Below are 72,089 nucleotides of genomic sequence, written 5' to 3'. Positions count from 1 at the left end.
ACTTGTAACCGCTTGTTGTGATAATAGTGGATTCTTGGGAGTGGTGACCTTAAAATCACCCGATGGGGTTTTTGCCTTGGAGTTTTTCCCCATTCATAAAGAAATCACTGTGTCAACTTTATTTTCCGCTGCATTTAACTTAGTTGATGATTTGTTTGTGCTAACACGCGTTTTACATGTTAATTGAATTAATTAATTAACTTGGCTAATTAATTGGTTAATTTATCACAAAGGATCAATACATTCTTGGCTTATCAAGTGGTATTAGAGCAGGTACACTCTGATTAGGTTCTAATGTTTGTTGTATGATCTATTGACCCTTGTTGTCATGGTTAGAGGACAATCATTGATTATACCTCATTTATTTGATGGCATTAACTATGCATACTGGAAAGTACGCCTGAGAGTTTTCTTGCAGTCATTAGATGAAAAAATGTGGCAAGTTGTGGAGATAGGCTGGACCAAGCCAAAGGAAGTGCTGACCGATTGGGATGATGCTAAGATCAAGGCGGCTAACTTCAACAGTAGGGCATTGAATGCGTTATTCAGTGCAGTCATGAATGAGGAGTTTAAGAAGATATCCTCTACCGAAACTGCCAAGTAAGCATGGACCATCCTTCAGACAACCTATTAGTGAACCAAGGTTGTCAAGAATTCGAAACTTCATAGGCTTGCTACAAGCTTCGAAGAGATAAAGATGGAAGATGATAAGTCATTCGATGAGTTCTATGCTAAGCTTAAGGACATAGTGAACTCAACCTTTAATCTTGGGGAAACCATTTCCGAACCCAAGATTGTTAGAAAGGTGCTCAGATCTCTACTTGAGAGATTTCATGCCAAGATCACCGCAATTGAGGAATCAAAGGATATTGACAAAATTCCTTTGACAAAGCTGGTTGGCAATCTACAGACCTATGAGTTGGGTTTGACAAGGATTGGGAAATCGAGTTAGGATATGAGCATGGCACTAAAGGCCAAAAGCAGTGACACCGATGAGTCTTCTGATGATGAAGATATCATGATGAAGTCCTACATCACAAGGCAATTCAAGAAGTTCATAAAGAATGCTAATGTTAAAGGATTTGACAAAGACTGCAAGCAGTCCAATTCGTCACAGTTCAAGAGCCAAGATAAAGGGAAGAAGGATGCTAGGGATGGCAGTCAGTACACAGTTCTCTCAGGACCTAAGTGCTTTGGGTGTCAAGGCTTTAGAAACACGAAACAAGAGTGCCCAACATATCTCAAGACCATTGGGAAAAAAAAAAGGCCCTTGCTGCTACCTTGAGTGACACCAAGCCTAAGGATAATTCAGATAATGACGATGATGGAATATGCCTTCACTGCCATCGTAAATCCTACTGAGGGGATTATTGAAGAAGTGGATGAAGAAGAGGACTTGGTGGAGTCTAAATTTGAGAAGATGGATCAACAAGATGATATCCATACAGCCTATGATAAATTGTACAAGGTCTCCGAAAAGCATGAGAAATTGTGTAGGTTGGCCACCAAGAAGCTCAATGATGTGGAGCTTCAACGAGAAGAAATCTCCTCGAAGTTTGATGAAGCAAATTAGACCATTGGAGCACTGAGATTTGAGAACAATTTCTTGGCTGAGAAGACCAAGAAGCTTAAGGGAGAGCTATTCCAAGTCAGAGCTCAGTTTGAGAGGACTTCAAGTGCAAAACTTGATGAGATGCTTAGTATTCAAAAATCTGCTTTTGGTCGAACCGGTTTAGGGTATGATTTTGCTTCTCTTAGTATTGCTTCTTCTAGTACTGTTGTTTTTGTTTCACCTGCTAATTATGTTGAATCTGAGAATAATGATGTGAAACCTGTTTTAGCTAGTGAGAACAGAGACAATGGTAAATCTATCTTAGAAGCACCTCCCAAGCTTGATAAGAAAGAAACTAAAAACCCTAGGGCTAAGAAAGGCAATACCCAAAAGTGTAAAAAGAAGAAGCAACATCTCTATTGTGGAGCGACTGGACATACTCGACCTAATTGCTATAAGTGGTTAGCCACTCAACAAAGCAACAATATGATCTCATCTGAAAACCAAAATAGTTTCCATCCTCTCTTGCTCCTCTTGGAGATCTACTCAAAGCCCTCATGTTTCTTTCGAACTAGAACGGTTTCAATTCTTTCCCCTCATCGCCGGATTAAGGGTTCACTAAACGAAAAGGTTCTTTCAAGGTGTGGAAGGAAAAAGACTCAAAGTGATTTAGTCACTTTTTCGCTCTCCCTCTCTTTTTGTTTATGCATTACTTGTGTGTTTTGCTTTCTTGTTATTGAGTCAATCTAGTTTTATGCTATGATTTATTCAACATGTTTTTGTTTGTTCGTTTTCAGTTTTGCTTTATTATTGTTTTTCATAAAAAAAAATTGAAAAATTAGAAAAATACAAAAAAAATGTGTGTTTTGTGTACATTGGTACTTGGATGGCCTTTGAAACATAACTTTCTAAACTTTGTATCTTTTGTAGCTTAGATGAGCATCTCTATGCACAACTAAGCAAGTGAGCTTTGTGGCTCGTGTTTGTGATGAGTAAGATTAAGTAATCTCTTAAACTTAACACTCATATCACTCTTTTTGATGGGAAGAACTAGAAAATCCTAAGAGAAAGGCATAAATAATCATCTCACCACTATTGCCCGCCAGTCATGAAATAACATTTGTATGCTTCCGCATAGCAAAAGTGCAATGTCAAAAGCTTAACATCATTGGGTATTTATTTTATCTCTCTTATATACCCATGCATGGTTTGCTTAAAAGAAATTATGCAAATAAAAATTAAAGTAAAAAGAATTAAAATGCTTTATATATGATTGCAAGCGTGTCTTCTAAGAGATGTGGGAGTTATAAGATGTACCTCAAAGGTAATAGTCACCATCAAGCAATTATGATCGTGTATGAGTTAAATTGATTTTCTCATATCTCAAATCATCATAACATTTAGACATTTATGCAATCTTGCGATATTTTTCATATACAACACGCAATATTCTTTGCTACTTTTGATACATGTGCAGGTACAATGTGATTTGGCTATCATAAGGAATACATGTGATAATGTATGCTCACTAAACTATCTTGACTTGTTTTTGAAATATAAAATTGGTTAGACTAGTTTAGTGTGAGTGTGTGTGTGTGTGTTTTGGATTTAAATGCTTCACATTTTGTTTGTTGAGCAATAGTTTTGAGAGCTTATAATGTTGTTTGGATCTTTGGTTGAGTAGCATACTTGATTGCATTTATGTCTATGTTTTTCTCGTCTTTGAAAAACCGTTTTTGAGGAATCTCGACAGCTTCTTGATACCTCTCGGCAGCTAGGCTATCTACTGAGCCTTTTGATCTTACTTTCTTGAAAAATGTTATCGCATTTCAATCCATCAAAGTTTTTGAGAATTTGTCAACTTCTCGATCCATTGAGAAAGTTTCTATCTTCTCGATAGATGCTTGATAGCTTCTCGATCCATCGAGGTCACTTTGCTATGGACACCTCTCGATAGCTCCTCGACAGCTCCATCCATCAAGATTTAAAGCCTGACACCTCTCGATACCTGTCGATCCATTGAGATTCGTGCTTTTCTATATATAGCCTCAACGCGATTTTTCTCTCATTTCTCTTGATCTCTCTCGATTGTTTTTGTCTTTTCATCTCCCAAACACCCTTCATTCACTCTAAACCTCTTCCCCACTCAATCTTCGGCCTCAAGAGTGATTTCTTCCTTTAGTATGATCTTCCTTCTTACATTTATCATGCATTTTATCTCTGTTGACCTAACTTTTGGGGTTTTTCAAAATTGATGAGGTTTTTGCAAAATTTTGGGTTGGGTTTTTGTTTAAATGATCCTATATGCTCATGCATTGCATCACATTTACATTTTAACAATATTTCATGCATTATAGATGTGTGTTTTATATGTTGAAATCATGTGTGCTAGTAGGATTGGATTGAGCTGAGCTCATGATTTTTTATTGTTGCATGTTACATGTTCATGCATTTTTCATGCATACGTACCTCTCTTTTCTATCTTTTTGATATTGATTTTTGTTGGGACTCTTCTGCTTCTCTCTCTCTCTCTCTCTCTCTCTCTCTCTCTCTCTCTCTCTTGGTTAGTCTGCGTCATGGCACCTAAGCGTATGTCTACTCCATCTCAGAACCCTCCTCGTTTCAGGGCATCTTTTTCTGATTCTACCCCCTCTCATGTTAGGTTCCGTGATGAGAAAGCCCGTAAGGATTTCTCGGAGAACTTTTCTTGACGTAGAATTCATTTGGAGCGCCAAGTCATTCTTTCAGATTTTTTTGATATTGACCTTCCCACTGTCATCTACAGTAAGGGTTGGGAGTCCCTTTGTGACATCTTAGTCACTTGTCCCTCCGTGATCATACGGGACTTTTACTTCGATATGCACATATTCGATTACACCGTACCTCAGTTCTCTACTCTTGTTAGAGGTACGTGTATTGTAGTCACTCCGGATCCTATATTTGAGGTGCTACACATTCCGAGGGTAGCGCATCCTGATTACCTCGGCTGTCATCATCTTAAGATTGTGTCTAAAGACAAGCTCATGTCTCTATTTTGTGAGACACCTTCACCATTGGGTGGACGTCAAAACACCCCTTGCTTGACCTTTGCAAAAGGTCCGAGATTCCTGAATATGGTAATGACATTTTTTTTACATCCTTTGTCTCACTATAATTCGATTATTGAGCCTCGTGCTCGCTTTTTGTTGTCCCTGCTTAAGAGGTTTACCATTAACTTTCCCTCTCACTTCATACTCTCCGTTATAGATGTCTATAAGGATATGGCTTACCATTATCTTTCCTTCTGTTATCACGCTGATCATTCATCTCTTCTCTATCTCCTATCCCGAGTCGGATCACTTCTTCGTCATGTGTGCCATTGATGCGGTGACCGTTAGACGGAGCGAGGCCCAGCTTCAACCAAAGGGGCCACAAACCAAGACGGCGACTCCTTCGGCTTCTTCAACTCCATCCATATCTGCTCATTCTTCTTCTGCGGGTGGTGTGACTCTCGAGATGGTCATGGTGCAGCTTCAGCGCATGGATGCTCGCCTTGACACTTTCAATGATAAGTTGTGTCAGGTGAAAACTCGTGTCGGTCGTTTTACACGATGACAGGCTCGCCTTGGTGGCTTCGTAGAGTCTCCCTCTCCTTCTCTAGAGGCTTCTGAGGACGAGGACGATGGTGGTGACTTCGATGGTGGTGATGTTGATGGGGATGAGGCTTCTAGCTCTTTCAGTGATGGGGAGATGACTGCTTCTCAATGACTTACCATTTGTCATTCGTGGCAAAAAAGGAAGAGTAGTTTTGGGTATGAGAGTAATCATGTACTTAGGGGGAGAGTTAGTACAGGAGATATTTTTGATAGGGGGAGTGTTTTTGTTTATGAGGGATGTAGTGAGGACTTTATGTATCTTTTTTTTTCTCTCTATTTTTTTGAGAAGGGAATGTCATTCATTCAATTATGATAAAATAAAATCCTGATACAAAGCTTCCAAAGCTAGTGGGGGAGAATCCTCCATCCAATACAAATCAAAATCTAAGTTTCTAGCATATTGAGTTAATACATGTGCTACCTTATTATCTCCTCTCCTAATCTTACTGGTTGTAACCCATTGTAGACCGGACATCAAATGGCGGATATCATCCACCACATTGCCAAGAAAATAATAGTTAGCCACATTTGAGGAAATTGCCTTCATAACATTTAAATTCTCTCCCTCTATCACTAGCCGATTAAAGCCAGCATCCACCGCGAATTCAATGGATCATCGACACGCAAGGAGTTCAGCTTCTTCACTTGTATCCACCTTTGGCCCAATAGCAGACATACTAGCCATGACCTCACCCTTATCGTTCCTGATAATAGCACCTATACCAGATTTCTCCAGCCCAGAAAAAATTTCTGCATCAAAATTTAACTTGTATTCCGAAGACGGAGGTGGCTGCCAGGTTTCACCAAGTTGTTGCTCCCTAGGACTGCTATCCAGAGATACTTGTGCTGGTTTAAATTCCTTAAGAAACTCCTCTGCCCTTTTGTTAAGACTGGCAGGATGCTTCAGCTGCCCACCATACAAGACACAGTTATGCTAATTCCAAATCAGCCAACTCTGAACCCAAAACAGCCCCATCTCTTCCAGGGAAAGCCGGTCTACCAAGTGCTCCACCGGCTGCATGACATCTCTAAAGTCAGAGACACCCTTTTGCAATTTCAAAATGCTCCCTACCCACACATCTTGCACCGCTACATAGCCCCATAAAACGTGGATTGTTGATTCCACCTCCCTGGTACAGATGTGGCATTTGTCATCAGTGATAATTTTCCTTTTCACCAAGTTACACTTTGTTGGTAATATGTCATTACATGCCTGCCACCCAAAAATTTTAACTTTGTTTGGAATACAAAGCTTCCACAAAACCGGCCAGATAAGCTTCCCAACACAACCCCTTGAAGATTCAGCCCGAGACCCTTCACCTCGCATTCTTCATGCAACCTTGTAGGCAGACTTGATAGAGAACTTCCCATGTCTATTATGCATCCAAATAATTGAGTCCGAAACAGCCCTTCTACTAAGGGGAATCTTTTAATTGCCTCAGCATCTTCTCTATGGAACAAAGTCATGATCATATCCCTTCTCCAAGTATGCAACTTCGGATCAATTAATTCTAAAACAGCCATGTCCTCAACCAGCTCATGAATGAGATGAAGAACCTTGTTAGTAGGATAATTAGGTATCCATTTATCTCCCAGCACACTTATTGAAACCCCATTACCAACCCTCCAACAATAGCCTAATTTAAGAATAGGAAGAGCAGCCACCAAACTTCTCCACACATAAGAACATCCAAGAGACTCTTTTGCCTCAAGAAAGGAGGAACGAGGAAAATACCTTGCTTTGAAACACTTTGATAGTAAGGAATCATGGTCTTGGATCAATCTCCAGCCTTGTTTAGCTAACATAGCTAAATTAAAATCCCTCAAGTCCCGAAAACCCATACCACCCTCCCGCTTTGAAGTTGAAAGTTTTTCCCAACTCTTCCAATGAATTTTCCTTCCATTTCCTACTTGACCCCACCAAAATTTGGCACATAAATTATCTAGTTCATCACATAACTTCATAGGAAGTTGGAAAACGCTCATGGTGTATGTCGGTATGGATTGAGCAACGACCTTAATAAGAATTTCTTTTCCAGCTCTAAATAACATTAGTCCTTTCCATCCTTGCAACTTCTTCCACACTCTATCCTTTATATAAGAGAAGGTGTGGTACTTAGCCCTACCAATCAAGGTTGGCAAGCCTAGGTACGATTCAAACTTCATCACTTCCTTGACACCCAAAATCTGCAACATCTGCTGCCTCTAGACTCCTGTTGTGTTTGTGCTAAAATAAAAAGATGACTTCTCTGGATTTATACTTTGACTTGAAGCCTTTGCATAGATTTGGAGAATCTCCATGATGGCCTCCCCTTCTTTCTGTATGGCCTGACAAAATAACAGATAATCATCCGCAAACAATAAGTTAGTAACTCTAGGTGCTCCCCTACAAATAGAAACTCCAGTTATCCTCCCTTCCAATTCTGCTTTTGCCAACAAAGTCGTAAATCCTTTTGCACATATCAAAAAAAGATATGGAGATAGTGGATCTCCCTGGCGAATTCCACGTGAAGGATGTACCATACCATATGGTTTGCCATTCACCAAAATAGAAACGGATGGAGTAGTAACACAAGTCATCACCCTCTCAATCCACACTGCTGGAAAACCCATTTTCTCCATGATCCTTTGAAGAAACTGCCACTCCACACGATCATAGGCCTTGATGATATCTAGCTTTAATGCCAATGTCCATTTCTTGCCCTTCTTCCTAGCATGCATTGTATGCAATATCTCATAGGCCACCAACACATTGTCTGTAATCAATCTTCTCAGTACAAATGCACTCTGCGTTGGTGAAATAATATGTGGAAATACTGTTTCAACCTGTTGGCCAATAATTTGGAAATAATTTTGTAAATGACATTACATAAACTTATTGGCCTAAAATCAGACATTTTTTCTGGAACTTTCACTTTAGGTATAAGAACAATATTTGTGTGATTGATTTCAGGTAACATATTACCATTATTTAAAAAATCTAACCCAGCAAAAACCACATCATCACCCACTATGTGCTAGAATTTTTTATAGAAAAGGGCATCATACTATCAGGTCCAAGAGCCTTGGTAGGTCTCATTTGGAATAAAGCCACTTTAACTTCTTCAGCAGTGAATTCACTAGATAAGACCACCATCATATCATCAGTCACCCTACGTGGAACAGCTTCCAAGCACTCCTCCATTTGATCACCAGCTCCTGCATGAAAAAAAGTGTGAAAATAATCTGAAGCTACCTCCACCACATCTTCTATTTCCTCTACCCATTGCCCTTGAGCATTTTTAATACCCCTAATGTGATTCTTCCTTCTTCTTTGAGTAGCTTTTGAATGAAATAATTTTGTATTTTGATCACCATGCTTCAACCATGAAACTCTCGACCTCTAGGCCCAATAAATTTCTTGTTTTTGAAGAATCTCATCCAGCTTTTTGCTCAATTCCAAATACTCGGCTTTACTAGTTTCAGATACTTCTTCTTCATTCAAACGATCCAACCTTTTTTGAATCTCTTTAATTGCTTCAACATCCGGATTAGTCTTGGTTGAACCCCATCTCATCAATTCTACTCCACACGCTTGCATTTTCTGTTGAATACATTCAAGGCCGTGAGAAGCACTAAGAACTCTACCCCAAGCATCCTTCATCGTGTCCTCACAATCATCCAGCAGCAGCCAAGACTCCTCAAACTTGAAACTTTTCTCCCTTCGCTGCCTTTGGTGATCAAAAGATTGTACCTGCTACAACAATGGTAGATGATCTGATGCATGGGCAGATAAGTGTACAATTTTGCTCAAAGGAAACTTCCCTATCCAAGTTGCATTAGCCACACCTCTATCCAACCTAATTTTTGTATTTGCTTCCCCTGGTCTCTTATTATTCCATGTGAATGAATAACCCTTAAATCCAAGATCTTGAAGATGGCAAGACTCCAACGCCTCCCTAAAAGCATCAACTTGTGAATTTTGTGGTGGCCTTCTGCTTTTCTCTGAGTCATGCAAAAAGGCATTAAAATACCCTATAACCATCCACGGTCCCTCCACAAAAGTCTTCACATATTGTAATAACCTCCACGATTTCTCTTTCTGCTGAGCCTCCGGCCAACTGTAGAAGCAAGTCAGAAACCATCTAAAACCATCTTCCTCTATTACCACCGCTAAGACATGGTTTGCAGAGTAATTAATAACCTCCAAGTTAATATTGTTCTTCCACAAAAAAGCTAACCCTCCACTAGCATTAGGATGCTTAACAATAATTTTATTTGAAACGACAAATTACTATAAAGATTCTCAAAACCATCCTTGTCCAGTCTAGTTTCCATTAGAAAACAGACTGTGGGAGCTTGTTCCCTCACAATCTTGTGAAGGCTTCTACATGTCCAAGGGTTCCCAAGCCCTTGATAGTTCCAATTTATCAGCCTCATTGCTTCCGGCAAGGGTGGCTGTCCACCCCCGCCGATATCTCAACATCACTGCCTTCCACAATACCACTACCTTCCACTCTTTCTTTCTTTGTTTTATGATCATCATCCTGTACAAAACCGGTTGCACATGTGTGTCTCTTCCCAAGTGATGGTAACGTGAGTGCCCTTGCTAGACCCCCAAGCCCAAAATCCAATCTATTGATACGGGTCCATTTAGTTCTAAGCTTAGAAGAGGTTGGCCTAATTGTATCCATGAGTTTATGTTAGGATTAGTGCTCTTAAATCCTATTGTATGATGCTATGTATGATATTATGTATAACATTGTGTATGACTTAATATTGTGATTAATAAAGTTGTTTTAATATTATCTAAAATAATGGTAACATGAATATTGGAACATTATCATATAGTCCATGAGATGCATAGTATGTGATTTATGTGATTTAGTCACAGAAGATATAAGTCACAAGTTCTTTGTAAGCTCAGAATTTATAGTTCGTAGTCGGTAATGAAATTGAGCATTTCATCTACGAAGACTATAACATATCAACTAAGATGATTTGTCTTGATCATGAAAGTGGAGACTTCTAGTTGATATGTTGATATATTTTAAGAGTTAAGACATATTGAACTAGACCGCTGTGAGATTTATTATTCTCCTAACGACTGTCAAATGAATAGTAAATCTCACGACTTCTATTTGCATAAACTCTTAATCCTGAGAGAATAATGGACCTGATCATGAGGTGTAGGTTGCTTTGATATTTTAGGAGTGAAATCTAAAGTAACGGTCAAAACCTCAGTATGTTGGGCAACCACATTTAGTGTTGATGGAACACATATTCTTAAGATAGAATTCATAATCTCTTAACGGAGACATAAAATATTCCCTTGAGATAAGTTTAATGGGTTTTGGTTATTCAAAATATTAGGCCTAACCACTTTAGTAAAGAGTTACTAAAGTATATATTTATGAAATTGGATTTCATAAATATATGATGAATAACTTAAATGATTAAATCGGCTACTCAAGGATTAAGATGTAGTAATTTTCAAAGTGGCAGTCTATATTTTATGACTTTGTATTATTACGAATATTTTATGAATGGGTTGCATGTATAATAAAGTCTTGGGATATAATTTATTAATAAGGCCTAGAGTGTAATTATATTTATATAGTGGTATTAAATATAATTAATGGTAACTTTGAACTTGTCAAGAGTTGACGGAAAAGTCCAAGGCCCATTAGAGCTAGTGTCTTATTGGTCGCTTTTGGTCCCACTCCAAGCCACACGCTAAACCCCAATTGGAAAGGCTCAATAGGCCAACCCAATTAGATAACCAGTTAATTATAAAGGAAGAAACATACAGAATTTTTATTTGTGATATAAGAAATGGTGTGTATGTGAGAGTGAGATACACTTTCATTCTCCTTTTGAAAATTGATTGAGAAACCACACATCTTGGGCGTAAAGTGGAATTGGAGTGAAGATTAAAAGTATTCCCGAGTACTTCAATCTTTGGTTTTGAATTTCATCGCACCAAGGTACGCTGTCTTGTTCTTAAATTCTGAAATTTACATAGTGTAGGTTATCAATCATGAATGAAATAGATCCTTATTTGTTGCTTCTGCTATGTGTTTTGTATGAGATACAAAACCATTTTTTTCAACAGTTTATCATTATCCATGAACAACTCATCAACCTGATAATCTACCTGCACTGCCTCCGAATTTGCTAAGCCCAAATCCTCCTCAAAATCAGTATGTGAGTCAGTAGTCACATGCCTAGTTGGCAATACACTCGGACTGACCCAATTTTTCCCAGAGTCCACTGCCTTCACGTTTGCACGGTCAGTCCCTTCAATGTTCGTAATTTTCGCTACATCCCCTATATTCTTGAAAGCTTCCTTATCACTCGTGCTAGGGTTTCCATGATCTTCCTCCCTTGCCGCTGCCGTTTCCCTCATGCTTCGAACCCTCTGATCAGAAAACTTCATATGATCACAGCCAACACCCTCCCCTGACCTGGAATTGTTACCAGTAGACTGACTCGTCGACCCTCTTGCATGTCCTCCTATTGCTCTGAGAAAATCTCCATATTGATACTCCCCAATACCACCATTCTTCTCTGCTGCATAATGAGCAGCATAGTTCTTGATGTCATGGTAGAAAAAAGGTAATCTCTCGTATTTAAAATGCACCCAAAAGCGCTCTCCATCCGCCCCAGCAATGATCGCCCTCTCCGAAGAGGCTTTGAGATTGGTAAGGCCACCCGAACATGCATGAAAAAATTGACATCATCTTTCTTCTTCTTCCATTCAACCTCTTCCACTACACCCAGTCGGCCTCCTATTTGTTTAGCAACCTGGGGAGAGATCATATCCAACGGCGCTCCTAAGATTTGAACCCAAAGCGACGCATTCTCCATCTTTATGTTTCCAACAATCATTCCTTTTTTCCATATTTGTAACATAAGAAGCTGATTGTCAAAAGACCAAGGACCACCCCTCAAAATCCTATCCATCTCAAATTCTGAACTAAATTTAAATTGGAATAAAATTTAACCGACTTCTAAATTCTGCATCTCATCATCAACACCCCAAGCCCTCCTTATCGTGTTCTTGGCTGCCATCTTGTTAAAAGGCTTACACGTTAAGAATTTTCCGATCAAACTCAGATGGCAACTCTCAAGTGCTTCTAATCTACCTTTATCGGATATAGCTATAATCTCTTCCTCTTCAGATGTAAGCCTCAGTTTGTCCATACGATTAGCCATCTCCTCAGCCATGGTAAAGAAAAAACAAAAAAAAAACAATACCCTTCGCACAAAGCCAAGGGAGAAAAGAACTCATAAGTGCATGAGAGAGAGGACTCCATGCTAGGGAGAGTCTTTCTCTTTATTTTAGATACATTGTTCTTATATTATGATAGCAAACCTTGTACTCTCTTTGACATAAATATATATATATATATATATATATATATCAAGGTTGGTATTATATATATTGTGTACTGTTCACGGGACCTGCAAACTACTTATTTAAAAAAAAAAAAAAATTTTAAAACTGAGTTCAGTGACACTATTCACACATTTAAAAATTATTTTTCTATAATATTTTCAGTAATAAACAGTGTCCAATCAGACCCTATGTGAGCCGTGAACATGATCACAATTATGCAAATGGTGATGTGGAGATTGGGGTGTTTTTGAGATGGATTTTATCATTACCCATGGGTGAACCTTCATGCAAAGGCTATACGCTAGATATGGCATATTGAATTTTGTAGTCGTGACATGATTGAATTTGTTTGTATTGGAGATTTTTTAAGTATTATTATTTATTGTGGACTTAATAGAATTATTTATTTTTCAAATTGAAAATTATAGGTGTCATAATCTTAGATGGATGATTTTATCTATAATAAATAAATAAATGAAGTGAGCAAAACGAGGTATATTTATATTTATTATTATTATACTTGCGACAAGATGTGTATTATGCAATATTTTTCATTATATATCCTAACCTTAACTTATTCAACTTCTTTTCCTCAAAAAAAGAAAAAAAAAATTGTCCGCCTCCTATATATGATATTAATTATTTAATAAAAATAAATAAATCTTGTCCTATGTAATATGTATGACACTGTATGCGGCCATATAGGGTTCACGAACTGGTAATAATTAATTAAATAAATCAGTTTGCTCGGTCAACTGTGCAGTCGACTATTCTTCCACCACGATTTAAATTTCGTGAATGTAACTCTCGTACTTTTGACTAACTCCTGGCAAACATGTTAAAATAAAACTTCGTTTTTCTGATGATAGCAGTGACTTTCCAAATTACTTCCTCACCGTCCTAGGTACTTAAATGTTTATGGTCTAATGAAAGTACCTATCTTCTTTCTTGCTTAATTTTTTGACTTTTGAGAATGCATTTCTTAGACTTTCTACCTTTCTACTATATACTGCCTAACAATTGATCGTATGTTGAAATTTTTTATGTTAGTGTAGTAATATATACGTCTAATAATATGGATCATTTTTCTTTTATAAAAATACCATAAATTTTAATAAAAAGAAGATAATTTCAATAGATCATTAATGGCAAATCATGTGAGTTGTAACTAATAAGTGGTAGCTACTACTTGATTCATTCATGAATAAAAATTTGAGTTTGTCTCCCCGCGCCCCCCTCTCAACTTGTAGGATTTCTTTAAAAAAAAAAAAAAAATTGTTGTACGCAAACAAGAAAAAAAAAATTTCACTATTAATTAAGATTCTATAAAACAAATGCTGTCTAATAGTCGACAACCCAGAAAAACACTCTTATGTTAAAAACTTTAAACACAACATAATAAATTCCTCATGCTTATCATACCATGCATTCTCAAATTACTGGTTCCCTATTGAGAGTGCACTTAAAAGATATATATTATTAGGCGAAAATATAATTTTGATCCTAATATTTTGAGATTACTATCAGTTTGGTCCTTATATTTTAGTAGTAGTAGCAATAAATTTGATTTATGTTATTTTCAACGTGCAATTAATTAATTTGGTCCCTAGCATCAAATCGCAAATTTTCTTGCATTTTTGCACTTTCTTAGCAACTAAACGCAAAAACACAAATCAATAATATAACAATCTCCAACTTAGGTAGACATAAATATCAACATAATAACTAAAAAAAATTCAAATTTGGACCCAAAATTACTGTAAATTAGAAATAATAAGGATAAAATTGATTGCAAGTTGAAATTAACAAAGGCCAATTTAAATGCTACCAAAATATAGGAACTAAATTGACTATAACCAAAATATAGAAACTAAATTGATAGTGACCTCAAAATACAGAAACAAAAATAGTATTTTAGCTATATATTTATTTTAAAAGTAGTATTATCAATTTGTTAGAAAACTTAAGGATGTCAATAAAACAATGACTGTTTTTTTGGTCATTGTTGAACAAGTTCTACAAAGAGCTACTATTAGTTGGTTTTGCAAGGTACGTTATAGACCTATAAAACTATGACCCTAGGTTAATTTTAACATGAGATTCACAAGGTTAGGGTCATAGCGAAAACTTCTAGCTAGGGGAGGAGGGATTATTAATAAGCAATGCTAAAAATATGTGTCTCACATTATTTTTTTATATTTGATTACTATTTTCTTTTAATAACAATTTTGAGGTAAATTACATAAATTCTCCTAAGAGATGGTTTCATTATTAAACCAGATATTTTTTAAAAATTTAGTTAAATCCTTAAATTTTCTAACTTGTTACATTTTTTTGATAAAAACTTGCTACAATTTATCCTGCTAGTAGGTCACTATATATTATCTAATAGTAACAAAAATTCACGTATTCTACTTATAAAAAAAATCCTTCAACATGATTGTATGAATCACATGGAGTATATATATTTTGACGCCATTGAAAAGTTGATAACCTAAGAAAGCGATATTGTCGATTTATTTTTTTTTTTTTTTTTTTTTTTCATGATTTGAGAGAGAGAGAGAGAATTAGTATAATTTATATAGTAAATCCAACGTTGCTTAGCAGAAAAAATAAAATCCAGTCTTATAATATTTTGGAGGAAATAAACTTAAACTTTGAATAAGTTATAGAAGATAATAGACTTGGGCGGCTAGCTTCACATAAAAATGATTGGGATTAGATAACTAAGATAAGCAATTTATTTAAGTAATATTACACAGAAAGTACACACAAGCATATTTTTGCACTGAACTCATGACTTAAAATCACGATTTTTTCATATAAAAAAAAAATCACGATTTTTTAAGCCATGATCAGTTCAGTGCAAAAATATGTTTGTGTACTTTGTGTTCAAATTTTTTTTTTTTAATCAAATACTCTGTTCAGTACTGTGTATACAATAATTATTACTCTTTATTTAATATAAGAGTCAATTAGAATTTTAAACAAAAAAATTACAAAGTTCAAATCATTGGCCCCGCATTTTTAACTTTAATTAAAACGGCCCCACGAACCAATAGGTAATTCCTATTCATAACTCATCAAGCCAAAAAAACTTTTTTTTTTTCTCTGTGAGCATCTACTGAACCTAGCATATGTCTACCATGTTTTCCACATGATTATCATGTGTATATATTGCATAATAGACTATAGTCAGTCAAGTTTGAAACTGATACTGACCATTCTTTTGGGCGTGATCCATGAGATGTTTGAAATTTGAATCTATATTTACACCCAAATGTTTGACAAAGAGAAATCAATATCGCTTGAGGCTTAAGAGGTTCAAACTTTTTCACATAGGCTCTAAAACTTCTCTCTCTCTCTCACACACACACACAGAAAAACAGAGATACCTGCACCTCAATCCCTCATGGAAGCAACAAGTGTACCCCTATATCCTCCCACTTATGGAAACCTAATCACCATTCTTAGTATTGATGGTGGTGGAATCAGAGGGCTTATCCCAGGAACTATTCTTTGTTTCCTAGAGTCTGAGCTTCAGGTAGAATAAATATTGCCTATAATGTTTCCATGCCAAAAGAATTGTTAATGTTTCAATTCAAAATTTTAACATTCCTTGTCCAGCTTATCCTTCATTACACTTTAATCACAGATGCAATATTCGTGTACCCTTCTCTTCCTGATAGGAGAATCACTAACCAGTTTGCATTACAGATTAAGATAAAGAAATCCAGAATTTGTCCTTCTTTTTCACCATTATTTCTTAATATTTATAAGTACTTAATTTTTCAAGTAAAAATGTCATGAAAATTACGGCCGTGAGACTATGATTTTGAAATAAATAGAATAATAGGAAAAAAAAACATATAGCTGACCCTAATTAGTCTATTAAGAATTTGTTGCCAATCCTGAATTTTTATGAGTTAAAATCTTTTTGTTTCTGTTGTTACTCTAAATTTTTTGGGATATGATGCAGAAGCTGGATGGTGAAGATGCAAGAATCGCGGATTATTTTGATGTGATTGCAGGAACAAGCACAGGTGGTCTTGTGACTGCCATGCTAACTAGCCCCAATGAAATGAACCGACCACTGTTTGCTGCCAAGGATATCAAGGACTTTTATCTAAACAATAGTCCTAAAATTTTCCCACAAAACAAGTAATTTTGTTATGTATTGAATTCATATTTGAAATATTAGTAGTTACTATATTTCATTAATTATTAACCTTACTACAAGTTATTTTGGTTATTAACATGATCTCATGTTTAAAAAACAGTTTTCCATTGTTTGGTTATGCTACAAAGATTATCAGAACTCTTTCAGGGCCAAAATATGATGGAAAATATCTACATAGCCTTGTTAAGGAAAAACTTGGGAACACAAGATTGCACCAGACATTGACAAATGTTGTTATTCCAACATTTGACATCAAGCGACTCCAACCGACTATCTTCTCTAGCTTCAAGGTTAAACATTCTCAATTAAATTCATTTTCTTCCTCTTTCACGACCCAAATTTGCATGAGCGGTTACATTAAATTATTAACAAAGTGCTTGTAATGATGGAACTAAATTAAAAAAGTGGTTGCTACAGGTAAAGAAAAACCCAAGCTTAGATGCTTTACTTTCAGACGTATGCATTGCAACCTCAGCAGCACCAACTTATCTTCCAGCTCATTATTTTCAAACCAAAGATCCCTTTGGGAAAGTGAGAGAATTTAACCTTATAGATGGTGGTATTGCTGCAAATAATCCGGTATATACCAACTTATTAATTTCATATCATATTTATATAGCTGAAAAAATTTAATTTTATTCTATTTCGCATAATGCCAAAATACTTGTTATTCAAAAGACATCTTTTGATGTTTTCAACAAAAAAAAAATGTTTAAGCTTAAAATCCATCTCTCTAATTGTTGTAAATGTGGAATTATACAGAAAATCTTATTCTCTATTTCTCTTCAGAAAATTAACCTACTAAATTTGTTCACCTCTAGGCACTGGTTGCTATTAGTGAAGTAGCAAAGGAGGTCACTCGAGGCAGTCCTCACTTCTTTCCTGTAAAACAAATGGATTATGCACGATTTTTGGTCATTTCGATAGGAACAGGCACTTCCAAAGATGACGAGAAATACAATGCGCATGAGGCAGCTAAATGGGGTTTGTTAAGTTGGTTAACCAGTAATGGGTCCACTCCATTAGTTGACGCATTTTCTCAATCAAGTTCGGATATGGTTGACCTCCACATTTCTGTAGTTTTCCAAGCTCTTCATTGTGAGAAAAGCTACCTTCGAATTCAGGAAGACACGTTGAGTGGTGAAGTATCTTCTGTGGATATAGCCACAGAGAAAAATTTGGAAGATCTTGTTAAAGTTGGTGAAGGATTGTTAAAGAAACCAGTTTCTAAGGTGAATTTAGAAACAGGCCTTTCTGAGCGTTCAGGTCAAGAGACTAATGAAGAGGCTCTTATAAGGTATCATTGATTTATACAATAATTCTCATATAAATTTTGCTTATTAATTGTTACATTAATGTGATGAAAAAACTTTATTTTCCTGTAGGTTTGCAAAACAACTCTCGCATGAGAAGCGGCTTCGCCATGCCCATGCTAGGTCTCCTCAAAGACATGCTATGAGTTCCAAATGATATTAAAATTAAAAATTGAAAAAAAAAAAATTGTATTGAATTCTTTCATAAGTGTTGTATGATTAGTTGAGGGCATAAATAATCCATCTTTGGATTATTTTAATTGTATAAGTCCAGTAGGATGAGACACAAGTAAGAATTTCTTGTCTTTTATGGTGTCATTAGTAAATTTAAGCTCAAAATTGAAAATTCAACTTCCATACTAATTGATATTTTTGAGCATTTCCTTTTGATCAAACTACATTTGGTAGATAAACAATTGAAGATTACATCAATCTTGCTTAAATTTTAATGGAATGAACTTATGAATTTCTACCCAAATTATGAATTAAATGACACTCTATCATTGCGGTTTGTACAAATGTAACAAATAAGTATATGTCCTCTCTCATCGTGGCTTCCCTAAAAGAATGATCATTTTTTAGAACAACAACCACAACAACAACAACAATAATAATTTATACAAACTTCAAGGAGAGTGTAGTTCCTTCACAAACATCAATTAGAAAGTGTCATTTCAACAATAATTTAGTTGTCTCAATGTGAGAAGGCATTAACTTATCTATTACATTTGTATAAACTTCAACTGAGGAAATGTTATTTAGGAGAACCTCATGCATGGTCTAAGTGAAAATGTCTACGTGTAGCTTCCTTCTAGAATCTCCTTTCGCCAAATAAGATTTGCAGCCTTCATTGAACTTTATACGGGCTTAAACAAGCACCTCAACCTTGATTTGCTAAGTTTATCAGCGTCCTTACCTGGACAAAATGGCAAAATAACATCTTTGGCCGAAATTATTACTGTTTTATCACTGTTTTCGAAATAATTAGCAATGTACTATTGTGTGGGTTCTTTTTTTTAGACAGTACCTAGGCCCAAGTAGAAACAAGGATCTTGAGCCTTTTACTTGTTGTTTGGTGGACTGGGCTTAGTTCACCGTAGCTAAATGAAGCTGATTACGAACCAAGTTGTGCGCAAGTCACATAAAGCTCCTCAAGGCAAAAATGCGATTCCTCCTAGGCAATAAAATACCATTATAAGTGTTTTAGTGTTATAAAATGACCATTTACTCTTACAAAATAAGTAAAATAATTATTCATAATATTCACAATGAGAAAGAGATTGAAATAGAATATTTAAGGCTTATCTTTTATTGTGTAAACATTTAAAAGAGTTACTTCACTTAGTTCCCAAAGCGTGATGTCGTGGTACCCCGAACAAGATGTCGTGGTTCCCAAGGGTACTAGGCCTGTAAGAACCCAGAATGCTAATTCTCTGATTTATACAATCTTTCTCCATGCTTATTATGCAATGGAGTTTTGTTATTTCCCTTTACCTCTATAGGTCTTGCATAAGAATACACTATACAATACACATATCTTCAAATAATTGTTAGTTTCTTAGATTAGGATATACATTCTAATACATATACATATATGTAAATGAATTTCATAAGAATGAGTTAGTCACGAGAATCCTTGCCCCAATTCTCACAAACTTAGTGTTTTTGCACAAGACTTGTGGGATTTGGAACTCAAGTCTAAGTAGCTTTGCTTGGGTATTGCCTTCCAAGATAGTTAGGTGAAGAGGACTTTGTGGAAGAGAGTGATATCTGATATGTGCATGTTTTGGCATATGTTTCTTTGGAGGTTAAGTGATATTTTGAATGATCTTAAAGATATGTGACAAATTCCTTCTCCTTGACTCTCTTCTCTCCCATTGTTGGGCTCTTAAAGCTCTAAGAATTATCTTTTTGAACCTCTAAACACTCCCCTTTTTCCTCTATCTAAATCCCCATTTTCCCCCCTCCATTTCTGCTATGCTTTACTGCTCCTTTTATAGTGGACATGGTCTGGTACCCTGGGCAAGGACGTCCCTGGTCTGCTGGGTAAAACCATGTCCTCTAGAACCTGAACATGTGCATTGGGCAGAAGTTTAGCTTAATTAGGCAATTAAAACTCAAAAAGGGTCTTTGGCTTTAGCTATAAATGAAAGATTTCTTATTGGAAAGTCAAAGGAGTGGGTGGGTTGCTCAATGCAATGGGTGACAGTTTTAATTGAAAATGACAATTGAGAGGAAATTGTGGAGAGGTGTCATACACATGAGGGAACTGAGTTTTCCATTGGTTCACGCATTCCAAGAAAATATATGAACTAAGGGATACCTTCGGGATCCTCCTTTCACTATAAATCACTCCCCTACCAACCAAACCACTTCTCCCTTACTACCCACTCGGGATCCCACGGGCTTGGACCATAAGTTACAAAGATAATACCTGGTTTTGCTGGATTTTTAATGGCTTTTTGCTGAAAATCTAAACATATATCTTGACTTTCCCATGTGTTAGCCAAGGTCCTCTTCTGAAGACTTCAAAAGGACACATTAAGGTCCTAGGGCCTTGATGTTGATTCTTCTTGCTGCATGTCCTCTAGCCTGATCGAGATCCCTCTTCTTATTGCATGTCCTTTGGTCTGACCAAGATCCCTCTTTTTTAATAATAATAATAATAATAATAATAATAATAATAATAATAATAATAATAATAATAATAATAATAATAATTTTCTTTCTTTTTTTCCCTTTTTTTGGGACTTTGTACCTTCATGGTGCTTCTTAACTTCATGAATTGGGCATTCTTTTGTTAAGGCCCATGGTTTTTCGTGACTTTTCATGGAATTGGCTTTCTTGTAAAATTTTGGTCCTCAGCAACCATTCATTTGGAACTTGAGTTTGTGAAACTCGAGTTTGCGAAACTCGAGTTTGCGAAACTTGAATTTGCCATGTAACTCAAATTCCATAAAAAATAACCATGGTGACCCGCTAAGGTGGATTTTTTTTAATTAAAAAAAGTCACGTGAAACTCGAGTTTCCTTGTAAACTTCAAATTTTTATGATTTCGTCACTTTCATTCATCATACCGGCCATGGTAATATCCTTCTTCTCCTTTATATTGATGATATGATCATCAGTGGATATGATTTGATTCACATCTAGGACCTTAAATATTTAATCGGTCATTAATTTTCAAGGAAAAATCTTGGTACAATCAATTATTTTGATTTTCTTTGTTATAAGATCTTTTTTTCATCCTATGACTACTATATTGACATGCCAAATATGTGAAAAGTTTCTCTCGAATTTTTGGTGCATGTAGTCTCTCTCCTCTTCTATTTTTCCTTGCAACAAAGCCTTTTCAATTCACAAGGCTAGGGTCGTATCAAAATTTTTTTTTTATGAAGTGGGGAGGAGGGTATACTAATGAGCAATACTAAAAATGTGTTTAGCTTCTGTTTTTTTAAAGAAAAAATAAATCTAGTATGAGTTGCACATAAACAGTAGTTTTGAGGTAAATTACATAAATTTTACTAAAGTTTAGAGGTGTTGCAATTCCCCAATACCGCTAATATCTTATTTTTTACTATTACTTCTATACTTTATATAGATAGTTTATATTTATATAATTTATCTATTTATTTTTATATATTATGCTCCTTAAGCAGATTATCTTGATACGCACATATATTGCGTAAGGCTTAAACTAAAAAAAGACTATTTCGAAAACTAGTCAATGATGACCCTCCATGGATTCGCCTATATAAATTATTGTCATTATGAAGTTTGAAAGGTATAAAAAAAAAATTAATTAATTAAAACCTTGAATTTTTTAAGTTTTTACAATTCATCAAGTTAGTTAGTCACAATTAATTAACTTAGAGAATTAACATTGGAGGCTGTGAAACCCCAAAATTGCTATTTGACAACCCCAAAACATAAAAAAGCCCTCTTCATCCAAGTATGTAAACTTAAAATTTTTTACAATCTTGCTACAGTGAGTTTGTATATTTACAAATCACTTTGGCTGAGTTGTAAACTTAAATACTAATATTTTAATTAACATTCTCTCTCCTCTCACACACCACCTTAACTCTCTCTCTCTCTCTCTCTCTCTCTCAAACGTATACAAAGTTAAAAACCTAGATCAACTCTCCCTCTCTCTCTCTTTGCTCCTCTTTCTTTCTCTCTTTCATGTAGACATTCTCCAGCTTCTCCTTTTTCTCTCTCTTTCCTCTCTCGTCTCTCGTTTAGATCAATGTCAGATTTGCAAATGGGGTGGGTGGGTTTGCCAATCGGTGGTAGTGGGTTTGTTGATTGGTGGTGGGTTTTTAGACTGGGTTTGTTGATCTATGGTGGGGGTGGGTTTTCAGATTGGTGGTGGTGGTGTGAATTCTGGATTTGGTTGTGCTGATTGTGGTGATTGGGTGGTGGTTTCAATTTTGGTTGGTTTGATTTGGGTTTGGGTGGTGGTTGTGTTGTTGAAGGAGGAGATTATGGTTGTGGCTGATGGGTTGCGGATTCTGATGGTGATGGTTGTGGTTGTGGTGGTGGGTTTCTATTGCAATTTGTGAGTTTGTGGGTTTGGCTATTGATTTTGTTGTGGGTTCAGGTAGAGAGAGAGAGAGAGAGAGAGAGAGAGAGAGCGAGAGATGGGCTAGGTTTTCTAGTGAGGGATTGTGGTAGTTGTTGTGGTGTCGATTGTAGCTATTGGTGGTGGTTATGGGTTTGGGTTTGGTGGGGTGGTTAAGATAGAGACAAAAATTAGAGAGAGAAGACCAAAAAGAGATGAGAGAGGGGAGATAGTTTTATGTTATTTTATTGTATAGTTTATAATATTTTAATGTATTGTATATAAAAATAAAAACTAGATGTTGGTGTATTGCAAAGTGAGATGGTATAATAGGAACTTTTATACAAACCGAGATGCTAATGCTCTAGCACTAACAAAAATTTACTAAAATTGTACTTAACATCTAAATACAATAATATTCTTCGAAGCGAATTACATACATAGTATTTTGGCATGATAGATATATATAATAATAAATTAATGGATGTCCTCCATTTTATTATTATTATTTCATTAAAATATCATAGAATACTCATATTTTTTTAAAACATATTATAAAACTCACGTCCCAGGCCTTTTAGTTCTAAGTAAATTGTTTATTTATTTATTAAGTTCTAATAAACCTCAAGTATTACATAGATGTTGGATATTGTCAATTTGTCACTTGGTGAAAAAGGGAATTCTTTATGGATTGTATTTCTCAGTTTTTGACACGTGTATCACTACAAAAAGGATTTTGTCTTAAATAGAGGAAGTTCGAGGCGGCCGCTGCAGTAGCTTCTAACTAGCAAAGAAAAAAGAATTTTGTCTTGAATACATTTTTTAGTACTTGTAGAGTTCCATGTTTTTTATGTGATTCTTGACTTTGGTATGGAGAGAGAGAGACAGAGAGGAGGGAAAATATAATCTATATACATATATATATATATATATATATATATATATATATATATATAGTAAATCCCACGTTACTTAGTGGACAAATATCAAATCTTTTAGTAATACTAGCATTATGTCCGTGCGATGCACGGCTTAATTAAAATTTATATGTAAATAATTTTTTTTATTTCCAAATTTCATCAAATTAAACATTCTAATTTGTTTTTAAATTGCCTAAGATCAGCGTTTGCTATTCAACTATGGATTTAAACGATGTTGGTTTCGTTGAACTTGGGGAAACCCTATAGAAGATCAAATTCTACATGGGCTTCGTCTCTTGGCATTTTAAAGAATGGTTAGTGATGTTTTTATTTTTGTTTTAGGTTTTCGTCCTTGCCAATTCTCTTAATTTGTAGTAAATTTAAAAAAAAAAAAAAAAAACCAAAAGAGCCTTACATTATTATTGTTCACTGAGAGCATCAATAAGGGCCAGAGAGAGTCAAAGAGGGAGAGAAATCCATTGCATAATATTTATCTGCACTTGAATGTCCAAACAATTTGATCTGTAGGATATGGGCTTAGATGGTAGATTTGGAAGCACTGATTCATACATGTTTTGGAATTTTTGCTGTTAAATTGAAGTTTTGCAATGATTTATGACTGTTATGCTACTCTTTGAAAGTAAAGTAATAGAAAAATTCTAATAATGTCCACTTTCATTAAGTGTTTTTTCTTTTACATGTAAACAAGGTTTTTGATGAAATTTCTTAGAAATTTTTTGCTATTATTCTAGAAGCCATAATACTCACAAAATTGAGAAGTTAGTTTAATGGTGGGGAACATAATTTTTTGTTGGGTGGGAAGCATAGACAACCACAAAATTTTAGACGGTGGTGTTAGGATTAGTGCCCTTAAATCCTATTGTATGATGCTATGTATGACATTATGTATGACTTAATGTTGTGATTAATAAAGTTGTTTTATTATTATCTAAAATAATGGTAACATGAATATTGGACATTATCATATAATCCATGAGATGCATAGTATGCGATTTATGTGATTTAGTCACAGAAAATATAGATCACAAGTTCTTTGTAAACTCAGAATTGTAGTTCGTAGTTGGTAATGAAATTGGACATTTCATCTGCGAAAACTAAAACATATCAACTAAGATGATTTATCTTGATCATGGAAGTAGAGACTTCTAGTTGATATGTTTTAAGAGTTAGGATATATTGAACTGGACCACTGTAAGATTTATTATCCTCCTAACGACTATCAAATGAACAATAAATTTCACGACTTCTATTTACATGAACTCTTAATCCTGAGAGAATAATGGACTTGATCATGAGATGTAGGTTGTTTTGATATATCAGGAGTGAGATCTAAAAGTCACAATCAAAACTTTAGTATGTTGGGCAACTACATTTAATGTTGATGGAACATATATTCTCAAGATAGAATTTATAATCTCTTAACGGAGATACAAAATATTCCGTTGAGATAAGTTTAAAGGATTTGGTTATTCAAAGTGTTAGGCCTAACCACTTTAGTGAGGAGTTACTAAAGTGTATATTTATGAAATTGGATTTCATAAATATATGATGAATAACATAAAGGACTAAACCGGGTACTCAAAGATTAAGATGTAGTAATTTTTAAAGTGGCAGTCTCCATTTATGACTTTGTATTACCACGAATATTTTATGAAAGGGTTACATGTACAATAAAGTCTTGGGATATAATTTATTAATAAGGCCTAGAGTGCAATTATATTTATATAGTGGTATTAAATATAATTAATGGTAACTTTGGACTTGTTAAGAGTTGACAGAAAAGCGTAAGGCCTATTGGAGCTAGAGTCTTATTTGTTCCATTTTGGTCCCACTCTAAGCCACACACTAAAGCCCAATTGGAAAGGCCCAAAAAGCTAGCCCAATTAGATAATCAGTTAGATATAAAGGGAAAAACATATAGAATTTTATGTAAGAGACATTATTGTGAAATTGTATGTATGTGAGTGTAAGCCACTCTTAAGCCACTCCTAGAATAGAAGTAGTAGCTAGATGGTATGTTGAAAAAATTTCTAATTGAGTAAAGAGGTTAAATGTTTGACCAAAACACTGAAGAGTGAGTTGACCTTCATGCTCTTAAAGTTCAATTTTCTCCTCCTATTGATGCAATAGTTTCAGAATTAGTACCTTTTAAGTTTTAAATTTGATTATTTTTCTACACAAATTTGATGGACTATTTTGTATGTTAATACAAATCTTGACTCAATTATCTTCAAAATTCTAAATTCCTTGATGTGTTGCTCTAGCAACCTTTCGTATGAAAGCCAGGAAACTTTGAATATTTAAATTAATGACATAGATCATGTAGTCCAAACAAGATGTTCAAATTTATTATTTATGTCCCCTCCCATCTCTCTCTCTTATTTTAGATAAATATTTTCTTGGGGGAATGATCTTAATCTGTATAGCAGATTGCTTGCAGCCTTGCACTATTGTTGACTACAAGTATTCTCTAGATGGGCTGCCAGTGGACTCTGATGAGTACATTTGTGTATTATATGAGGTTTCTTCTAAACCCTCTCTCTTTTTGTGCCATTTTAATTTCTTTGTTTAAGAATGATTTGTGTTTAGTTACTAAGAAAGTGTAGCAATACAATACATATGAATAGTTTTAGGTTTTTATTTAGTTTGGTTGCGATTTGGGCATCTTCTTTATATAGCTTTTTGGGCTTTTTTTTTTTTTTTTTCCTTCTTTTTTTCCTCCCCAAAAAGATTGTATTTGGTTGCTAAAGGAAGTTAAGGAACACAGTGGCTAAAGTGAATATTTGAAATTAGAATCTCAAAATAAATTACACTGTTGGCTATTTTGGGGCTAAGCCACAAATTTGAAAGCCTTTCTTGGATGTCACGAAAGAGGAGAAGAAAGAAAGCAAAAATATTTAAATTTTTACAACATTATTAGATTGTAAGCATGGGATCTCTTATAGTCATTCTTTCAAAATTTTACACTGTACTACTACCATATGTGGTTATTCTTGACAACATCATAGGCATTGGGAAAGCTCCAATTTGACTTTGAAAATATGTAACAAACTCTTGGAGAAAAATCATCGTTGTCTGATCCTTTAAGAAAATATAGATTCTAATTTAAAAATATATAGATTCTAATTTAAAAGCGATTTGCACATTCCAGTCATTTTAAAAGGGTATTGGTGATTTGCTTTAAATAATTGGGATTGTTGTTCTAATTGAAGGGGTAGCTGATATTTTCTAGAGGTATGAAAGGCTTCGTTTATAATAGACAAAAAGTAGATAACTCCATTCAATTATAATCCTACTTTCATGGAGGAAATGAGGACAAGAAGACAAACATCTCATGTTTGGTTGGTAAGGCTATTTTCTTGCAACATAGACAGTTTTATATATAATGTTTCTTTTCCATGTTGATTTTTTTTTTTGAAATACTTTTCCACTTTGAATTTCACTTTTAGTCACATTGTTAATAAAGGGATAACCACCTTACTAATAATTTATTTTTTTTGGCTTCAATTTTGTGGAAACCTTTTTAATGATTTTATTCCTCATACTTTGGTAAATTGGTTATATGATTGATGAAAATGTTATGAATTAAACTCAACAGAGCTTTGTTCTAGACTTCTAATTACTTTGGGTGTGGTGGTATTAATATTGTTGACGAAAAAAAGAACTTGAAATTAAGAAAGTCAATACCGTACCGGAGGTTGTACCGGTTTGGTCAACGGTACGATATATTTCGGATACCGGTATACCGTTTCGGATTTACCGCAATTTTATAATAATAATAATAATAATAATAATAATAATAATAATAATAATAATAACACACAAAGGATTTTGCTAATGTGTGCTCTTAGGGCACACAATAATTTATCATTTTTGAAAAATATCTCTTGGAAATTGAAAAAATTTTGACAATTTTTTCAATTTCCGAAAAATGTTTTTTCAAAAATAGATAGGGCACACACTGACCGAACCCATATACAAAATCTTTTTGTTAAATGGCACGCATAATATTCTAAAACTAAAGTGGTGTAGTTGAAACTTGAAATTCAAAAGTTATTACTTTACAGCACAGTAACTTCATGTGGCACACAAAATAATAGCCACAAAAACTTAAAAGTTGTCGGTGTGGCACACAAAACAATAGCCACATTTTTTTTTTTGTAGATTATAAACACTAATCTTGAGCTAAAGCTAAAGCTAAAGCTATGCAACTTTGATTACAAGAGGTGTGTGAGAAGCAGAGTGGCGCTGTGTGAATTGTAATAGCCACAAAAACTTAAAATGCCCAAAATAAAAAGAAATGAAAGGGAAGGGAAGGCAGATAGTTAAATCTCAAAGTTGAAGATGAAGAAGAAGAAGAAGAGGGAGATGAAGAAATCAAGTGGGGCAGATGATCGGCAACGTGGGAGTGACGACCGGAAATGCAGTTACAACGGCAAAGATCATGAGTTATTTGCCATTAACTTATTTTTTATATTTTTCTTTCTTTTTTTTTTTCAACATTTTGTACAGGCCGATTTTTATTTTTTGGCCGATATGTTCGGTATTCGCCGGTATATCTGGTATAGTCCGGTATAGTCTGGTATTTTGAGCGGTACGAAACAAAGGTGTTTCAGTACTAGTTGACCAGCTGGTACGATAAATTTCGGCCGTACCGGCCGGTACGGTACAAAATTGACTCCACTGCTTGACATGGTGACTCTTCTAATTGCAAAATAAAGATGAATTGAGTCTATGCAGACACAATAATGTTTTGCAATGTTGAGGCTGAATTGCATGAAATAGAGACTGAATCTATTGATGGAACTAGAGAAGTAGAGGGAAGCACAAGAATGCACTATTATAATGGTCAACACTCTCTAATGTTCACAGCCACTATTATATAAGCATATAAATCTTTTTGATGCCAAAATTTAATGGTTGTTCATGCTTAGCAATTCTTTTGTTGATGTAAGTAGTGAAGATCAAAACCTTATAGAAACGAAGTAATTTGAGGCACACATAATTAAATGATATAATAGTTCTCAACTCTCTCTATTTCTTTGAGCATTTAGATCAATGAAAATTCCATATCTTTGTTGTGTATTGAGGTAGCACCATGAAAGGTTAATAAGCAAATACAAGATTCTCTTTCTATGAAACATGTTTCTCCAACTTAGTTAGCCTAATTTTTTTATTGATTAATTTAAATCCTTGTCTTTCTTCCTCTCTTTTTTTCCCTGTTTATTTATTATAGATTGTATGCAAAGATGATCCATAATGCATTGATTCAGTATTAGTTACCTAAAATTATCAGATTTGCAAGAACTATGATTGCATATTAAAAGTTTGTTGCTTCAAACTATTTGATTATTTTTGGCAAAAGCACTTTAGCCATCAAATGCTCTTGTGATTCAAAATGCTTTAAACCAATTGGGCTCTAGATGATATAGAGGTGTTTACCCCACTTGGTATATATCATTGGATACAAGTTTCTGTATTAGTTAACAGCTTTAGGATGTTCACTGTAATTAAAACATTGTTGGCCATACCCTTGACAACCAAAACATTGTTGACCTAGTGAATTATTAGAGGTTTAACCAACTTTTTCTTTTGATTTATTAGCATTATTAACTTCAGTTGGTTCATTTTTCTTAAAATTCTCAGATTCAGCATTGTTTTTACCTCTTGCCCTTCTGTTGTTATTCCTAAGAAAGTTTCTAAAGTTCTTGGTAAGATAAGCAATCTCTGTAGAAGGGAGTTCATCATCAAATCCATTCCCATCAACATCATCAACTGACTTAAGAGCCATTGATTTGGATTTGTTTGTTTTGGGTAGGTCTAGCTCATAGGACTGGAGAGATCTTACAAGCTCATCAACAGGGATGGAGTCCACATCCTTACTTTCAGTAATGATAGTCACTTTGAGTCTAAAGTTCTCAGTCAAGGATCTAAAAATCTTCCTAACAATCCTAGGTTGATCATAGATTTCACCCAAATTATAAGCAAAATTAACAATATCATTAAGCTTAACATAAAATTCATCAAAACATTCATCATCAGACATTTTAATGCTTTCAAATCTAGTTGTTAACTACCGCAACTTATTAATCATAACTGTCTTTGTGTCTTCATGCACAGTCTGGAGAATATTCCATGTAGTATGAGCAACCTCAACATTAACAGGATTAGTCAGTTTCTCCCATTTGTATTCAATGAAATTCCATACTCTCTCATCAATAGATTTCAGGAAGGCTTTCATCCTTACTTTCTAATAAGCATAGTTGTTCCCATCAAAGTGTGGAGGGATCACAAGAGAGTGATTGTGTTCCATGACACAAGAGCTAACCCGCTCTGATACCACTTGTACGTTTTTAGACCCCTTTAACACAAGTTGTTTAAACTAGTTATTTAGCCAAGTGATTACTTAGATAAATTATTTAAATCTAGGTTAACACAATAATATCATATCATGTAAATAATACGAAAAAATAAAGAACACAACTATATAATAACCCAAGAAAACCTAACCGGTAAAAAACCTAGGGATGATTTAATCTAACTATCCTCAAGGTAAAAATAGATCTACTATGAAAGAATTGAAGTTTGTACAATAAGGCTTAGACCACTAACATCCAATTGCTACTTCGTATAGAAAACTTACTACCACGACTACGTGACAGCTCCGAGTCCACGGACTACTTCTTTCCTTGATCTACAACAACCACAAGTTCACCTACTTGTGACTTTGAGACTCCACTCAAAGGTTTAAGATTTTTTTTTATAAATTTTTTATGCAGCAACTAAAACAACCATCAAGTTCTTGATGTGAATCTTGATCTTGATAGTTCCATGTGTGTGTATGAAGGTAAACACTTCTAGATCTCACAAAAGATTCAACACACAGCACTTCAAAGACCTCTAAAACGTAGCTAGGGTTTTTCCTTTTATATGTGATGTAAAACATTTAACCCTACACGTCATATAATCTTGGGCTGAATTGGAATTTCTACAGAAAATTAAACATTCACGAGATTCAATTGATTGAGTCTAATTTTCGATCGATTGAACCTTACAAATTTTGACCAGTAAATCCTGCAATCACTCGATTCCAATTTTACATAAAAACACGCTTTGAGCAAGCCGAAATCTAGACTCTATGTTTTGATCATGATTTTCTAACATAATACATATTGAAGTTCTAATACATTAGTTCCTAAAGTCTTAGAATCTAACAGTAACCACTTGTAATGATCCTCTTGAACCTAATTAGATTTACCCAAATACAAGTAAAGTATATTTTGTCATAGGATATGCCAATTACGTTAAAAAAAAAATGAATCTAACAATATTAAATTTAACCATTGAAAAAAAATGTAGCGAATTCTTTCATTAGTATTGGAAGATTGAGTTGAAGGCAAAAAAAATCCACCTTATGATTATTTTAATTGTATTAGTCCATTGGGATGAGACACATGTAAGAATTTATTATTTTGATAGTGTGATCAATAATTGCAGGCCAGAGATTCAACTTCTAAAATAATCAATATTGTCACACACCCTTGATGCGATGATCATTCCACAAGTATGAGTATTTGTGGGGTGTGGGAGGTAAGGGTCGAGGTTCCAGTCTCAAGAAGAGAGTTTCACACATGTATACATTTCGATTAGACTAGAGTAGAATTTTTATCTTGTATCAAATAATAATAATAATAATAATAATAATAATAATAATAATAGATATTTTTTCGGAATATTCTTTCGATCAAATTGCATGACAAAGATAAACAATGCAGATTTGATTATAACTTGATTTTAATATAGGATAAATTGTACTAACCTCACGTAAAGTTAAAATGAATCAATTTCTATCATAAATTATAGATGAAATGACACTCCCTCATTGCAGTGTGTATAAATGTAATAGATAGGTACATGGCATCTCTTTTCAAGACTTTCCTAAAGAATGTTCATTTTTCACACACACACACACACACCAAAAAAAAAAATCAACTAATTTATACAAACAGAGAAAGTGTTGTTAATTCATCAAAATCAAGGAAAAAGTGTCTTTTCATCTCTAGCTAATTTGTCACAATGTAAGAAGGTATTAGCATCTCAAATGAGGGAATGTTATTTAGGAAAACCTCATTGTCTAAGTGAAAAATGTCTACATGTAGCCTCCTTCTAAAATCTTCCATTTACCAGATCCTTTGAGCTTTCATATAGGCTTAAACAACACATCAATCTTGATTTGCTAAGTTTATCACCACTCTTACCTTTGGTATACTTTCAATTTTTATGATATCATCATTTTCATTCATCATACCAACCATGGTAATATCCTTCACTAGATATGATTTGATTGGCATCCAAGAGCTTAAATATTTAATCGATCAGTAGTTCTCAAGGAATAATCTTGGCATAGTCAATTATTTTCTTAGTCAATGGTCTTTTATTTAATCCCATCACTACTCACTACAAAAAACAGGGCCTATAGTGGCATTTAGGGAGTCATATAATGGTGTTTTAAAACAATGGGTCTATAGTAGCGTTTCCAAGGGCCTATAATGGCATTTGTCCTGGTCTTACAAATACTGCTATAGGTCTTTAAAAAAACTAAAAAGGACCTATAGTGGCATTTGACAAACGGCACTATAGGCCCCTCCTATAGGCACCTCTTTTTTTTTTTTTTTTAATAATAATTAGGGCTAGAGGAGGAAAAAAGACCGATAGTGACAAACGCCACTATAGGCCCCTCCTATGGTGGTGTTTAGGCACTTTTGTTTTTGTTTTTGTTTTTGGTTTTTTTGTTTTGTTTTGTTTTTGTTTTTTTGTTTTTGTTTTGTTTTGTTTTTTTTGTTTTTTTTTTTTGTTTTTTTTTCGGTTGGGAGTTTTTTTTAATAAGGGCTAGAGGAGAAAATAGATCTATAGTGGCATTTGACAAACGCCACCGTAAGCCCTTGTAAGAGTAGGACCTATAGTGGCATTTGGCAAATGCCACTATAGGCCCTTTTTTAATTTTTTTTAAATGAGCTATAGTGGCGTTTCTACAAACGCCACTATAGGTCAAGAATTTAAATGTATATATTATTATATATTTATATTTAAATGAGAGATGCTATGTCCACAATATTTTTACAATATTTTCACAACAAATCATAAGTGGTTAGTTGTTATTGGTTCAAATTTGAACTTAGCACTAAGATTACTTTTTGCCCCAACAATAACAATCAGTATCAACCTGGTACTTAAGATTTGTTGTAAAACTTTTGTAAAAATTTTGTGAACATATTATTTCTCTATTTAAATTTATATATAGATAAAGGACCTATAGTGGCGTTTTACAAACGCCACTATAGGTCAAAATTCAAACCCCACCTACCCCCACTCACCTTATCAATGCCTTGTCTCAACATCCTCTTAAGACTTCTTTTTTATTTTTTTTTTCTTTTTTTCTTTCTTTCTTTTTCTCCCTTATCTCCACTCCTCCATCTTTCTTCTTTTCTCTCTCTCTTTGTTTTTTTTTTTTTTTTCACTACACACCTGGATTTATTCTTTTCTCTTCCTCTCCATTTTGATTTTATTTCCCCTAGTTTATTTGTGGTGGTGTTAATGTTAGTGGGTTTTGGATTTGAAGATGGTATTGCAACTAGTTAATTTTGTTCAAATTTGTAAATGGTGCTACTATTATGGGATTTGTGATTGAAGAAAGAGTGCTATTGTGTTTGATGCCATTGGTTGTATAGTGGCAAGTAAGTATTTTTTTTTTGAAAAAACAATTAATGCTTGTTTTGATCTATTCCTTTTTTGATAATAGTTTTGGTCTATTCCTTGTTTGCTGTCAACTTTGCTTCGTGGGTCTCTAAGATTTTTTATTAATTTTTGTGAATTCTTTGGCTTTTTATTATTGATAGGTTTAGAGATCTCAAGTGTGATAATATCTTTGTTAATAGAACCAAGAAAGTAGTGAAAAATTCAAAATCGATTTGATGATTTCTTTTTGCAAGTTGGTCTATGGCGGCTGAATGTATTGGGGTGGAGTTGCTTTTTTTTTTTTTTTTTTTTTATAATTTTTGGATGTGAGCATGTTGTACATGTTTGATTTTGAATTTTTTTTTTTAGGTGGGTTTGTGTTTCATTTTGAATTTGCTGGGCTAACTATAGGGTTTGTATTTTGTTTTATTTATGTTTTTTTTTGTTTTTTTTGTATCTTTTAATTTAATTAAAATTAAAATTTTAATTCAATTAAAAAAACTGTTTCCATAAAAAAAGGCGTAAATGCACTTTTAGTCCCTACATTTTGGGGTCATTTCTATTTTGGTCCCCACATTTTCATTTCACCACTTTTAGTCCCTAAATCAATTAACGCGTTCCATTTTGGTCTTTACCGTTACTCACTTAACAGAAATTGCTGATGTGGCAAACGGCGTCCACTGTTGGCACATTAAATGCTGACGTGGCCAATAAAATAATATTAAAAATGCAACGTCAGCTTATAAATAAATAAAAATTTATTTATTTTAACTAAATAAAAAAATTAAAAACAAATTGTTTAAAAAAGAAATTAAATTAATTAAATTAAAAAAAAATTCTTTACATTATCTTCTTCCCAGTCATCATGAGTTCTTCCTAAAATCAAGAACATGCCAACATGATACACGCAAAATCAAACGTCACAGATCAACAAAATACAAAGAGGTTCAAAGATTCAAAGAACACAAACCCAAATCCAACCCTCAATCTCTAGCAAACCCAGAACATCACATGAAAAATCAAACCCTCCATACAAATATCAAACCCATTTCCCTTTTCAATTTCTCTTCGCTATCACTCGCTCATTCACCAAACTATTTTATCTCCGTTTTGTTTCATTTTTCTGATAAGTGATCACCTAAATCAAATCCCGATTGGTTGATCATTCCCAGACTTGAAAACAAGAAATCTATGTGCGGTTGATTTTGAAATAAGATGTGAGTGAAGAATTTCTCTCTCACCGCTCCTCAGCTAGCAACTCTTCCAGCAATCAGAGACAAACAGCCCAGATTTTCTTCTGCTGCCAATACTAAGTTCCATCCGATTCAACCCAACAGGCCAACGACAAATAGTATAAGCAGTACCATCGAGTCGTTTAGTGGCCCTAGGGTTGTTTCAAATCCGGTTACAAGGGTCAAGATCGTGAACCCTGTTGCACCCAATGATTGCCGTAGCGATTGCGACTCGTCGTCCTCGATGGTTGATGATGACAACGACGACTACTGTGTTCTCACCTCCTCGTTTCGTAAGATCCAGCCATTCGATCTGAATCTACCTCCTCCGATGGATGAAGATTTCGGCATCGGTGATGATCTTCAAGCCACCGCTTTGTGTCTCTGATTACGAATCTAATGGTCAATTTTATTTTATTTTTTATTTTTTTTTAACTTTGTATTTTGTAGATCTGTGCCTTTTGATTTTGTGTTATTCATGTTGGCATGTTCTTGATTTTGAGGAAGAACTAGTGATGATTGGGAAGAACATAATGTAAAGAATTTTTTTTAATTTAATTAATTTAATATCTGTTTTAAACAATCTGTTTTTAATTTTTTTGTATTTAGTCAAAATAAATAAATAATTTTTCTTATTTATAAGCTGACGTGGCATTTTTAATATTATTTTATTGGTCACGTCAGCATTTAATGTGCCAACAATGGACGCCGTTTGCCACATCAGCAATTTCTGTTAAGTGGGTAACGGTAAGGACCAAAATGGAATGCGTTAATTGATTTATGGACTAAAACTGGTGAAATGAAAATGTAGAGACCAAAATAGAAATGTCTCTAAAATGTAGGGACCAAAAGTGCATTTATGCCTAAAAATTTTTTTTGACTACCAAACATTAATTTTTGGTAATCAAATTTTTTGTTGTTGGTGTTTTTGGCTACAAATGCCACTGTATAGTGAGTCTATAGCGGTGTTTGACAAATGCTGCTATAGTCTTTTTTTTAAAAAAAAAAAATTTGGTCTATAGTGGCGTTTTGAAACGCCACTATAGGTCTATAGTGACGGTACAATTGTGGCGTTTGTAAATGCCACTACAGCAAACGCTGCTATATCCCAAATGGGCCTATAGTGGCGTTTTTAATACCTATAGTGGTGTTTCACAAACGCCACTATAGGCTCAGTTTTTTGTAGTAACTATATAAACACGCCAAATATGCCTTGAATTTTTTCAAATTGTTTCTCCCCCTTCCTCCACGTCATCATTTTCACTTCTTTCTCATATCTCCTCTTTGTTCTCATCCTTCTCTGTCATCTCATTCTCTCTTCTAAAAGAAAATGACAATCAGATCTCTAGTTTTAGCCTTGATTTACCTTGCCACCTACGTACTCTATCCATCTTCAACTGGACAGAGTATTCTCACAACTAGGTTTCAATTAAGCCAGATGTAGCACTACACCAAAATAAGTCTATTATATCAAGTGTTAATACAAAAAAATTAGTATAATGGTATTAAACGCAGTATCACATTCACAAGTTAAAAGTTGTTGCAATAGTAACTTAAAGTGATAAATTATACCATCAACAATAATTAGTTGCAATAACTTATCATTTTTGGTTGGAATAAAAGTTTTAATACTTTACTACATTGGAAATTTGTTGCAGTAGCTTAAAATGAAGAAATAGTTACAATAACTTGATACCAATTATCTTTGTATTTTATTGCAACAAAAATTTCAAAATGATAGCTTTTTATAACAAATTTATCATTGCTATAACTTGATATAAATTATTTTAAAATTTATTGTCAAAACCATAGTTTTAAAAACCGGACCGGACCGACCGGTTCAACCAGGAACCGGCCTTCAATCCGGTCCGGTTATGGTAAAAAAATCGAAAATGAACTTAAAACCAGTAAATAGTAAAAACTGGCCGGTTCAACCTGAGAGCCAGAAACCGGCGTGGTCGAACCAGTTAGTTGGTTTTTTTTACTTTTCCACTAAAACTACGTTGTTTTAGTCCTCAATAAAATCCTAAAAACTAACCCTAAGCATAATCAGATCACTCTCTCATCTCAGTCTACTGATCATCCTGCCTCACTCTGCCTGAAAAAACCCATGCGAAGAAGAACCAAAAGCACCAACAAAAAAAATATAAAAATAAAAATCATATTGGAAACATACAAACCCGGTAATCCAAAACCCATGAACCCAGAATTCCTGCCATCGCCGATCATGGTGCTGTTTTACTGCCGCTTTAACCGAGCACAGAGCTTCAATGGGTTGGTGGCTGGGCAAATCTGATGGTTACGCATTGGACAAATTTGATGGGTTGGCGGCAAGTGAAGGAAGAGAGGGAAAAAAACAAAAAGGAGAGGGTGAGCTTCTATGGAAGATTTGGATTGGCGAGAGGAAGAGAGGAAAAACAAAAGGGGAGAGGTTGAAGAACCAGAGAACGTACCGAAATAAAAAAAGAAAAAAAAAAGAAAAGAAAAAAAAGGAAACAGAGAAACAGTTCAGACTCTTCAGAGAGAGAGAGAGAGAGAGAGGGAGAGATTTGAGCAATTTTTTTGGATAAGAAGGGGAGACTAAGACTCAGGGAGGACTATCCTTTTTAATATTTTTATAGTGGCCAAAGGATACTTGGATGTCCTTTGGCCACGTTGATGGTTAGGTGGCCAAAGGACATCTTTTTTTTTTCTTTTTCTTTTTTAAATGAGAAATACGTTTATGATACGGCTTAAGTGGGTTTGAGTAGTCGATCAAAGGCAAAGAATTATTCGCACTTCGTACGCAAGTGAGGTTATTGCAATATTCAAGACAAGCATAAAATATTTCTATAATAAATACAATTTTTAGAAGAAATATTTAGATGTGAAATTATATTAACATAGATAAATATTTTTTAAATTAAATATTGGTTTTGTTAAAAATACTAAAAATACTTTTAAAATTTAGTAAATATTAGTAGCTGTACCTATATTCTTATTTATTTTATTTTATTTTTTATAATTATTTATTTATTAATTAAATTATTTATGACGTCACCGGTTTGACCACCGGTCGGACCCCGGTCCGACCAGAAAACCGGTAATCAGTCCATTTTCTGGTTCTTTCATCGTACCGATTTTTAAAACCATGGTCAAAACAAACATAAATATTTCATTGCATTAACCTAATATCAATTATTTTACAATTTATTGCAATGACAAACATGAAATAATTATAAATTTGAAAAAATGTATTATTACAATAATTTGGTCTAAATTATTTTTGTCAATTATATGTAATCTATTGTAATAAGATTCATGAAATAATATTCTATTACTACAAGATATTCGAAACAGTAAATTTTTTATTGCTTGAGATATATATTATTGCATTAAAATTTTCATTAAAATAAATTGAGTTTATTGCAACAGAATTTTTTGTTGAACAAACCTACTACCTCAGATTTAATTGCAACATTTTGTATCAACTATTGAAATGATTCTGATGTTATTGTAACAAATTTTTTTGTTATTATAAACATTCTTTCTTATAGTGATTGTTTAAGCAAAATATAACTAGCAAGAAGAAAGGTTTCTTACCTCTGAAAACACATCAAAAGAACACCAACTTTTATAAGCTCAACCTAATACAATCAAATATCATCAATTAATTCGCAAACTTAAAGCTTAATAACAACTTATTTCATTTTATGCCTATTGTACCTAAACTGAATTTTCTACTCTCAAGAGCAAGACACCTCAATTTAAGGAACAATCAAAATTTATTTAATAGAGTAACTGGGTTCACTAAGCATCGTAGAATCAAATTGTGCCAACTTCATCAAAGAAAAAAAAAAAAAAAAATTTGTGTCAACTTCCGCTGAGTTTCTATATGCTTAATGTTACCTCGTTTATATTTCACTATAATCGTCCATATCATTTTTTTTTTTTTCACTAAACATCATACGTATATTACTGATACTAATAATAGGGCTATCTCCCACGTAATGCTGTCATCAAAACGAATATATAAATGCAGGCGGCTCATTGAGGTTGTCTAAGTATCCACGCCCAAAGATTTAATCTTAACATAACTCACAAACTGTAATTGGCGGCATTTAGAAACCAATTAATATACCTATATATTATTTTTAATGGTCACTTGGGTGAGGAATTAAGAGGGTATATCTTGTGGCTGAACTGAAACTAGAAGATGTCTTCAATGGTAGCACACAAACCCCCTGCAAGCGTCCTTCAAACTCTAGTCTTATCTTCTTGGAATCCTTAGATAGTCTTCTCTCTAAAGTTATCGAAATCAAAGGCGACTAATAAGCCTAAGGAGAAAAGAAATCTTGTGTATCAGATATATGTAACCACTATTTTAGGTAGGAGTAAATCTCATTTTTAAAGAGTCGACTTTCATGTGAGAAAGTTGTTACATATATTTGATACATATGATATTTTTTGGTCTAAAGGAGGCTAGGTATTGGTATACAGTGCATATATTCCAAACCTTAATACCAACACTACTTAATTATCCTTACTAAAAAATTTTCCCCTCCTTCAACACCAACGGAAGTTCTGTTTGTCGTCCTTTTTTTTTTTTTTGTTCTTGCATGTGCGGCACGAAAAGATTATCCTAATTAACAGATGTGATGGAGCACTAATCATAAACTTACCTAACAAGTTTGAGCATTATTATTTTCAATCAAACAAACAAGTATAAAAAATGAGTAAATAGAGCAATTACTAAGTACTTCCTCGAAGTAGGATGACGTGGCTTTCCCTGATAGATCCCACAAATAATTTTTCAATAATATATTGATTCAATGTTTAAAGAATGAGCCGCCAAATAATATCACTCATGGAGTGCAATAAACGTGGAAATTTACAATTGAATTCAGACTTACACAAATTTTATTAAGTAGGACAAATAGACCTTATGAGCTGCAATAAATATAGGCCACAATTAACCTTACGAATAACTGACTAGTGAGTAGTGAGGGAAGACAGAGCACAACTTAATGAACCTTAAATAAAACAAATACTCGAATGAAACTTAATCTAATAGAATAGGTTTAATTGTAAATTTTTCACATGGTTATTTCCTCTTTGATGGTTCAAGGTACCCATAAAATCCAGTCAGCCTCCTAATTTTCTTTTGCCCCTTGTTTTCCGTCTACAGCATCTATATATTGCTTTGAAAAGCTCTTAATTGTGAGGTGCAGCCAAATATTCCATAACCAAGAAAAACATGTTTTAACTCAGCAGAAACTATTATTGGCTATTTGCATGGTTCAGTGGATTATCTAATGGTTTAAACTTGTATGCCTTACCATGATAGCAACCCGAGGTTCGTCTGTTGTTAGCATGACCATTATGAGAAAAATCCGTTTTAATTTTCACTAATAGAATCCCTGGTCATACCTATATATATACACACACAAACACACGTGTTTGAACCAATGAAAAATTAATATCTGAAACCAAGAAGAATCATTCATGGACCAAGGTTTGTATGGCTCAGCTATATATATATATATATTCTTGAATGGATTTCTCTTTGGAATAACTTCTAACAAAGTATATATTATATTATCAAGTATGTTTGGAACTGACAACGTATTAAGAAAGCATCAAAATCCTCTTCTTTTGGGTTAACCCAAAAGAAGAGGATTTTGATACTTTCTTAATTCTTACCCTTTGAAACATATATTGTGGCATAATTGCACGCGCAACATAGAAAATAAGAAGGGTTAATGATTGACCGAATAAATTACTATAATTTTGTGTAGTACGGGTTTTAAAATTTTATATATACGAAGGATGCAAGTTCCTAATTTGAAATTCAATTTCCTTTTCCCTATTTTATATTAACTAGCTTATAACTCCGTGTATGTACATAGATACACTTAAAGATATACAATAAAATACATAATATAATTTATATATATATAATTTAAATATCATTGATAGTCATTTTTATATTTTATTAACTCTTTAAAAAAATTTATAAATATATTATTAGGTATAAAATGTAAATTGTCCATTTAAAAAAAAAAATGATTGAGAAGTACTTTTTTTTTATACAATTCATTTATTCTAGACTTTTTGATTTTTATATTTAATAACTCAGTTGAATGAATATTTATGTTATAGTCCCACATTTGATTCTAAAATTAAAAAATAAAACTTTTTAAGAATAAATAATTTAGGACACATGGCGTAAAATTAGAAATCTATTTTAAAATTCTAATTTAAAATTCTCTCAACTTCACCTATTATATATATATATATATATAGATTGTTGGAGAATGCTGATTGAGTCTGCTCTAAATGTGGCATGCTTCTGTTGTTGTGCTATTACTCATATTTTGCTGCCTTGACAAGTAATGTGAATCATAAATATGCTCATACTGATGCTATTGTTTGCTGGTTTGACTTTTTCTCGTGCTATTTTTTCTATACTGCGAGTTGTTCCTCTGTCATTTCTTTAAATTCTGTAACTTTAGAAAAAGTAGCGCTTGGCTTAAAAACCAGTTAAATTGTTTGCAATATGCATATGCACATATTGATGCCTGTCTTTTTGTTTTTTAAGGTTTTGATGTCATTTTTGTTCCACTTGGTATTGTTTTCTGTCACTACAATATAAACAAGCTCTTTCACAGGTGTGGCTAGCTTTTACTAATTTACTCTAGTTTCACCTACCTAGAGTATATGCTATAACGCATGTACAACGGAGAGAAACAACCAGAATTTTCCCTTTCGGATGGAGTAACTAAAATGATTAATGCTTAGTTGACTTATTGACTTTGCAGTCAGAAATCCACAAAATAGAGCTTTTCTTCTTATTTTGAAGTGAAATTGATAAGGACTGAAAAACATGATGAACTTCTCTCTCTAATTTTTTTTTTTTTACCTATATTTCCTCAGTGTAGCATAAGGCCTGAAGTTAATCAAATCATGATTAACTTCTTCTTCTCTAATTGTTTACCATGTTCTTGAGGTTACGTGCAACTATAATTCCAGTACTCTTGTTGAATTCTCTATAATTTCTTGTGAATAATTAATTGGCATTCGACATGTAGAATCGCCTTTGCAAGGTCTCGTTGCCTGAATTTGACCATGATTTAGCATTGATTTCTTGAGGGCCGCCTTTTGCGAAATTAAAATTAACGTGTTTCACCATGATTTGATTTTTTCTAATGCTTGAATGAGGTACTTACATGTCCTTTTCGTGAATTTAGCCAGCAACTTGAGAACAAAGACTATATACTAAGCCATTTCATAGGGATTAACTAAAGGTATAGCAAACTCATCAAAACCATCAGTTAGGCTTAACTAGTCCCACGTTGGTTTCACCTAATCAGTCATACCTACAATTCTTCTGGTCTCACCTACAATTCTTCTGGTCTCACCTACAATTCTAACAGTGTCCATGGCCAATTGATGGGAGACCAATTCTGTGCCAATACCCAAGTTAGGTAACATTTGAATTTATATGAATTCTTTTTCCATTAATTGTTAACCAAGTTTACGACTAGGCTACATGGCTATAGTAGTCCAACTTGTACAATCATATCCAAGATAGTACGTGTTTATCCATTGACATTTTTAAAGGCGTGATGCGGAGATCCATGACATGCATGGTTGAAACTTGAAATGAGTCTATAAATACGTCCCAAACATATGTCAATTTGAAATCAAGATCGCAGAACCCTAATTCAAAGGCTCTTAAAGGTTCAAAGTTTCTCCCAAAGGCTCTCAAAAAATCTCTCTCTAAGTATACCTTAGTTAATTCTCCATGGAAGCAACAAGTACTTTAGCCCTACAGCCCCCTACTTATGGAAACCTAATAACTGTTCTCAGCATTGATGGTGGTGGAATTAGAGGAGTTATTCCAGGAGTTATCCTTAGTTTTTTAGAATCTGAGCTTCAGGTAGAATATAATTTAGCCTCATATGTTTCATTGAGAAATCACAGCTGTTCAAAGTGCACTTTGTAGGGCACATGACAGATTTATATTAATAAGAACTATAACCAGCTTGCTCTTCACTTTCAATTTTAAAAAATTCAACATTTTCATTCATTTATATCGTTGTAATCATTCAGCATACATTGAGTACTTACTCATAGATTGTTTGGATATGATGCAGAAGCTAGATGGTGAAGATGCAAGAATTGCAGATTATTTTGATGTGATTGCAGGAACAAGCACAGGTGGTCTTGTGACTGCCATGCTGGCTAGCCCAAATGAAAAGAACCGACCCTTATATGCCGCCAAAGATATCAAGGACTTCTACCTAAACAACTGTCCAAAAATCTTTCCACAAAATAGGTAACACTTACTATATATATTGAGTTCGATGAGATCAAAAGCTCGTTAATTAATGAGTGTCTATGGATGTAACATTTTAATAAAAGTTTGTGTTCATTTGGTGAAAGTACGTTAAAGTATAGTTGTATCTAAAAAAGTAACATTTTAAAAAATTCGTATATAAAAAAATAAATTAAAAAGTTAAAAGGGAATACCAAATAAATTGTGTACAAGAATCCTATATTCTTATTAACCAGGTACCATTGTTTTATTTATTAACATGATCTCACATTTTCAAATTACAGTTTCCCGTTGTTTACTCAAACTACAAAGATAATAAAAGCTCTATCCGGGCCAAAATACAATGGCAAGTATCTACATAGCCTTGTCAAGGAAAAACTTGGAAACACAAGATTGCACCAGACATTGACTAATGTTGTCATCACAACATTTGACATCAAGCGACTCCAGCCAACTATCTTCTCCAGCTTTGAGGTTTAACTTCTTCTCTTTTTAAATTTACCTTCCCATCTTTTTTATCCCAAGTAAAATTACAATGTTGATCACTTGTAAATAAGTGATTGAAGATGATGGAGCTGAATTCTAATAATTTTCAATTGCACCAGGTGAAGAAAAACCCAAGCTTAGATGCTTTAGTCTCAGACATATGCATTGCAACCTCAGCTGCACCAACTTATCTTCCAGCTCATTACTTTGAAACCAAAGATGCGGACGGAAAAGTGAGAGAATTTAACCTTATTGATGGAGGAGTTGCTGCAAATAATCCGGTATGTATAAATAATAATTAATTTGATATCATACCCTAAAAAATTAAACTTAAACATCTATTTTTTCTTTAGTAGATTAACTTATAAATTTGTGCATTTCTAGGCTTTAGTTGCAATTGGTGAAGTAACAAAAGAGGTTATCAGAGGAAGTCCTGACTTCCCCATAAAACCAATGGACTATGGAAGGTTTCTGGTTATATCATTAGGAACTGGATCTTCCAAAGCTGAAAAGAAATATGATGCACATGAGGCAGCTAAGTGGGGTATTTTGAGTTGGTTAACAAGCGGTGGTTCCACTCCTATAGTTAATGTATTTACGCAGGCAAGTGCCGATATGGTTGATGTACACAATTCTGTAGTTTTCCAAGCCCTTCATTCAGAGAAAAGCTACCTTCGGATTCAGGTATTAATATAATTCACGCCCATTTTTACTTTCAAGAATATCATTACAATAAAATAATTCAGGAGCCTTTTGTTCAACTTTTCTTCTCTACCACTAATTTCAGGATGACACGCTAAGTGGGGATGTTACTTCTGTGGATAAAGCCACAAAGAAAAATTTGGATGATCTTGTGAAGGTTGGTGAAGGACTGTTGAAGAAACAACTTTCTAGGGTGAATTTGGACACAGGCCTTTTTGAGCCTACGGGTGAAGAGAGTAATGAAGAGGCTCTCAAAAGGTATAAATCAAACAAATATTTAACTTCTAACAATTTGTGTAGTAAGTTCTGCTTCGTTATCATGTTAGTCTAATAAAAACATATATATGTTCTTGCAGGTTTGCAAAACTACTCTCCGAAGAGAAGCGGCTTCGTGAAACTAGGACTCCTCATGGACATGCTGCAAAGTCCAAATGATACTTAAAAAAAAATAGAGTGAATTCTTTCATTGGTGTTGTGGAAACAGTTGTAATATTGAGGTGGAAGCAAAGAAAATCCACCATTTAATTCTTTTAAATGTTTGTTTTATTGTATGAAATCCCCAATGGAATAATCATACTAACAAAGATGTAGGCAATTCCTTGTTCTTTTGTGCTGCGGTCAATAAAATAAAAAATAAGCAGCTAGCTTCGTTTTGATGAAATTCAAGAAAACATATAAACAATGCGAATTTGGTTTTCTTTTAAAATATTTTTGTTCAATCAAACTACAGGAGGATGCTTTGAAAGACTTGAAAAATTGTTGTGGTCAAATTTCCGACAGTGTCATCTCCAACAAAATAGAATTGTACTTTTCACCAATCCCCTATCTTGATTCCACAGTGACTGTCACTTTTTAATGTGGGACAAGTGATGTGGGAATTTTGGGAAAGTATAACCCGTGGGGTTAGGGTTAGTCACATAAGAATAAACATAATTATTCTTTTCTTTGTTTTTTGTTTTTTTTTTTTTTTTAGAATCAAGAATTTAATTTAATTACTGAAAGAACAAGAATTTAATTTAATTACTGAAAGACTAGGCCCCATTTGGTAGAGCATCTTAAATACATGTTTTTAGTTTTTAAACAACATTACACGTATTTTTACACATTTTTTCACCCACATGTATTTCAAAAAAATACAAACAACATTACTTAAATTCTTCTACCAAACGGGTCTTATATTGCATTAGCACCAAGAAAACATTCAAAGTTCTTATAGGCTGATTCTGGTGCGGTTTGGATGCAGCGTCCACGTTTTGCGTCCAAGTTTTGCCTTTTTTTTTTTTTTTTTTTTTTTTTTTTTTTTTTTTTTTTTTTCAGCCGCAAGTGTTGACCCAATCCTCTGTGAACAGTGCATTTGTGCACTGTTTACGGACCCACAAATTTCACTTTTCAGCAACTTTTTCATTAAAAATGGGTCCCGCGGTACTATTCACACATTTTAAAATTATTTTGCTACAGTGTTTTCAGTTTTCAGTTTTCAGTTTTCAGCAATAAGTTCTATCCAAACGGACCCTCTATGTATACAATGAAATCAACTACTTCAATTACTATTCTAGCTAAAGTGTGAGCTTGAGCAACTGCATTGATGGAAGATATAGTCCCATAATTGTTTACGTATGTACTTAACATCTTGTATAATACCTCGTAAACTGGGTAAGGGGGTATTCTTTTCTTGATTTTGGTGAAGCATGACTTTAGAGTAGACTTTGTTAGTTCTATAAAGATGTAGACCTTTGGCCTAAGTTGATTATTTCAGAATTATAAAAAGAAAAGAAAAAAAAAACAAAAACCAAAAGTTGACTATTTCTAAATTTCTCTATTTAACTTGTGGATTCACGCCTCTTTCCTAGTCGATTCTAGCTAAGTTCTCTTTGTTGTAAAAGTGAGTTACTATGTAACGACTTAAAAAAAAGTCTTCATCATATCCACACTGGGCTATCCTCTTTTGACACATGTGTTTTGGTGATTAAAAAAATTATATAAGTTTCAATTGTGATTTAAAAAAAGTCTTCATCATATCCACGCTAGAGGATAGCCCAGTGCTAATAGCTCTAGCTTTATCTTAGTAAGGCTAGCCTAGCCAGCCGACTAATATACTAATAGGTAGAAAGTAATTTAATCAACATTGAAACTTTTTATAGTTTTATATATATATATGGATCAATCCATTATGTATCCGATATAAGAATTAGCACACATTCACCAACACATAATCAACTTGTTTAATATCAATTTAGGGTATCACATACAAACTCTCCACAACTTGTGCCGTGTGCAATTAGTATTAAAGCTTTTTTTGTCTTGATTTTGGTGAAACATGACTTAAGAGTAGACTTTGTTCGTGCTATAAAGATGTAGACCTTTGGCCTAAGTTGATTATTTCAGAATTATAAAAAGAAAAGAAAAAAAAAACAAAAACAAAAACAAAAGTTGACTATTTCAAAATTTCTCTATTGAACTTGTGGATTCACGCCTCTTTCCTAGTCGATTCTAGCTAAGTTCTCTTTGTTGTAAAATTGAGTTACTATGTAACGACTTAAAAACAAAGTCTTCATCATATCCACGCTGGGCTATCCTCTTTTGACACACGTGTTTTGGTGATTAAAAAAATTATATAAGTTTCAATTGTGATTTAAAAAAAGTTCATCATATCCACGCTAGAGGATAGCCCAGTGCTAATAGCTCTAGCTTTATCTTAGTAAGGCTAGCCTAGCCAGCCGACTAATATACTAATAGGTAGAAAGTAATTTAATCACAATTGAAACTTTTTATAGTTTTATATATATATATATATATATATATATATATATATATATATATATATATATGTGGATCAATCCATTATACATCCTATATAAGAATTAGCACACATTCACCAACACATAATCAACTTGTTAAATATCAATTTAGGGTATCACATACAAACTCTCCACAACTTGTGCCGTGTGCAATTAGTATTAAAGCTTTTTTTGTTCTAACATATAGGCAGCAATCAATATTAGGTTTTAAATCTGTATAGTATTGTTAGAAAATTCGTGAACATAAATTTGTCTAGTTATGGCTTATAAAATCTATACGAATGTTTAGACAATGCTCAAGGTACTGTCATTCAATGTACAAGAACAAGATTTCAAGTGATTCATGGAACATAATTTTTTTAACAATTTCAACCAATCAAAACTTAAATTCAACCGATCGAACTGCACATTTGTATAATCAGAAATTCAACCCATCAGCCCATTAGATGATTAGGGTTTCATACCTACTTTACTAAGTATTTAAAGGAAATTCTAAGACACAATTTTCAAGACTTTGGAGCTGCTCTTTTGAGATTTAAAAATTTATGTGTCTTCTCCTTTCAAAGTCACTACTAAAAATCAATCTACATACAATCTGAACCAGTAGATCTAAAGTTGTTGTAGACCAGTTGTCAAGATTGTTGGATCTAAACCTTCAAGTGTGATCTTGAAGTTGTGGACTAGAGGTCTCTATTGAAGAAAAGTTTCAAGGGTGGTTTTGGAGTCATGGTTTGTAGGTTCACATTGTAGTAGATTACTATCAGAGATGTCTGTGGGATTCAGTACTCAATTTGATAATTGTAGTTAGATTCACAACGAATAAAATTATAAATAGTTATTAAACCTGGCTCAAACATTAACTCAGTCTATGAGTTAGATCACTAGATTACCAGTTCAACCAGTGGGTCACTAGTTGAACTGTAGGGTTAAATAAAAGATTTAATATATATAAGTTTGAGAAATTATAACATAAATATGTAAAAATAATCATATGCCTAAATTTAATTGGCAATTATAATTCAAAATCAAGGTTTCACAATAACAAAGTAGTCTTTTGATAGGATAGGAGTCTTTGGGGTAGTTAAACAAATGGAAAAGTGCATTTTTTTGTGAATTCTTTAGGTTGTCTCCTCTTTAAATTACCATGTTTTAACACATTAAACAGTATGAAGTTAATAAAGTGTACCCATATATATATATGATGGAAATATGCATATGCGCAGTGGAAAAATAACGGATCTACTTCATTCATAAATGTTAACATGCACTATATAAGTTTCAGAATTTGAGAACAAGAGAGTGTACCTTGGAGCGGTGAATTTCAAAAAACGGAAGATCAGAAGCACTAGGGAACGCTTTCAATCTTCACTCCAATTCCACTAACGCCCAAGATGTATGGTCTCTCAATCAGTTTTCAAAAGGGAGAATGTCAAAGTGTCTAACACTTACATACACACCACTTCACAATGATGTTCTTGTAATTTTCTCTACGGAAAATTCTGTATTTTTCTCCCTTTGTATCTAACTGATTATCTAATTGGGCTAACCTTTTGGGTCTTTCCAATTAGGCTTAAGTGTGTGGCTTGTAGTGTGACCAAAAGGGACCAATAAAGACACTAGCTCCAATGGACCTTAAGCTTTTCTGTCAACTCTTGACATAGTTGCACTCTAGGCCTTATTTATAAATTATATCCCAAGACTTTATTGTACATGCAACCCTTTCATAAAATATTCATAGTCACACAAAGTCATTAATGCAGACTGCCACTTTGTAAATAACTACATCTTATCCTTGAGTACTCGGTTTAATTCTTTAAGTTATTCATCATATATTTATGAAATCCAATTTCATAAATATATACTCTAGTACTATTTACTAAAGTAGTTAGGCCTAACATTCTAAATAACAAACCCATTAAACTTATCTCAAGGGAACATTTTGTATCTTCGTTAAGAGACTATGAATTCCATCTTGAGAATATATGTTTCATCAACATTAAATGTGGTTGCCCAACATACTGAGGTTTTGACCATAACTTTAGATCTCACTCCTAATATATCAAAGCAATCTACACTTTATGATCAGGTCCATTATCCTCTCAAGATTAAGAGTTCATGTAAATATAAGTCGTGAGTTTATTATTCATTTGACAGTCGTTAGGAGAATAATAAATCTCACACCGGTCCAGTTCAATATGTTTTAACTCTTAAAACATATCAACATATCAACTAGAAATCTCCATTTCCATGATCAAGACAAATCATCTTAGTTGATATGTTATAGTCTTCTTAGATGAAATGCCCAATTTCATCACCGACTACGAACTACAATTTTGAGTTTACAAAGAACTTATGATTTATATCTTCTGTGACTTTTCACATAAATCACATACTATGCATCTCATGGACTATATGATAATGTCACAATATTCATGTTACTATTATTTTAGATAATAAAAAAATAATTTTATTAATCACAACATTAAGTCATACATAATAACATACATAGTATTATACAATAGGATTTAAGGGCACTAATCCCAACAATATATATATATATATATGTGTGTGTGTGTGTGTATGTGTGTGTGTGTGTGTGTGTGTGTGTAATTTTACAAATTTCACAAACCCAACCAAGTTATAGAAACCCATCCAGGTTACCCCAGTCGCCACACACCTACTAGGTTTGATTGGATTTGACAAGGTCTTATGCAAAAACGGTCCATTTAAACACCTGAACTGATCTAGGTGCTAGATCACTGGGTTTCCGATCCAACCGGCTGGGTTAGTCTAGGTTTATAACTATAACTTATTTTGACTGTAAATCTCTATCTAATAGTGAATCTACTCACCTTGGGATTGATACAGTCAAATCCCCCAAGTTTTTTATATGAAAAGATTTTTTTGTTAAGTTTCTAGAATTGTCGCTTATTCATATTTCCACACTTGCATGATATTGATGATTATACGTTTAACCTAAAACTTCCTGTGAGAGACCTCAAAAGTGGGTTGCTCTAAAAAAAGAGAGATTTTTGTGGTGTGCATTTTTAAGGCACCTCTCTTTTTAGGTAAGTGGTCTGGAGTCGCCACTTATTTTTTATGTACAAAAAATAAGTAAAACTAAATACAAAATACATGATTGAATTGTTCCTCTATCATTGATTGAATAAAAAGGTACATATTTGATAAATGAAATATTACATGGCTTTGGGTCCTAGTTACAAACTACCAAAAATACATGGCTTTTTGTCCTAGTACAATCTACCCAAAAATAAAAACAAAGATAAAGCCTAGGTCTACCTATCCAAAGAAACTAAATTGGGAGGTTAGGTTACAAAATGGGAAGGTGTTAGGCACTCATTCTGCCTAGACAGAGTCTGGTCTTCTAGACTCTTGTTATCAATGTATCTTTTTTATGCATGTCATGAATGATATGTTGAACATGTGAAATAAAAATTAAATCACACAAATTTATTATGAATGAAATCTCTTCTTTTAAAAAGAATCAGATATGTTTTGGTATGATAAAAAATGATTTTTTGATAACAAAAAAAATCAGATCTATTTTGTATGATAAAAAATGATTTTTTTTATAACAAAAAAAAATCAGATCTATTTTTATGTTGTAAAAGAATGAAAAAGATTTTTTTTTAAGAAGAGAGTGTCACTCATAATTTAAATTTATGCAACATGAATCAAATAAAACAAACACAAACATAATCATGTTTTATCTTTTTCTTTATTTCAAAAATCTGCATATGTTAAAGAAAAATCAGATTTGTATCTAAGGAAGATACAAATCAGTTTTTAATTGAGAAAAATTCAGATTTGTACCTAATGAAGATACATATCCATTTTTATTTTAAGAAAAAAGTTAGATCTATATCTAATGACGATCAAATCTGTTTTTAATTAAGAAAAAATCAGATATACATTTAATGAAGATGCAAATCTATTTTTATTTTAAGAAAAAGTCATATCTACATCTAATGAAGATGCAGATCTGTTTTTATTTTAAGAAAAAATCAGATCTACATCTAATGAAGATGCAAATCCATTTTTATTTTAAGAAAAAGAGTTGTTCACATGCAAATTATTGACATTCAAGAAAGAGATCATAACAACCACATAGAAAAATAATCATGCTTTAAACAAAACAATGGTGAATCATTCATATTATGAATAAAAACATTCATCAATAAAAGAAGTATAAAAAGGAGGGTGATAGAAACAACCACTTGCATGAGCACTCTTTGTTCTTGAGAGGATATTTTAGGGTTCAAAGAAACTTACTCAGTTATCTTTGAAACCTAAAAACCCTAATTTAAGCAACAAATCTCAGAGAGTATCAGCTAGTATCAACAATTTGAGAGTCTAAAAACGTATGCTTCTCGGAGCGTAAAAAAAAGGTGCTGAATTATAAGACCTAGCCTCTATTTATAGGAGCCAGAAAACTCTAAAAAATAGGCACGGACGATTAGGATGTGAATCCGAACGCATCCCTTTGCCAAAAGATCAAAAATGGTGTGCCTTGTCGTCACCCGAAGGCTGTTGGGCAAGAGCCCATAAAGGGTAAATTTGGCCCTTTTGGAGTGCCAAACGGCACTCCAAAAGTGCCGAATCAGCTCTTGGACACCAAACACTCTTTCGTGTTCGGGTGCCGTTTGGACTCTCCTTCTAGTGTTTTTTGATCCGGTACTTGCACCTAGACGTGTTTTCATCCTCCGTCCATGATTTTTTATCATTTTTCTAGATAATTCAGGCTTTTTAAGAACAATTATCTTGTAGATAAATATCTCAAAATAAATCTTGATATAGTTCAAATTATCCACAATTATATTGTTATCCAATCATCCCTTTTATTCCTATGCATGCAACCCTACTTTAAACACTAATTATCAACCAATCACAAAATTATTTAACTAATTTTAATTGTTTAACCAATCAGAATTCATTTGACTTAAGCATGCATGGTTGACTCTACCTAGACACAATGCATATGGACCGTGCAAACGTGATCATGTGATATCTTTCGATCCAATGGTTCAATTTAGAAACTGGACACACCGTTGTGACCGTTAGAATCTCAAGATCATTGTTATGATATGCAATGATTAGACTAATGCATGCAATGCAAGAACAAATTGATGCATGTGATGCAAGAACAAATTGATGCATGTAATGCAAGCACAAATTCATGCATGTAATGCAAGAATGATTGATGCATATAATGCAAGAAGAAATTGATGCATGTAATGCAAGAATGATTTTTTGGGTACACGGATGGTCACTCCAGTCATCTTCCTTGATTAAATCATAAGTGCAAAATCGAGTGCCTACACTTCCATAACATATCTAATAATCAACTTAGATATAAAATTGGTTCACACGGGTGATAAGGTTGCAATCAAAAATTTCATGACTAAATTCCTACTAATGCTGGCAATAGTATTGCAAATGTACTTAGGATTTATCAGGACTGTTAAGAGAGAAATGCCTACATCATACAATCAAAACTAGAATAAAAATCCTGTGTATTCCATTTTATAGTATACCAACTACAATGTGTTTTGTGCGATTTTTCTTTTATACTTCGTTTATTTTTCACGAAGAAAAAAAAAAAAATATATATATATATATAGCAAATATGATTAATACAGCATTAAGTGAAATAAGTAGATTGAGATACAGACATGTTGAAAGATACAGACATGCCATGATAAATGCATGTGTGGGAGAATACGGATCTACAGAGACATACGAACATGATGGAAAATATGGATGTATTAATGAATGAGCTTTCCCAGAAACAAAGAAAACTTCCTCCGAAAATTTTCACAACACTCATACTTCACTTCACTTGGAGCCCATCTCAGTACAAAAATGGTGAGAGGTTGTGAAATGTTTTGTACAAATTTCGGTGATTCTTGACTTTTTGTGAAACAATATAGATGGAACAAGGTGCAAATGTGTAGAATTTTATTGTAAGTTTTAGACCCTTGAACAAACAATGTTTAATCTAATTTTATGCCCAAGTTATTAATTAAGTCAATTATGCAAGAATTAGGTTAAACATTAATCAAACATATCATACATTAAAAAGTCTAAGTAGCACAAGATATAATGATCCAAGAAAACCAATAAAACAAACTAATTTTAAGGTAAAAAACACAGGGGAACCAATTTCAAGAAGAACAATTCATTATCAAGTAGAACTTTATAAGTCAAGAATATTTAATTCATAGTAAACTTAACTATGATTATCAAACCTAGCTCTGAAACCCTCAAATTTCTTTGATATAGATCTACTCCAACATGAACCTCCAGTTCATGCTTTGCTCTTCAATATGCTTGATATCTGAAGCTTTGAATCACATAGACCTCCAGTCTATGACTTCAAGACCACTCTTAAAGGTTTAGATCTAGCACATTTGATGACTGGTATGCACCAACCTTAAATTTACCGATTCTGATAATATGTAGATTGATTTCTAGTAGTGATTTTGAAACGAGAAGGCACAAAACTTTTTAGATCACAAAAAAGCAACTCCAAAGTCTCCTCAAAACGTGTCATAGTGTTTCTTTTTGTAAAGTTGTAATTTAAATTTATGTTGGCTTTAATTCCATGCCAAATTTTATTGTAATTTCATCAATCATTTCCCTATATTCATGTGGGCTTTTATTTGTAAAGGATGAGTGTGAGAGAGTGTGAAGACTCAAGCTTAAAATGATGAAGAAGTGGATTTCGCTAGTGCCTCATGAGAAGCTATCCCGCAAAAGAACCACATGTAGAGCACATGACTGGAATGCAAAAAGCCATGCCAGCCTGAAATTTTTGCAAGTGTCTCGCGGGTAAGGCATTCCTGTGAAATACTCGTGAAACATTCTATATGGCTAATTTGTCATGTTTTGTTTTACCAAGTCTTTACTGACACTATAAATACCCACATTACCCACATATTGTAAGGAATACTTTTTAGAGAGAAAAACCCTAGAAAATACACTTGAGAGTTAAAGATTGTTATACCCACAATCATCTACACATTTCCTTATGGTTTTCCTCTACTCCTACCTCTCCATCTCTAAATCCATGAGAAGTTGATAACCCAAACACTTACCACACCCAATTTGAGTGTCAAGTGAGGTTTTGGTGCTACTGAGAAGCATTGGAAGGAGCCATTCATTGGCAGATGTAATTGGACTGAATTGTGAGATCTGGGAAAGCTAGAGAAGACAAGGTTCTAAGAAGCCAGTTGGTAGCAGGAGCTTGAAGGGCTCAAGTATATTGGGTAGACTAGGCTTAGAGGGTCTTTTGTTATTCATGTACTCCAATTTATTCTCTAGTGGATCGATTTACTGCTTGGAGGATAGCAGAGAGGTTTTTCACTGAGTTCTTCAGTTTCCTTTTTAATAACACATCGACATATTATCTTGTGTTTGCATCTTTCTTCTCTACTCTTTAAGCTTATCTTTTTATTGTTGACATTGCATGAATATGGCTTAGGGTAGTTGTATCGGTTGTTAGCGTTCATTTACTCTTATTCCGCACTTAGCTTAAGTTAGAGTAAAAGCAATCTAGCCGTAAATTTATTTTTTTTTGGTCTAAACAAGCTCTTGTGTTTTCACACAAATCCGAGCTTTTATTTAGTATCAAAGCGGGTACACTTATCAGATTTCATTATCATAGTGTGATTCTAGACCCCTTGTTTTGCTATGTATATAGCTATGGCTAAGGCCAACGTGGAGTGTAGTTCATGTGTTTGTGATAATGACTCTATGAGCTTCTTTATAGAATGTCCTAGCAATGAGCTCCTAGAGTTATTCAAGTCTAAGAAACATGCTAGAATCTTTGTTCACATGCAGAAATGTTTAGAGCATAGAAATCATGAATTCATAATAGCTTGTGTGAGTCTAATTCCATAATTGCAAAATATAAGAGAAGGAATAGACATTTGTTTAACCAACTTGATGGTTTGAAAAGAAAACTTCACTCATCCATGAATAGTGTAAAGGAAGATGAATCTTTTTTTGATAATCAAGAATGTGTATTTCATGCTTGTCTTTGTGTGCATACCGCATTGAAAGTGTTTAATTCATGTTTATGGTATCTTGACAATGGATGTTCTAGGCACATGACCGGAGAAAAATCACTCTTCAAATGTCTTAAGGAGAAGGAGGATGGTTATGTAACGTTTGGAGATGACAGCCACTCATAAGTCCTAGGAAAGGGAAATATCGACATTCCAGAACTTCCTTTGTTGACCGATGTTCTTTATATTAAAGGGCTGAAAGCAAACTTGCTGAGTATCACCCAAATTTGTGATGAAGACTTTCTAGTTCAATTTTCTAGGAAAGGGTGTCTAATCCTCAGTAAAGAAGGTGTACAAGTTTTGAAGGGACTTAGGACCACCGACAATTGCAATGGCGTAGTTCCCAAGCCAAATGTATCATGCCGGAGTGCACGAGTGAATCTATTGGAATTCTGGCACCAAGGTTTTAAGCATGCAAATTACAAGCAAGTGGAAAAAGTTTCAAAGCTTGAAGCAGTGATTGGTTTGCCGAAATTTGGAAAGATTGAGAAAAATGTTTGTGGTCCATGTCAATTGGGAAAACAAACTAAATCAGCCCATCCCAAAGTAAATGTAGTTGCTACATCTCGCCCTTTGGAGTTGTTCATGTGGATCTAATGGGTCCAACGAGAACGGAAAGCATGGGTGGGAAAAGATACATCATGGTAGTGGTTGATGATTTCTCAAGGTACTCTTGGGTGGAATTCCTTAGAGAGAAGTCAGAGGCATGCGACAAGATGGAAAGATTATGCAAAAAGCTCCAAAATGAAAACGGACTTCCTATAGTTAAAATCAGGAGTGATCATAGGAAGGAGTTTAAGAATGCAAAGTTTGAAGCATTTTGCAATGAGCATGGTATCGAATGGGGTTGTTGAAAGGAAGAACCGGGTGATTCAAGAGATGGTGAGAGTGATGCTTCTAAATAAAGACATCCCACAAAAATTTTGGGCTGAAACGGTGAACATATCATGCCACATTGGGAATATGATTTTCTTCCGAGCAGGAACAAAGAAAACGTCATATGAGATTTGGAAGGAAAAGAAGCTTAAGTTGAAATACTTTTGTGTATTTTGGAGTAAATGCCACATTCTCAATGATAGAGAAAATCTTGGGAAGTTTAATGCCAAAAGTGACAAAGGGATCTTCCTAGGATACTCCGTAAATAGCTGGGCATATAGAGTGTACAACAAGCATACCAAGATGGCGATGGAGTCGATAAATGTGGTCATAGATGACTCCATTCAAGAAAATGATGTTGGTGAGGATAGTGAAGTTCCAAGCCTTAAGAAAAAATAAGGGTGATGGTAATATGTCTCAAGGTGATGATGGTGAGAGACAATCACCGAAAAAAGACACTACTCCTACTGCATCAATGAGGGAGACTAGATCAACTCAAGGGTCTTTGAGTCCTCTCACCCCTTTGGAAGTTCAACTTCCAATCTCTCGTGATGAGGAACCCTCCACGTCCAAGAAACCTTCGTCAAGAGTAACCCTCAATCATCCCAAAAGCAACATAATTGGTGATTTGGATAAAGGACTCCATTTGAGAAGAGGATTGAGTTATAGTGTGAATCATGTTACATATAATTGCTATCTTTCTCAATATGAACCTAAGAAAGTGGAAGAAGCTTTGAAAGATGAGAATTGGGTCAAATTCATACACCAAGAGTTACATCAATTTGTTAGAAATAATGTATGGGAGTTGGTACCAAGGCCCAAGGACACACATGTAATTGGCAGCAAGTGGATCTTTAAGAACAAAACCAATGAAGATGGTGAAGTTGTTCAAAACAAGTCTAGATTGGTGGCTCAAGGATATACTCAAGTTGAAGGTATAGATTTTGATGAATCATTTGCTCCGGTAGCAAGACTTGAGTCAATCTAAATTCTCCTCTCCATAGCGTGTATTATGAACTTTAAGCTATACCAAATGGATGTAAAGAGTGCCTTTTTGAACGGACTTTTGAACGAAGAAATGTTTGTTGAGAAACCAAAGGAGTTCCAAGATCCAAATTTTCCGGACCATGTGCTAAGATTGAAGAAAGCATTATACAGGCTGAAGCAAGCACCAAGAGCATGGTATAATTGTCTCACCTCATATCTTTTAGATCATGGTTTCAAGAGAGGCCATGCCGATCGAACACTCTTTGTCAAACAAGATGAGAAATCTCTCCTTGTTGCTCAAGTATTTGTGGTCAACAATTGATCACCTTGCTCAAGAATTTTCAAAAGAAATGAAGAAGGAATTTAAGATGAGCATGGTGGGGGAGTTAAACTACTTCTTAGGCTTCCAAGTGAAATAGCGAAAAGATGGGACATTCATATCTCAAGAGATGTATGCCAAAAATCTCATGGAAGTAGACCCAACACTCTATAGGAGCATGATTGGTAGTCTTCTCTACCTCACTGCGAGTAGGCCGAACATAGCCTTTAGTGTTGGAGTATGTGCACGTTTTTAGGCAGCACCCAAAGAGTCCCATCTAACAGCAATCAAAAGAATCATCCGCTATGTCAATGGAACATTCGACTATGGAATTTGGTATTCAAGAGATTCGAATAACTACCTAGCCGGATACTCGAATGCTGATTAGGCCAGGTGTGTTGAGGATAGAAAGAGCACCTCAGGAGGTTTTTTCTACCTCGGGAACAATTTGGTGTCATGGATGAGCAAAAAGCAAAATTCAATCTCTCTATCAATGGCTGAAGCTAAGTACCTAGCAACAGGGAGTTGTTGTCCTCAACTACTGTGGATGAAAAAGCTCCTACATGATTATGGGATCCCTTAAGACACCATGTGTGTCTTTTGTGACAACTCGAGTGCCATCAATCTATCCAAGAATCCGGTTCAACATTCAAAGTCTAAACATATCAAAATTCGATACCATTTCATTCGAGACTTGGTGGAGGAGAAAATTGTGTTGATGGAGTTTATCAACACCAACAATCAAAAGGCAGACATTTTTACTAAACCCCTTGATGGTCCACAGTTTGAATCTCTCTGTAAGACCATTGGTGTTGGTATCATCCCTTGACTCATATCTTGTGTGACCTACTATTAGTCTGTTTTTGTGCATCATTGCTATATAAGTCTCACATATGTATGTCCACGTTTCTTTTTCTAGTTTTTCTTGTTGTTCTTGTTGATCTTACTTTGGTTGTTCTGTTTTTGAGTGTGTTGAAAAATTCAGAAACCCATAAAAATTGAAAAAGCTCAAAAATTTTGATCGCTTGTGTTGTGTATATCACATGTGATTTTGGCCTAGTACTTCCGTACTAATGGTGTAGTGCATATACCAGCTTAGCTTGTTATGTATGCACTTTTTCTTAGTGTGAGCGACATCTAGAAATCTACGTTTTGATTATTATAAATAAATCTTCAAGCTTGTCATGAATGATTATTCAATAGTCTTGTTTGATCTTGAAACATGCGAAGACTTGAGCCTATATATCTCCTCACATTTACTTTTATGTTTTTGCTTATAGCTCTCCATTATCAAATCTCGAAAAGAGATTTTGAGCTGCAAAAGCTATTGCATACACTAGTATTTAACTAGGAAAAAGGGAAAGCGACTTGTATTGAAATATATGGTGCCAAAGCCAAAGGCTAATTCATCAAAGTTCAATCAAACAGTTTATGGCATCGCTTCTCAAAAATCTGAGTTGTTTTTTATCAAAAGTATGAAAAATGGAAGCCAAATGAAAAGCTTTCAATCAATTGTAATCACATTAGTGAGGGGTCATATATGTTCATTTCTACAAGTGAGATAGATCACTTGATTTCGTACTAGTTGTGCATGACTTGCTTGAATTGATCATTGAAACTTCATACTAGACTATAGACTAGTTCATACTTGATCCACACACACAACACACAAGTATAATGTTTCAATGAATGCTTATTCCATTTGTGTAATTGTACGTATTCAAATGTGATGTATATACTCAATTGCTTGTCGATCAAACCCAAAAAAAAAATATTGAGTGTTTTATTTGTTTTTGAAAGTGTTTTTATGCTTTTGGGTGTTTAGCTTTTTTGTCCAAAATGTTTATTTCTTGTTTTCAACCAAAAACAAACTCTTTCAGAGGCATTTTCACGAGTAGGTCTCGAGTCTTCCCGCGAAAATTAGGATGGCAAAATTTGGAAAACACTGAAATTCATACAGAGAGTTTCGCGATTGTTTCGTGAGAAAACTCTACCTGCGAAAACTGGTATGTGCTTCAGTGGCTTTTTTGCGAGTAACTTCAGGAGAAGCTTACCCACGAAAAGTGTGTTTCTGCGGTTTTTAAAGGCAAAAAATGACAGTTTTCAAAATCACACACATTGTCTCCTCCGTGCCTCTCTCAACCCAAAACACATTTTTCTCTCAAAACTCACCCAAAACTCAAGATCAATCACTCCTAAGACTTCTCTAAGGTATGTTTCAACATCTTTTTACTTTTAAATCCTTAGATTTAGTCTTATATTCTAGGATTTCTAAGGTTTGGTTTATTTTTGAAAGGGTTAGAAAAACTTTTTTTTTCTACAAAATCTTTTGATTTTCTTGTTTGGGCTGAGTCCCATTTTGTTTGTTTGTGTTTGTGTTGACCCCAAGTCGCATTTTAACATGTATTTAGGCAAGATTTCATCATGTTCATGCATTTTATTATGTTAGTGGTTTGCATGCATACTATGTATTTGATGAAATGCCCAAATAACATTTTGTTGTTGTTTTGGACTCCGATAAGTACCAAAATTTGGGGATAACCATGTTTTTACATTATCAACATGTTTTAAAAATTGGTTGTGTGTTTTACACACTTGACCCAAGTGTGCTTGGTCATGCCTTGATCATGCATCACATATGCACACCACATGCACACTTGATGCACACACTTAATCACTTGACATGTTTTGCACTTCAATCATGCCAGATAAGTGTTGTTACACGCGTAGCAATTAAAACATGGTCATGTGATATTAGGTTTTATGTTTTTATGTTCTTTTTAGGACTTTTGGTTTATGGACTAACTTGAAACTAATCAAGTTTGTTTCCTTGTTTTTTTTTTTTTTTTTGTCCTTATTCCCCTGTGCTTGTGACTATTTTATAGATGTCTCCTCTTAAGAAATCAGCCACAAAGAAGTCCTCAAAGTGTCCCTGCACTTCTTCAAATGCATTCCGAGATGCTGATGTGGACATGGCCTATAACAACTACTACAAGAGGGCCCCGATCATCTTGGAAAGGACTATAGATTTTGAGTCCTTAGAGCACACTTTCATTCCTAAAGTTTTCAAAGAAAGGACGTGGACAAAGCTGTTGAACCCAACTGGGAATGTCCATGCCGAAATCGTAAGGGAATTCTTTGCCAATGCCGTTGTGGAAGGGGATCACATAAACTATTGGCTGTGAGGAAGAGAGTTCCATGTCACAAGGGAGTCTATCCAAGAGATATTGGAGGTTCGACCAACGACTCCACACACATCCCTCCAGTATGATGAGAGAAGAGACAAGCTTGGAGAAATTGTAGAAATCCTTGGTGGTGAAATCAGCAAGAGGGCAATGCACACCATTCCATTACCCCAGAGATGAGAACATTGACCTATATCATGATCTTCAACCTCTATCTAGTGAAGAATTTGACTACCTTGTCAGGACCAAGGGCAATATTGCTGTTTGATTTCTTCACGCACAAGGAGATTAACATTTGCAGTCACATCTACTTCCTCTTCTCCAAATGCATCACAAAGAGGAATTTCAGGATGATCTTACCATTACCAAGCATAGCCATGGCTCTTATCACAAGGGCAAGGGTGAAGATTCCCAGTGGTCTTCCCATGATGCAAAGGGATTATCCAATCAGTGCTTGAACCATGAACCGAAGCAAAGCCCATATCCCCAAACCATCTGTTGGTGTCTCCCAAATCCCAAGAGACAATGTTGATGCAGAAGGTGGAGACACAAAATAAGAAATTGAGCATTTCACATCAACTCCAAATAACACTGCACAACCCTCTTCTCAAGCGTGTGCACGAGCACCCAATTGTGTTGATCATCTCATTCAAAGGGTTGAGCTATGGAATGCTAGAATCCCACATGCAACACTCCTCGACTTAATTTACCTACATCCTAGGCCAAATCACTGCATTCTTGTCTCAAATTGATGACATGATGAGGGAGCAGCAGCAACAGGAGAATTCAGAATCCAAATCTGAACAATTCTAGTCTCTTTGGCCATTCCAGTCAAAAAGGGGGAGTAGTTTGAGAGGGAGTAGCATAGCTTGAGGGGGAGCATTGGTTCATTGGTTTATCTAGTTTCTAGTTTATTTAGTATTTTGTTTACTTTAAGTTTTTATAACTTATGGATATTTATATTGCTCTCTTTTAAAGCTTTCAAGTACTTTAGTTTATATTTACATTACTTTATTTTAGCATTGCGTGTCCGGATGATCATTTACTAGTTAAATGTTCATTATAGTCATTCCTTAATGACTGTTTATGTTTGATCAAGTTACGCTTCATAGCTTATATCTTATTTAGTATCTTGATCGCATTTTACTTGTTCCTATACGTACCTTGTGTTCTACTTGTCATGAGCTTAATGAAAATTTGTTGTATGTGCAAGTGCTTCAGGATACAGGTATTTGTGGTGCAAGTGCTTCACAGCTTCTAGAATTAGGTGTGAGTGAGTTTTGCCTATGTTTCCAAACTCACGTTTAAGTCTAGAGTCTGTTTAGGGGTTTTGTCACGAAATAGCCAAAATGGGAGATTGTAAAGTTGTAATTTGTAACTATTTTATGTTGGCTTTAATTTCATGCCAAATTTGATTGTAATTTCATCAATTATTTCCCTGTATTTATGTGGGTTTTTAATTGTAAAGGATGAGTGTGAGAGAGTGTGAAGACTCAAGCTTAAAACAATGAAGAAGTGGATTTTGCAAGTGCCTCGCGAGAAGCTATCCCACGAAAGAGCCACATGTAGAGCATATGACTAGAATGCGAAGAGTCATCCCAGCCTGGAATTTTTGCGAGTGTCTTGCGGGTAAGGCTTTCCCGCAAAATACTCATAAAACATTTTGTATGGCTAATTTGTCATGTTTTATTTTACCAAGTCTTTACCCACACTATATATACCCTCATTACCCACATATTGTAAGGAGTGCTTTTCAGAGAGAAAACCCTAGAAAATACACTTGAGAGTTAGAGATTGTTATACCCACAATTTGTTGGGGTTTATGCCCTAAAATCCGATTTATTGGCCTGTCATAAATAATTAAATTGTTTAGTTATATGAGACTATATATACATGAACTAATGGTACATTAATTATTATAGTCCATGAGATGCATTGTATGTGATTTATGTGATTTAGTCACAGAAGATGTAAATCACAAGTTCCTTGTAAACTCAAAATGTAATTCGTAGTTGGTGATGAAATTGGGCGTTTCATCTATGAAGACTATAACGCATCAACTAAGATGATTTGTCTTGATCATGAAGGTGGAGACTTCTAGTTGATGTATTGATGTGTCTTAAGAGTTAAGACATATTGAACTGGACCGCTGTGAGATTAATTAGTTAATCAATAACTGTCAACTGAATAATTAATCTCACGACTTCTAATTTCATAGACTCTCAATCCTGAAAGGGTAATGAACTCGATCATGAAATATAGATTACTTTGATATATTAGAAGTGAGATCTAATATTCACGATCAAAACCTCAGTATGTTGGGTAACCACATGTATTGTTGAGGGAACACATATTCTCAAGATGGAATCCATAATCTCTTTTTGTAGAGACAAAAAATCCCCTTGGGATAAGTTTAATGGGAACTAGTTATTCAGGGCGCCCACTTTAGTAAGGAGTTACTAAAGTTTATATTTATTGAAATTGGATTTCAATAAATGTGAAAAACTAAAAGATTAAACCGGGTACTCAATGATAAAATAGTTGTTTACAAAGTGACAGTTTATTATGATTTTGTTCACTATGGATATTGCATGGAAGGGTCAAATGATATCATTAGAGTCTTATGATATAATTTATTAATAAGGCCTAGAGTGTAATTATATTTATATAGTGATATTAAATATTTAGACTTGTCAAGAGTTGACTAGAAAAGCCCAATGCCCATTAGAGCTAGAGTCTTATTTGTTCCCTTTGATCCCATCTCAAGCCATAAACTAAAGCCCAATTGGGTAGGCCCAAAAGGCTAACCCAATTAGATAATCAGTTTTTATTTAATAAGAGTTATTAAATAAAGTAACTACCAAGGTAGTTAGAATGTACGTATGATGAAAAGAAAGAAAACAGTTTTTCTCTACAAGGAGAAGAAGGATTTTTTTTTGAGAATCAACGTACATAAAGACTGATTGAGAGACCACACTTCTTAGGCACCATATGGATTGAGATAAAGATTAAAGGTATTCCCAAGTCTTGGTTTTGAATTTCACTGTATCAAGGTATGCTTTCTATTCTTTGTTCTAAATTCAAGGTTAAATGTTATCTCTCATGAATGAAGTAAATTTATGTTTTGTTGCTTCCGTTGTGTGTTTTGTATGAGATGCAAAACCAGTTTTTCCAACACAATCATCTACACATTTCCTTGTGGTTTTCCTCTACTCCTACCTCTCCATCTCTAAATCCATGAGAGGTTGATAGCCCAAACACTTACCACACCCAATCTGAGTGCCAAATTTCCTTTTTTTTTTCAAATGTGTTAAATCATTTTGTTTATAAGGAAACATTCAAGCCCTCAATCCAAATTATTTATGATTAAACTTTTGGTAGTGATGATGGATTTCATTCTTCAGTTCTGATTATACTCCCTCCTGTTGTATATATAGGTATATACATGGATGGGTTGTAATAATGATATTTGAGTTTGGAGAGTATTGTTCTATAAAGTGAAAATTCAAGTTTTGGAATTTTCTATGTGAAATTCAAACTAAAGGATTTTCGATCGGTCGAAAATTTTGCTCAATCGATTCAAATGATGAAGAAAATAATCCTGGAGTCATTAGATTATTCGATCGCTATTCGATTCCTGTTTGATCAATCGAAAAGAGAATTTGATCAATCGAAAGGAACTCTCAACCAATCAAAACTCGTAAGACTGAGTTTTCTGCAGAATGTTTTGGTAACTGTTCTAAATGTTTGAAGAGATTTCAAGCCTTGTAAATAGTTTTATGAAATATTTTGACTCTCCATACATGTCTTTTGATGAAATATAACCCTATAGGTATAAATAGAAGCTCATGTTCACTTGAAAAATAACTCTACAAAATAATAAGTTGGAGAGAAACACAAGAAATCATGTGGTTATTCTCTAGAATTGCTATCTATAGAACCCAACAACTTAGTTGTATCTTGGAAACAATTTTGCAATAACCCTTTAGCAACAAGAGTGTGGGTGCAAATATTGTCTAAAAATAACAATTTTTATGCCTCCCAGTTATCTATTTCTATTTGTCTTTTGTGTTATCCTTGTTCTTCCTTTATTACTTTGTGTATTATTCCTAACACCTCATTCCTCCAAACTTGATAATGTGATAGAACCATTTCATGTTTGCCTTAGAAATCGTGCTAAACATTGTGAAAAATTGTAAAGCAGTGTTCTATCAACTTCAAGAACTATGTGTTGTTAAAAAATTTATGCACTGCTTTAATGAGCACAGAATGAATTATGACAAACCCATCAAAAGGCCTTAAGTTCTTTGCGACGAAAAAAATCAAGTTCAAATGGGATCCTCTATTTGGAAAATGTTTATATGGATGGTACAAGTTGAATGTCAAGAGCTTCAATTTTATAAGTGGTAAATATTTTTTGACCTCTCTCTTTCTCTCTCTCAAGAAATGTTATGAATGATTACCTAAATACAAATGGAAGATTGTACAAAATATGATAAGTAGAAATTGTTAAGGACATATTTTATGTAGTTGGCTAATCTTTTGACAAAACGCACTTTACTTGTATTTGGGTAGATCTAGGATGTGTTTAATACTTCAAATAACATGTTGTTTAAGTCTAGTATTAAAGTCATGAAGATTGGACCAAGAAACAAGTGAAGAAAAGGTGCTCACTAAAGCTACACAGATAGCTCGATAGCTGCTCGACAGATTGCTATCTATCGAGGTTTAATGAGGCTCGACACTTGCTATCTATTGAGGTATCTATCGAGGTTACGGGAATTTAGATTTCCAAATCAGATTTCGGCCCATGTTTATGTATTTGTGTAGGGTTTCATTTCTCACAACCCTAGACATATATAAAGCTTATTTTGAAAGCCGTCACATAAGAGAATACAAGGTGAACATATGCAAAAGGTGACCGAAGCCTTATTCTCTCTAAAAGAAGTTATTGCGTCTATGCGCCTTAAGGTTTTGTAACCAAGTACTTCTTGATCTTCATTGTTAATGAAGTGAAGAACTTTGCAGCCAACATTCTTCTTTCCTCAAGTTGGTGAGTGAGTCACGTATTGGGATTCATGCAAAGGAGTTAGTCACGTACTGGGATCCGTGCATCAAAGGGTGGCGTTCATATATTGAAGAGTTCAGAGGTTCTAAAGAGGTAGAAGGTTTCTGCTATGAGTTCATCTAAAGGGATTGTAGAGTCTAGGGACAAAGGTTTTGTACTAGATCTGAAACTTCTCTTTACTATAGTGGATTACTTTTCGGGAAGGTTGCCCCCCAGGTTTTTTACTGTGAAACTGGTTGGTTTCATTGGTTTTCCTAAGTCATCATATCGTGTCTTATTTACTTTTTCGCTGCATATGATTTTGACATGATACTGATGTTTGTTTGTTTTAATAAGCTTTATGCATAATAAATCTAATTTACAACTTGGGTTTAAAACTTGTTAATTCTATCAACCGAGGTCTAAATTTCCCAACAGAAATTACCATGTTATCTCATAGCAGTACTCAGTAATTCTTCAATTTCATTGATGACTATTCTAGAAATGTATAGATTTATTTTATGAAGCATTAGTCTAATGTGTTTGGCATATTTAAAAAGTGGAAAGCACAAGTTGAAAATTAGACTAGCAAGAAAATAAAATACTTTATATTATAGAGATAAAGAATTCATAAAATTTTGTGAATTAGAAAGTATTACTTGTCACTTCACAGTTAAAGGAACTTCGTAGCAAAATATGGTTGCAAAGAAAAATAACAGAACTGAAAGCTTGGATTTGTGTTAAAAACACAAGAGCTGCTCAAACCCCAAATTAAAATATTACGGCTCGGTTGATTTTACTCTAACTTAAACTAAGTATGGAATAAAGTAAATGTGAGCGAACAAGCAATAAAACTACTCTAAGTCATATTCATCAAATCATAGTAGTAAAATGAAAGCTAAAAGAGTAAGGAAGAGAAATGCAAACACAAGATAACACGCCGATGTATTATCAAAGAGGAAATTGAAGAACTCAGTGAAAAACTTCTTCGTCGCCCTCCAAGCGGTAAATCAATCCACTAGACAATAAATTGGGATACATGAAAGCAAGAGACCCTCTAAGCCTAATCTACCCAATGCACCTAAGCCCTCCAAGCTCCTACTCCAACAAGGCTTCTCGAAACCGTGTCTTGTCTAGCTTTCCAAATCCCGCAATGCGCCCGATTGCATCCACCAAAGTTTGGCTTCTTCCAATGCTTCCTAGCTGCAACAAAACCTCACTTAACACTCAGAATGGGTTTGGTAAGTGTTTGGGCTATCAACCTCTTAAGGATATGGATATGGAGAGGTAGAAGTATGAGGAAAACCACAAAGGATTATGTAGATAATTGTGGGTATACAATCTCTAACTCTCAAGTGTGTTTGCTAGGGTTTTCTCTCAGAAAAGCACTCCTCTCAATATGTGGGTAATGTGGGTATATATAGTGTGGGTAGACACATAGTGTATCAGATATGACAAAATAGCAAAACAGAATGTTTCGCGCTCGCGAAAACCAGCTATCACCATTTGTCATGACTCTTCGCATTCCAGTCATGTGCAAAGCACATAGCTTCACTTCACGGGAAGGCTTCTTGCGAGCTACCCACGAAAACTCCTTTGATCTTCAATTTGCCTTGAGTCTTCACACTCTCTCTTACACACAACCCTTACAAAGAAATTCCACATAAAATACAAGTAGGGTAAACATGATTGAACAAAATTACACTCAAATTTGGCACAGAATTAAAGCCAACACAAAATAGTTGTAAATAACAACTTTACACAAAACTTGGCAAAAAGAGCTAGATGCATGAGATATAAAGCAGGGTTGCCTAAGGTGTTTTTGATAGAGGCAGCTAACTCTGCAAACTTCATTATCAATAAATCTCCATCATTAGCCATTGATTTCAAGATTCCAAAAGATGTTTGGTCAGGTTGACCAATTGATTAGTTGAGTATGAAAATCTTTGGTTGTCCAGCTTATGTGCATGTGCAGAGGGTAGACCATTATAAATTGGATTTGAAGTCATGAAAATGCATATTTCTTGGTTTTGAAAAAGGTGTTAGAGGCTGAATACTTTGGGATCCAATCTCAAAGAAAACGGTGACTAGAAAAGATATCATATTTGATGAAACCTTTATGTTGAAACATAATGAAACAAAGACATGTGATGATAGTCCAAAGGAGAAATTAACTGTCAAGGTGGAGTTCGACAAGAATAGTTCACCTAGTGAGAAGGTTGATGATGAGATTGATCCACAATGGCAACAAGAAGGTCCTTATTCAATTGCTAGAGGTAAAGAGAAGCAAGTTCACAAAGCACAATAGAGATAGGTTTTGAAGACATGATTAGCTTTGCTCTTATAACTAATAGTGGAGATTCATCAACCTACAAGGATGCTACAAATAGGAAAGACAATGATGAATTGCTTGTAGCAATGTGAGAAGAGATAGGGTCACTACAAAGGAATAAGATTTGGAAATTAGTGAAATTGCCCAAGGGAAAGAAGTCTATTGATTGCAAGTGGGTATACTAGAAGAAAGAAGCATTGTCAGAGAAGGATGGTGAAAAATTCAAGCCACGGTTAGTGGCTAAAGATTACTCATAGAGATAGGGAATTGATTATAATGAGAATGTCTCTAATATGTTGACAATACCAGTTCCAATACATAAGTTCGAGCATTTCTTAGACCTGATTGATGCTTAGCTCCTAAGGGCTAACGTAGAGGTGATGGAGAAATTTCGCTCATATAGCTTGATCAATTCAAGCCAAGGTGGAGATTTGTTGATGTTGGACCAAATGTAAATTGTATTAGAAAATCTAGCTTGCCGACTAAATGCACTATATATATGTTGTTATGTGCGGCTATATAGTAGAATTCCAACAATAATCTAGAATTTGCATAATTAATAATTGAGAGAGATTGGCAGTTCTTTTTCTTTGCAAGTCTTGTGAGAGAGAGCTAGGGTGTAATTGGATTTGAGTTTCTTGAGACTATTCTTATGTACTATTGTATCTCCATATTTTTATAGTGAAATTTCTCTGTCATCGCCGGTGAATAGGTAATTTGCCAAATTACTAAAACTCTTGTGTACTGTGTGTATACTTGTTATTTAATTTTAGTTTTTATTGTTATTGATTTGAGTCCGAGGGTGCTATTTGCACAACAAAATAAGAAAAAGATCATTCATTCTAACTGCTTGTATGCAACAAGCATTACCTATCCAAAAAATCTATCTTTTTAACATGTTAAAAGTTACGTAGAAGTATTGAGATTAGAAAAAGATCTTCCATTCAAACCCCTTTAGCCACATGAAGCAAATTCTAGCACAAAGAAAGACTCATTTTTATACGGTAGAAAGTTATTAAAACAAATGAAGAGCTGCGTGCAACTAATTTTGAGACTTGAGAAAGCAATATGAGAATATTATAGGTGTTGTATTTGTTCCTATTGTTTTTGAATGCTTTTGGCATGGCTTATGGAAGCAATGTAACATATGGGGGAACATTCTTAATCATCAATGGCCAGTACAATATTCTTTTCCATAGAAAAGGATAGGTCAGGAAATCCTTCTCATCCAAAGATGGCGCTAGACAAAGAGAGAGCCATAAATGAGGTTTTTATTGCTTAAGCCGTTACACTTGGACGGAATAAAGAAGATGACAACTCAGGGGTCTTCATATCTTGGCATTTACTATCAGAGGCGTAACCCAGACAGTGAATCAATCCACAATTTAATGGCCCTCCAACAGTTAGAAAGAGGGCGGCCTATATAAAGCATATCCAAGCTAAGGTAAAAACACTCTTATAAACACTATTACTCAATTATCTCCCTCTCCCACTCTAACTCTGTCATTGGAGGTTCATTGGTTGGCACCACACCGGTGACCTATCCATTTCACTTCCTTATCATCTTGCAGGTTACGTCGAAGCCATCTAGATGATCTTAACGACTGACAATTTTGGCATCATTAGTTTGGCACCATCTGTGGGGAGTTTCTTGCAAAGCCTTTTTTCCAAATCCTAAGGATAGACACGTTGCCCGACCTCTGTTATCATCCAGATGGAATCTGGCACACAACCCAAACAACTGCTCTGGACTGCAATTCCAAGCCCTTATGGCAAGTGTAGAAGAACTCATGAGACAAAACCAAGAAATGAGGTAGCGATTACAATAAGAGGAAAACTGCTCACCAAGAAGGATCGAAAACAACAAGAACGAAGATGAAGCGCAAGACCAAGAAGGTAGCCGAGGGAGAGACGATTCAAGGAGAACAGAGTGGTCCGACGAGGCCAGTAACGACCTCCTAAAAAGCATGAGGAAAGAGATGGACGAGCTCAAGAATGCAATGAAGGGGAAAACGGCAAAGAATTTGGATAGGATGGTGAGAAAGACGGACTCCCCATTGACATAGAAAGTCCTCGAGTGTCCCCTCCCACCGAAGTTCTAACTTCCACAGCTAGAGACGTATGACAGGCTAAAGGACCCACTGGATCACATCATTACCTTCAAGATAACCTTGAGCCTGCAACAAACCTCGGATGAAATAGTGTGTCGACCTTTTCCAACCACCCTCAAGGGAGCTACTCGAGTATGGTTCAGTAAGTTGGCACAATCTTCCATCGACAACTTTGACAAGCTCAGCAGCCTGTTCTTGCGTCACTTCGTAGGAGGACAACGCCAGAAAAGACCTGTGGATCATTTACTGACGATCAAACAAGGAGAAAGGGAATCATTGAGGTCATACGTGAAGCGATTTAACAAAAAAGTGCTGGAGGTTGACGAGGCCAAAGATAAGGTGCAATTAACATCATTCAAAGCTGGGCTAAGATCCAAAGAATTCGTAGTAGCACTCACCAAAGCCTGCCAGCATCAATGACGAACCTGCTTATAAAGGCTCAAAAATATATCAACACAAAAGATGCTCTTGCAGCAATAGAGGAAGATGGGCCTCGAACATCCAAGATAGGCGCTCCAGACAGTCTAAAAGGACAGAAGAGAGACAGGAAAAACCACTCGACCACCCATGACCAAAGCAAGCGAAGGGACGACAAGACTAGAAAAATGGTAAATTTCACACCCTTGGTAATGCCCATTGACCAAATCTTAATGCAAATTAAGGATGACCATCTGCTTAAATGGCTGAGCCATTGAGTGGTTCACCCAATGCCCAAAACAAGAAAAAGTATTGTCGTTTCCACAAGAACAACTAAAGAGTACCATAGGAGAGATAAGGATGATCAATGGTGGCCCAACAATTGGGGGCACTTTCAAATCCCTCAAGAAGTCGCAACAAAGACAGGTCAACAATGTCCACATGACGCCACCGACGAAACATAGGAAAAGAGAGGCAACTAACATGGTTTTCTCAGAAGAAGATGCTAGAGAAATGAAGCAACCTCATGACGACCCCTTGGTCATCATGCTTATGATAGAAGGATTCAACACTAGAAGAATTGTGATAGACAATGGAAGTTCCGCCGACATCATTTTCCTCTCCACTTTTCAACAACTGAAGGTAGACCCGAACAGGCTTCATCCATTCGAGTCTCCCCTCGTTAGTTTCAGTGGGGATAAGGTTTATCCAAAGGGAATAGTAACCTTAATGGCTACAGCTGGCACATACCCCCAGCAGATAACGAGGCAACTTAATTTCCTGGTAATAGATTGTCGCTTGTCCTCCAATGTCATCATTGGATGACCAACCTTTAACCGCTAGAGAGCAACAACCTCAACATACTATTTAAAGGTAAAATTCACCATGGAAAATGGAGTGGGAGTGATCAAAGGGGACCAAGTTCTAGCTCGCAAATGTTATTAAGCAGTATTGGCGTTAAGGGAGAACCACGCATGGATGATCAAGGAGAAAAGCCCAAAGGCGGTGGAAGCATTGGAGACAGTTGAACTAGTGGAAAGGGAACCTACGAAGATAACAGACATAGGAGCAAACCTTGATCCTGATATAAAAAAGGGATAGTGGAGTTCCTAAAAAGAAATCTAGATGTCTTTGCGTGAAGCCATGAAGACATGCTTGGCATATCAGAGGACCTCATTCAACACCGGTTAAATGTGGATCTGAAGAAAAAGCCCGTCCATCAAAGAAGAAAAGTCTTCGCGCCCGAGAGGAACAAGGCCATCATGGACGAGGTCAATAAGCTCTTAGCTGCCAAATTCATCTAGGAGGTATACTACCCGGAGTGGTTGGCCAATGTTGTCATAGTGAAGAAAGCAAACGGGGAAATGGAGAATGTGTGTGGATTTCACAGATCTAAAACAAGCATGCCTAAAGGACAACTTCCCCTTACCATGAATTGACCAGCTCGTTGATTCCACAGCAAGACAAAAGCTCCTAACATTTATGGACGCGTTCTCAAGGTACAACCAGATCCAGATGTCAGAAGAAGATCAAGAGAAAACGACCTTCATCACCAGCCAAGGACTCTACTGTTATAGGTCCATGCCATTCAGATTGAAGAACGCAGGGCCTACTTATCAACGGTTAGTGAATCAAATGTTCAACAAACAGATCGGAAGAAACATGGAGGTGTACATGGACGATATGCTTGTCAAGAGCAAAGAGGTGGAGAGTCATTTGGACAACCTCAACGAAACCTTCGAGACCTTAAGGCGATACCAGATGAGGTTGAACCCAACAAAATGTGCGTTTGGAGTCTCTTCAAGAAAATTCCTCGGCTTCATGGTGTCACAGCGAGGAATGAAAGCTAATCCAGAGAAAGTGAAAGACATACTAGAAATGACTTC

General features: G+C 34.6%; 2 protein-coding genes across 2 annotated transcripts; both read left to right on the top strand.

Annotated features, from left to right (window-relative positions):
* Positions 1–15,910: 15,910 nt before the first annotated feature.
* Positions 15,911–18,430, top strand: LOC142631821 (patatin-like protein 2). Its single transcript, XM_075806141.1, has 6 exons — positions 15,911–16,112; positions 16,548–16,729; positions 16,849–17,038; positions 17,166–17,327; positions 17,570–18,045; positions 18,134–18,430. The coding sequence occupies exons 1-6, from the start codon at positions 15,981–15,983 to the stop codon at positions 18,216–18,218; spliced, it is 1,227 nt and encodes a 408-aa protein (XP_075662256.1). The 5' UTR covers positions 15,911–15,980; the 3' UTR covers positions 18,219–18,430.
* A 23,774-nt stretch (positions 18,431–42,204) lies between these two features.
* LOC142630588 (patatin-like protein 2) lies at positions 42,205–44,747 on the top strand. The gene is made up of 7 exons (XM_075804603.1): positions 42,205–42,454; positions 42,672–42,853; positions 43,138–43,327; positions 43,459–43,620; positions 43,724–44,023; positions 44,127–44,299; positions 44,398–44,747. The coding sequence occupies exons 1-7, from the start codon at positions 42,320–42,322 to the stop codon at positions 44,474–44,476; spliced, it is 1,221 nt and encodes a 406-aa protein (XP_075660718.1). The 5' UTR covers positions 42,205–42,319; the 3' UTR covers positions 44,477–44,747.
* Positions 44,748–72,089: the final 27,342 nt, after the last annotated feature.

Source organism: Castanea sativa, chromosome 4 (genome assembly GCF_040712315.1).
Source record: "Castanea sativa cultivar Marrone di Chiusa Pesio chromosome 4, ASM4071231v1".
NCBI classification, from domain to species: domain Eukaryota; kingdom Viridiplantae; phylum Streptophyta; class Magnoliopsida; order Fagales; family Fagaceae; genus Castanea; species Castanea sativa.
The sequence above is the reverse complement of the archived record's forward strand: the minus strand, read 5'-3'. Positions and strand labels throughout refer to the sequence as shown.

What these genes read in the sequence shown, in the direction of transcription:
- LOC142631821 (XM_075806141.1), top strand. Translation starts at nt 15,981, where the DNA reads ATGGAAGCAACAAGTGTACCCCTATATCCTCCCACTTATGGAAACCTA. An exon ending in CTATCTTCTCTAGCTTCAAG is followed by an intron (nt 17,039 to 17,165) that starts GTTAAACATTCT and finishes TGGTTGCTACAG; the next exon opens with GTAAAGAAAAACCCAAGCTT. An exon ending in GTATTGCTGCAAATAATCCG is followed by an intron (nt 17,328 to 17,569) that starts GTATATACCAAC and finishes GTTCACCTCTAG; the next exon opens with GCACTGGTTGCTATTAGTGA.
- LOC142630588 (XM_075804603.1), top strand. Translation starts at nt 42,320, where the DNA reads ATGGAAGCAACAAGTACTTTAGCCCTACAGCCCCCTACTTATGGAAAC. An exon ending in AAAATCTTTCCACAAAATAG is followed by an intron (nt 42,854 to 43,137) that starts GTAACACTTACT and finishes TTCAAATTACAG; the next exon opens with TTTCCCGTTGTTTACTCAAA. An exon ending in AATGAAGAGGCTCTCAAAAG is followed by an intron (nt 44,300 to 44,397) that starts GTATAAATCAAA and finishes ATGTTCTTGCAG; the next exon opens with GTTTGCAAAACTACTCTCCG.